Below are 62,237 nucleotides of genomic sequence, written 5' to 3' on the forward strand. Positions count from 1 at the left end.
TCGCTCTACACGAGACCCCTTCTGCAGCGTTATTTGGCCGCGGCGCACAACCAGAGACAGAAGCTCTCGCGTGCAGCTCGTTATGCACTTTACAGGGATGAGGAAAGTATTTTAAGAGCAAGAAATGATTTTCCTTTTCCCCCTCTCTCTCTCTTTTGGCTCAGGGAATAAATCATTTGCGCTTGGCCAATAATTATTTTGGGATTGTAAAATAGCAGCGCTGGGTTTTTCTTGCCTCTAACGGCCTCTTGTGTCCGCGGCTTCCTGCGGAGGAGCTTCCACTGATCTGCGTCCAGAGGAGCACATGGAGCCATGAAAAGCTTCTTTCCAGGACAGTCGACGCGTGACGGTGATGCACGAGGCGGCGAGAGGCCGGGGGTTTCCTCCAGAACCGCACCGGTCCAGCGAGGAATCGGCAAACAAACACCAATGCATCATGGGAGTCGCTTAACCTTTTGGAAACCGGGCGAAAATCCTCCTGCGTCCAGATTAAGTCCCAGCATGCCCCATTCAGACAATCTTTTGGCTTAAAATACATAATTCTTTTCTATTTTTGACACAGTTTCTTGACTGAAACTCCTTCCTAACAGGACAAGTCTTTGTTTTATTGTGATTTTTGTTACAGATTCTGATTCTTTAGGTGCTGATCTTTCCAAAAAGGTGTCTTATTGACGCTCCTGGACACAAGTACAATAAACACAAGTATTGGAATTAATTTGGGGTTCCTACGACGTCTCAAACAGGGAAAAACAAATCAAGTTTTCAAATCAAGGAGGTGCAAGAGAAGAGAGTTTAAAGACTAAAAACGTTCAGAAAACACACGGCGCTCTCGCTTCATTTTCATATAAATATTTATTGCAGAGGAGGTATCTTTTATGTACATGCTATCACAATATAACACAATATAAATCTACCAAATATTCCCATATATTGATGCTATAAGCTTGTCAGAGAGCAATAGTCATAACAAGCACATAATACAGTGGGTTAGGGACAGTATCACTCACTATACGACTCGTAACAGTCCATAAAAGATCCATTTTTTTTCTTTTTTGTTCTATCAAGGGCAGTGAAACATCGGTCCTATTAGTAGCTTTTTTTTTCTTGAATTCATGCAGAAGCCACAAGATTCACGACGTTACAGCGTTGAATAGTAGTAGCAATAGTAGTAGTTGTGTTTGCCGTCGGGCGAGGAGACGTCGAAGGAGACGGGACGGAGAGCCGCACGCCGCACGAGGACGACGGCCTTGTCCGAAGGTCAAAAAGGTCGCCGGTTCATCGACGGCGAAGGAGGAAACGAGACGCGTTCACGCTGCTTAGCGCACGGACGGCCGGCGCTCACAGAGCCGCTACCTGAAGGTGATGCAGAGTTACACAACGGAGGAGATTAAAGGTGTTCCAGCGCGGGATGCTGGGATATTGCATCGTTATTTACGGTATAAACGTGTTGCGTTTGCACTCCGGCTAACTGTAATTATAAATAAAATAAATAACATTTCAGTACCAGAAATAAATACCCATCTTTTAGCGCGTCTTGAATATATTGTTGTCGCTTTCTTTTTGTCGCACAAATGTGTTGAATTTCCACCAGAATCAGATCTGAGGTCGCATGTGGAGCTTAAAATGAGAAATAACCATCATGATATAAACGCAGCTCCTCGTTTAAAATAGCTTGCACACGAGGACACGGAGAATAAATAAAACAGCAGATTATTCATCATCCAGGGCGGTAAAAAAATAAATAAATCAATGCAGCAGTAATTATATAGACAAAGAGAAAAAGGGGCTTTTGAGATGCGCTTGTTGATGTCGTCGGCTCCCGCCGGTACGATCCCGTGTCCGCTGCACATGACGGATGACACGCCTAACATGTGCTTCATGAATATCACACAGATCCATCAAACCATTACAATCAATCCGCGCACATCCGCCCCCTGAAGGAGCTCGTGGAGCCGGCGACGAACGCAAACTCTCCTCGTTTGAGATCCCGACAGGTCGGCGGCGAAAGAGGGCAATTTAAAACGGGTTTATAGACACAAGATGACACACGTCTGTCACTGGGTTCAGTTTCACGCAACGCTGAGCTGCGTTTAAAGACGCCGCCACAAAATGAGCAGCGATTTAGTTAAATATGATTTGACCGCTGCTTGTGAAGACTCCGACAGATCTCTGACAGCAATTATAGGTAATTACAATCAGTGACAACGTTGTAATCCTCACAAGATTCAATGAAGTACCACATGCTAAATTGAGACATAGGTTTCCTCACGACAGCAGTGCATGATGGGATGTTTAGACATTTTGATACAAAACACTAAACAAAACAAAAAACCCCGTGAAAGTCGGGTTACAAACTGCTACTATCTTCGGTGGGTGTCCTCGCTGTAACAAGCTAGCGCTGCTGCTAGCTTCCTGTAGCTGCTAGTTCCCCATTGCTACTAGCTACCCGCTGCTGCTAGCTTCTCGGTGCTAGCTACCCATTGCTGCTAGCTCCCCTTTGCTGCTTTTGTTGGGGAACTAGCGGTAGCTAGCTAGTAGTTAGTGGAAACTAGCAGCAGCGCTAGCTGGCTACAGCGGGGAGCTAGCGGGGACACCCACAGAAGGTAGTAGCGGCTTATAACCCGATTTTTACAGTAGTTGGATTATTAATTGATAACCACATTGCTTAATTCTAAAACGATCGTCTTGAAGGATCAAATCGGGCTTCAGTGCATTAAACTGGGGTCAACATGCAGAACGCTACTTTGGGAACTTTCAATACAGAAACGCGAAGAAAAAACGGACGGCAGTGTAAATGCTAGTAGAAATATTGTTATTTTAAAATATGAAAGGGTAGTTCCTCGATATAAAAACGTGTTTTTTAGTCGTGTTTCTCACTGTCGTAATAACATTGCGCTCGCCGAGCGGGAAACGAGGCGACATCGCTGACAGAAAACATGCCGAGTCACATGATCACGCAGGCTGGAAACAAGCTGTTAGCCGAAGGAGCTAAACCACGATATTAAACATATCCTCACACAAGTGTTTGTCTAATACAACAAAAAGGTTATTTTGTTGACTTTCATGTTTTCCTGCATATTTCTTGCAAAAAAGATAGAGAAAAAAGGTCGGGCAATCATTTTTATTCTACTGTTTCGCCTATTCTTTTGGTCTGCATGCTCATTTGACTTCTCTGGTGAAGGTCCAGGTCTCAGCCGGTACAATGTTATCGTGCCTCACTGGAGTAACAGCCAAATAAAACACTGTTTTATTTGCTTCCATCAGCTGTTTCTTCTCCAATTGAAAGGTTAGTTTCGGGTGTTTGAGGCTTGAGCGATACTTTCTACAGTGCACATACGAGACATTCAACACACATTCATGTTAACGCTGCTCTCATATAATGTTCACCGCCCCTGAAAGAGCTTTTTGGAAACGTGAAAGGAGTGCCTCTGGTATTAAAACAAAACGATATATTTGTCAAGACATTAACTGCTTCGTTAGGGTCCAACTACTCTCGACACCTGGCTGTGCATGCTGTTTATATAGTTCACCGTCACAAAGGAGCCGAAGGAGAAGCCGCTTGCTTCCCTTCAGGCTGATACAAGACAATGCTAGTTAGTTAGGCACATACAGTACATCTCTGCAGACTTGGAAGCATTTTTAATCTGCCAAGAACTACAATTAAATAGATCTAAACAAACAAAACATGTCTGTGTTTGGTCACTGTGTGTGTGTGTGTGTGATGTCCTGTGTGGTATCATGCAATGAAATAGGAAATAAGAGGACAAAATGCTCAAGAAGAACAGAGTCTGTCTGCGGTTCTTAATTCATGGAGTTGGCTAAAGTGCTATAGACGGATTCCCTCACCGAGACACAAACTAATAAATGAACGTTCCTGTCGGTAAGATCAACATCTCTCTTCGCAGATGTTCTTTCATTCTTTGGCATTTCACTTTTGCTGTTTTTGTACATTAATTTCAAACTTCTATTTCCCCCTACGAACCCCAATCGTCACGTCGTATCTCAAGTCCGTTAAGTGATGGTGTCGATGCACAAAAAGAACCGCGTATGAACCGTCCACTGGATGCAGGACATGACAAATAAAGAGATTTCGACATCGCTCGTGAAGTGAAAAGGCTGAATCAAAAGTTGCATAATTAGTCTAAAGATTTATCCTCAGGATTCTCAGGATTAATAATCTGGAATGCTCGTCATGACTTTGTTTTGGGTTGTTGGTTGTTTTTTTTTTTGTACATTTTACTTATTTTCAAAATAGGTAAAACAGGAACAAAACCTCGGAAAGGAAGGCAACTTGTGGAACTTGATCAACTTTTTCTTCCAAGTCACCGCACTATTAGTAAAAGGTAAATATCTAACGATTTCAAAGTGAAAAAAAATACATCGATAACTATAATTTCAGTGGTCCATTAAGGTCGAGTGTCATGCCTTCTTGCTCGATGTGCTATCCTCAAAGTCCCAGGGACAAACATCGGCCTTCTGAGCAGCACTTGCAGCTCCGCCTTTAGGGTTTGGATTGCTTAGTTTCACTACGGCTCCACTTTTGTCTGTACCTTTTTTATCCAACGTATCCTCAAAATCCCACGGACACACGTCAGTCGGCTTTGCTTTGGCCGCTCCAACATTTGCGCTTTTCCTTTTTTCTACCACGGGCACTTCCAGGTGACTCTCGACATCCCACGGGCACACTTCCGCCTTCTTTTGTTGGCTCACCTGTTTCTCTGAAGGTTTGCTCTTGTCCTTCGCTTTTGTTCTACATTTCTCCTCCTCAGCGTCTTTTGATTTCTCTTTCTCAACTGTCCTCGGGGGAGGGGCGTCCTTCTTTTTCGACGGGGTTTCCTTGGGTTGGGACGCCCGAGAGGGGCCGGGCGTCCTCTCTGAACCCGGAGACACGGCGCCGCCGTCGTAGTCCCAGGGGCACACCTCGGCTTTTGCAGACGGCGGCTGCAGGGCGCCTCCGGTCTTGGATGGATCTGAAAGGACACTTGTGCCTTTCCCGTCCACGGGAGAGGGGCCTTTTCTCTGTGTTGTCACCTCTGGTGAAGGGGCCAACTCTGCCGTCTTTTGGGGCTCTTCAAAGTCCCACGGACAAACCTCGACTCGATGGGTTTTGGGGCTCTCTGTCGTAGAATGAGGTGGCTGGGTCTTAGCGGGTTTGCTAGCTTGACCGTATGTTTGTTGCTTTGAGCCTTCCACTTGGCCGCCTTGACTTTCACCTCCATCTTCCCACGGACATACCTCCGCCCGGACAGCGGTCGTCGTCGTCCTCTGACTTTCCTTCGACGGCTTGCCACTCGGCGGAGGTTGATCGGAAACTTTCTGCTTCTGAGATTTGCCTCCTTTGGTGCCGCTACCGCCGTGGACCGTCGTGGTTTCCTTTGGCGCGATGGACACGTGCTTTTGGACCTTGTTTTCGGACGGAGTCGGTAGATCCTCCACCTCCCAGGGACACACTTCGGAGAGATCGTAGAGGTCTTTCCCCTTGACGGGATCGGAGCAGATGGAAGGCTGGCTGCTGCTCACCGGCTGCTTCATGATCCTGCCCAGCGCCGGGGTCTGTTTGTATTCAGCCGACTGGCTGATGATCATCTTGGGTTGGCACTCGTTTTCCGGCTCCGTGTTGACCCTCAAGTCTTTGCTCTTTGGCTGACTCTTCTTATTGCTGTCCTCCGCGCTCTGGTTCTTGCCCGTCAAGCCCAAAGTCTTCTCCTTGGCACTGGCGATGACGCTGAGGGACTTCTGCAGCATGGAGGCTCGCGGGTGCATCGGTTTCTTGTCCGCGCTGAGGTTATGGGCGCTGGCGGACTTGCACACCAAAGGGACTGATTCCGTAGACTCGCTGGGTGCGCTCATATTCTCGCTGGACTGCTTCTTGACCAGCTTCTTGCCCATGAGCGCGTCCAGGAGGGAGCCCTCCGCCGGGGTCGCCTCCATCTTGTCCGTCGCCGAGCTGTTGGAGTCTTCGCTCTGGTCGCGGACGTGGTCGTAGCTGCTGTGGGACTTCTTGAGGGAGAAGACCTTGTTCTTGAGCGTCTCCTCCTTCGCCGGCTTCGACGGGTGAGTCGGGTCGAAGGGGTTCTTCTTCAACATGCAGATGCTGTTGCGGTTGCTCCCGTGTTCGCCGGCCTCCTTGTCTTCGCGGCTGCACTGCCGGTGCACCGACTCCGGGATCTCAGTTATGCGCCTCATCAGCGAGCGGCCAAGCCCTTTCTTGGAGCTGCGCTTCTTCTGGAGGTGAGGGTTGTTTGCCAGCATCTTCTTCCTCTTGTAAATCTCCAGCTGGGAGTAGAGTTTCTTCAGCTCCTCCTACGTATTCATGAGAGAATCAAGAGGGGGGCGACACAAGCGGAGTGATCAGTGGTCCAATTAGAACAAATAATTACATTCATACGGCTTGAAAAAAAAGGGATTTCTAATCAAAGCACAGAAAAAAGCAGACGTTCTACTGCACAGAGAACATGCAGTACAAATTCATGACACGACGGTTGTTAAATGAAGCACGACGGAATATCGCATGCGTGCTGGAAAATAAAAAGACGGGACAGTCTCGTACAGCATCAAATAAGGAAACGGAGTGCGTTTTAATGTTATGTCTGAAACAGCCTCGAAGCTCAGGTCTTTTAAAGTATCGCATTTCTGTCTCGATGCACAAGTTTTTTGGGTAGAGAGACTTCTTCGGCTCTGACAGACAAACGGAAATCTCTGCTCACGTTGGTACGTTTTTCCCAAAGACTGTCGCAAGACCTTACGCCACAGCCATTAATAGAACTGAGATGGCCCATTTCCTCTGGTGTCTGCAATACAAAACTGCCATGGCTCAGTATTCAAAGAGATGTCACCAGGTTATGCAATGGAGGGCGGAAGCTTGAAGGGAGAACGCCGCTCACCCGAATGTCCTCGGGGTCCAGACTGTGTTCGCTCCACGCCGACGTGATGCTGCTGTTGAGATACGACCCGGAGCGACCCATGTCCAGCTCGTCCTCGTAGGCCTCGGAGGCGATATCGTCTCTCATGTGGGTGCCGGCAGACATGAACTGGGGAAGAGGCATAAAATGGGTCGAGTTATTTCATAAAGCAGCTGTGCACTGGAGCTTTTAACCAACAGAGGACCAAATAGTGCATTTCGTGTAGCTGTACATATGTTTCTGGACAGCAATAGAGTTTTTTGGTGCAGATAAGTGACACATCGCTGGCTCCCGATATACAGACGTTACTTACTGGGACCCATTACTTGTGTGTTTTGGTCTTATTCTTGGGATTTGTGGACAATAAGCTAAATATATACTGTAAAAGTCGGGTTACAAGCCGCTACTACCGTCGGTGGTTGTCCCCGCTGTAGCAAGCTAGCGCTGCTGCTAGCTCCCCGTTGTAGCAAGCTAGCGCTGCTGCTAGCTCCCCGTTGTAGCAAGCTAGCGCTGCTGCTAGCTCCCCGCTGCTGCTGCTACTGCCCGAGTCGGGCGTCGATGTCGGGGCTGGTCCCGTATCCTTTGGTGGTTGTCCGGGAGCGAGTGAAGCGCAAGCAGCAGCGCTAGCTGGCTTCAGCGGGGAGCTAGCGGGGACACCTATCGGCTTATAACCCGACTTTTACGGGAATATTGACAGTTTTGTCATTGAAATAAATATAAAATCAAATTGTTACCGAATGGCATTTGTTAAATTGTAGGGTTTTGCACTTGTGCAGCTGTTTGCTGAGAATGTTTACCTTCGGGATGAGCAGCAGGCCCAGTGTTACGGTGACAGTCAGGTGTGTGTGGGTGAAGAACAGCAGCAGCATCCAGTCTGGATGGAGCTCCGGAGCGAGCGTGAACCTGTAAAGCAGGTAAAGAGGAACGATATCACAGGAAAGAGAGATGAAAACATTGTAGGAACACAAGAGCAGGAAAATCCAGATGTCAACCTCAGGTTGAAGTCATGAAAGCCAAGATTTTCATTTAAAAATGTCCCTTTCTATCATCCAAGGAGCTAACACAATGCAGATGGAGCCCACCGATAAAGGTTTTGTGATATTTATGTATTTTCAGTGATACAACTTGTGTGTCTGTGGTGACATTCCCAGACAGAAACAACAACTTGAAGCTCGTGCATCAACAGCTCGACTCCAGACTGTCAACCTCTGCAGGTTTTGAAGTTTGAACCTTGTTTGTTTGTAGAGAGCTAAAAGGAATACAAAGCTTAGGATTTGGATGAATAATACTAATAATAACACGGTTTTTAAAATGACAAACGCCGCCCTGCGTTGGGTCATTTCACGACTCGACGGGCTTCACTCAGCGAATGTTTTTCTGGTCCCAAGAACTCCAACAGAGTGATACATCTTCCATCTCGCGGATCGTTAAACTTCCATTGAAATCAATGATCTACAAATATTAAGGACTTTCTGTAATATAACAAAATGTTGCCTGAACAGCGGCGCCCCGCGAGCATCAATCGACAACTTTCAGTGCATTTGACACTTTAATAAAACATAATAAAACTAAAACTCAGATAGCTTTACTATTGGTCATACTACAGTTGGCATCATCATCATCATAATAATAATAATGTCATTTATCAAGCTGTTCAGTATCTGTGCTCACATCCTTCAGTTCAACAGTTTTGTTAATAAACACATCGTAAACATCTTTACGAGGGCAGATTGTCAAATTCCAAACGTATACGCGCAGAAAATGCAGTGAGGTATGACTAAATTATGCCGTGATATTCACAGACGTTTCGGTAAACCTCTGGGATACAGATGGAGCCGGGAGAGAGACGGAGACCTGCACACTTAATGGGTTTTCAGCCAAAGTAGATTTATACACTCGTCTGTCTCGGCGTCAATTCCAGCGCCTCGTATAATGTTCCACTCGGGCGATCCTTTCGCCGGCAAAGGACGCAATATCTTCCCTCATTCTTCCAATTGGATTCACAATAAAAAAAGAAAAAGAGAGTGACCTTGATCTGGTCTCAAGATTCGGCTTCTTTATCCATCATGCAGTGATACGCGGGGCGGTGCAAGCTGTTGGTGGAAAATGAGAGAAATGGTGGAAACAATAGCTGTGCTGCAGCTTTTTTTAAAATTTGAACTAACAGGCTTGCAGCACAGTGAGACCTCACATGCACTAAAGATGTGAAGGTCTGACCTGTCAAACTGCTAATTCAACCACCAGAGAGCCCCGACGGAAGCAAATGTCATCCAGCGGGCTCATTACGACGACGCTGAAGTTGGCAAATGGCTGATTAAGGAACAGTTACGCGGCAATCGCTTCGAGGTATGAACGAAGGCCGATCACGTGAAATGTCCCAAAGCTCAGAAGGCTTTCCTCGTTCCTGCTCGGCGAGGCGTTTCTGTGCAGATGAGGATAGAAAACCAACCTATTTTTAGGCCCTTTCCTCGAAAATGTCATCCCCAAACTGTAGTGTGTATCTCTGCAGCCACTCGGGCTGTTTTATAATGTTGGTGTTATAAAAAAAGGAACACATGTGAGATGTTGTTCAGATGTGTAAATATCAGTCTGTATGTTTCTGGTTAAGAGGAAATGAAGATGAAACAGAAAGAAATGAAAAGGTTTCAGGTCCAACTATAAAAAATGTCTTTCAGGATGATGATTAGTTTGAAATGATGCAGCTGTAAAGTCCAACGCCAACAAACCATAACACAACATGTGAACGTCCAACATGTGAACATTCAACATGTGAACGTCCAACATGTGAACATTCAACATGTGAACATTCTCTCTGCAAAGATTGACTTTGATAAAGTGAAGCAGAATAAACTTACAGAGGGTTTAGTACAGAGAACATTCAGGCGAGGACTCCAACATTTGCATTGAGGCACATTTGCTCACATCTTTGGATTGTTTTTTAAAAGGTTAATAATCTTGGCCCTCTGTCTCCTTCTCAGCGTCTCACTGAAACACTTCCCCCCTCCTCCCCCTCCGTCGCTCACGCCTCCACCTTCAGCTGCATCGCTCCCCTCACACCCGGACGAAAAAACACCCGGACGACGATCACGGGCCAACAGGGGAAGTTTAAACCGGACACTGTGGGATCAAAGCGCGGCACAAACGGACGTCGGACGCCTCTAACGACGGCCAGCAGACATAACCAGCCTCTCCGGGCAACTCTCCAGTTCATTAGAGGTCTCGTTTGGCCGTTTTCTGCAGAGAAAAGCCTCACAACAAGGCTGACGGGGAAGATTAAACGGGTTGGCGCGCTAATCACAACCAGCCAGATGTTCAAATACCATCAAAAATGTGAATAACTTCTCAGTTTGTATACGTCGATGAAAACTCTTTTTTTTTTTGGAGGAGGAAGAGGAGGAGATGTTAATTTATAACTGAAAATATGGCTGCCAATAATTCAAGCTATTTATGTCGTCGTGAAAACCCCCCCGACATAAATCATTCTGACACGGTTCATTAGTAAATGATGTGATGGAGCCGAGCTCTCAATTAGAGGGACTCCAGCTAGGGACGGCTGTGGCGGTGTCAGCTGAAACGCCTCGTTTATTGAGCGCACGCCGCCGCCGCTTGACGTGCAGGGAGAGGGACGAGTTCACGAGGAATAAAAAAAATAAATAGTAAAGCTCTCTCGGGTGAGCGGAGGGGTCAGAGACGCGTGATGGAAATGAGACGAGCTGCTGGACGCCAATCAGAGACCGTGAGATTAAATATGGAGTAAATATGCAACACGACTGTGACGCATCTGTATGATGAACAAGATGCTTCTGGTAGTAGGTATGTTTGTTTTATCTCCCTTGGAGCCCCAGGTGGGCGGGGCTTACTGCAGGACTGTTAAGATAGAGCCAGGAATTTACATTTATTACCTTTTCTTTTCAATTCACATAAATTACACATATTCATCAACCGGTAGTATCTGGTTACGCAGATAAGTTTGTTTTTTTGCAGAGGTTTTGACAAAGCTACGGAAGCCCTGAGAGGTCAGAAGTCTAATCTCTATTGTATTTCCTCCTTCTTTTATGTAACAGGGTTTAAGAACAATTTCTACAAGTTACTTATTTTTTATTTTACATATAGCTAATACAGGTGCAGTTTTAATTTACACTTACAGTTTAGCGAAAGGGTTAGCGCTGGACATCAGGATTAACCTGGACATTTTCTTATTTAAATCTGATGTTATAAACAGATAACTCTTCCCTACCTGTTGGGGTTTCTCCACCTCTGCTTTAAATGTTGTCGCCTTGATCCTCACCTGATGACGTAGAAGATGGCCGTCAGCACCAGCTCGTTGTGGACGGCGATGGCCATGTAGCGAGGCTCGTGGAACGCCGACGGCACCGTCCTCACGGCGTAGCACAGGTACACGGCCCACAGCAGGAACAGGAACTCGGCTGCGAAGGCCAGGAGGACAAAAAGAGGCGGTGAAGACATGTACACGCATGCAGCGGCCTTCAGGGGAAGAGAAGGCCCAGCAGCACAGGTATCAGGTGCGGTAACATCATATCAAGGCTTAAGTATCGCGATAACATCGCATGTGATAATATCGTATCGCGGCTTAAGTAGCATGATAGAGTTGTATCGGGATAATATCGCAGCGTGGCTGTAGTATCGTTACAACACCGTATCGTGGCTTAAGTATTGTGATAATAGTGTATTGTGGCCCAAGTATCGTGAAAATATGGTATTGTAGCCTAAGTATCGCGATAATATTGTACCATGGCTAAAGTATCGTGACAATACATGCAATGGCTTAAGTATCACAATAATATTGTATCATGTCAAAGTATCGTGATAATATCGTACAATGGTATATGTATCATGATAATATCGTACTGTGGTTTAAGTATCGTGATAATATTGTATTGCGTCTAAAGCATCGTGATATTCATATTGTGGTTTAAGTATCGTGATAATATCATACTGTGGTTTAAGTATTGTGATAATATTGTATTGCGTCTAAAGCATCGTGATAATATCATATTGTGGTCTAAGTATCGTGATAATATCATATTGTGGTCTAAGTATCGTGATAATATCATATTGTGGTTTAAATATCGTGATAATATCGTACAATAGTTGAAGTATCGTGATCATATCGTACCGCCAGCCTCGGGGAGCGGGGTGCAAACTGTTGTGCAACACAGGTATCAGGTGTTCCTCTGTTGTTTAACACGAGCGTCAAACCCACGTGGAACAGGTGTGGCTGTATTCTCTGAACAATAACTGAATCCCTGCGCACCTGCATGGAAACCCCATGTAACAACAAACACGCTGCTTCTTTCCCCCTCATCAAAACCTGCCGCCATTTAAATTATTTTATTATTTTCTATTTAGTGCGTCCTCTGCGTGAGTCACAACAGGAACAGCTGTGAGCATTGGCCGCTCATGGAAGAGGTATTTGTGAAGGTCGTGCGAGGCATGTGAAGGTCAAAACATCTGAAATGAATAAAAAACTAAAGGAAAATCACATCTCACCACATCTGGTTGTCTTTGAGCAGTAAATATATGTTTATATTATCTTTATAGCCTTCATAAACACTACACTACACTTACTTTGCATTTTCTCTATTGTTTTAAGTACATTTCCTAAATTAATACACTCTGCTGTTTTGTTGTACACATTGAGTTTTGCTGTATCTTTCATCCCTTATTTTTATTTTTGTGTCTCTAAGCTGCTACGACAAACACATTTCCTCTTGGGGATGAATAAAGTATCTTTCCATCCATCTATCTATCTATCGATCCATCCATCTCAACAGTTGTTATTTTTATTGGTTGAATGCTACTTTACAAAACTTTCCAGCATAATAACTATCAACAACTTTATAAACCCTTTTTAAAAAGGTGGAACAACCGACATAATGACTTCAAAAAGCTGTTTTTACAGCGAACACAACATAAGATTGCTGGAGGCGAGAACACCAGAGAAATGTAATTAAATGGAATATAATGTGTTAGATTAAATTACCGCATCATTGCAACGCTGAAGCTGCAGTTTTGTTGTGCATAGTTAATAATAAAGTGTGCAAAATATTGCATAATTTACTGGTTTGAAACAAGCTTTTTAATGTTATGTTGAGCAAATGCATTAAAACTCGCCCCCCGACTGTGTGTGCAGGTGCGTTTTGGCGTTTGTGTAATTTATGAGCTGTGTGTTGATAACGTCAGCGCTGACTTGCACTACCCAATTACCCACCTATTTTTACCTCCTAATAAACAGCGTGAAAATGTGCCTTCAGTGTACAGTATCACAGCGTGAAAGGCTCCGCCGGGGGTCCATCTGTTTCCCCAGAAGCACAAAAGGACCTCAGTTCCCTCCCCTGAGTCAGCAGACGTAACGCAGCATGCAGATTTCCTCGCTGCTTTTCCTCTGAGCATCTCTGGTTCCTCATGCTGCTGGGAGCCCGCAAATGTACACACAAAAAAAGTGTAGTGGGATTTAACGTCTACTACTAGTCGGTGGCGGTGGGGGGAAAAAAATCGATGCAGCATCGTATCGCGATGTTTTGGTGATATTCTGGCGCCAGTTAACATTGCCAAATAACATGGCCGCCTGTTAATCCGTAACACCGTCATCCCGACGCAGTTCCAGGAGAAGTCGGTGAAATCCACCGAGCTATGTGCGCTTTACGGGTAATATTATGAAGATGTTATGTTTTTGGGATTTCCACAACAAGTATGGAAAAAGGTAATAAATTGCAATGTATCGCAGTATCGTGATAATATTGTACAGTGACTTAAGAATCGTGATATTATCGTATCAGGATAATAGCACAATATTGTGATAATATCATATTGTGACATAAGAATCGTGATAACATCGTATTGTGATGATATTGTGATAATATTGTGTAGTATTAATATTGCAATAGTGTGAAAATATCGTATCGTGACAAGAACTGTGACAATATTGTATCGTGACTCAAGTATCGCGATAATATTGTATCGCGACTTAAGTATCTCAATAATATCATATAACTACTCAAGTATCGTGATAATATTGTATCGTTACTTAAGCACCGTGATAAAATTGTATTGTGGCTTAAGTATCGTGATAATATTGTATCGTGACTTAAGTATCTCAATAATATCATATAACTACTCAAGTATCGCGATAATATTGTATTGTGACTTAAGCACCGTGATAATATTGCATTGTGGCTTAAGTATCGCGATAATATTGTATCGTGGCTTAAGTATCGTGATAATATTGTATTGTGACTCAAGTATCGTGATAATATTGCATTGTGGCTTAAGTATCGTGATAATATTGCATTATGGCTTAAGTATCGTGATAATATTCTATAGTGGTTTAAGTATCGTGATAATATTGTATCGTGGTTTAAGTATCGTGATAATATTATATAGTGGCTTAAGTATCGTGATAATATTGTATCGTGGGACCTCTGGTGTTTCCACCTCTACTAGGAGGCAAACTGTTTTATTCGCCCAGCTTCGCCGCTCGCGCACACAGTTCAGTGTCTGCACGTCGAGGCTTACCGACAGCCATCATGTAGTCCCAGCGGTCCAGCAGGCACATGCCGAACTGCAGCCCGTCGGGCGTGTAGCCCACGTCGATCAGAGCCAACTTCCTGTCCGGGTTCTGACAGACGGCAGATGTCCACGCCACCAGGAACCAGCAGACGATCAGCAGGATGATGCCCAGCAGACGCAGCACTCGCCAGCTGGTCATGTAGGGGATCCTCTGGGCCGTACGGGACAGGAACACCTTCAGCACCCTGCAGGGCGGAGCGGGGGGACGTCACCAACGGCAGAACAAACCACACAAATAGGAGGAAACGTTCCACCTTTCTCCCCCTCAGCTGAACTTTCCTGAGGCCTGATTCTCTTCCTGAGTTCCAATAATCCCCTTCAGCAACTTATATATGTGTAGATATACGAGGTGATAGGAAAAAACAAGCACTATAGAGCTCACATGATTGATTTTATCAGACAAATTACCTCCACTGCTGTTGAGTTTGCAAGAAAATGTCATGCTTTAAAATGCATTTTTCTTGCGTATTTAAGAATGCATTCTCATCTCCTTCAGGTTTGATATAACGTAAAGAAGAAACGCGTCATCGTTCACCGCGGTTGCGTCTCTCCGCGGCCGCGTGTCGCTTTAAATCCACAGACCCACACAAAGGATGTGTAGCGGGAATTAAAACTGTGCTGGAACACATGACCCGCCGCCGCTATTCTTAGGCTGTGCCCTTCACGCACATTGATGAAGTGTCCGCCGCTAATGAGCCCCCCATCAAAAATTGATTTGTGCAATATGTTAGCGTGCACCTCTGAGGGTTTGCCCGACTCCCGCTCGCATTAGCCACGTCCTCTTCATCGGCGTCTTCATCGGGCCTTTTTGACAGGATCGCCCGACAAAAAGCCCCTCAGATGAACTATTTTAAGTGCATTACTTTAAACACAGCCGCTCCTCTCCCTCGCTGTATCCTCCAGCTGTCCTTTCGCTCCCTCTGATCTCACACATTCGTCTCTCAGTTTGTCTCTTGCCATCGACCATCATTCACGACTGCGTTATATACGGGGATCATTTGGGGCCAAAGCACCCCGTGTTTTCTTAATTACTTTCACTTGGCAGTTCCCTCTTCCGCCTAATGAGGCAGTGAATCTCCCCACTAAACATGTGCGGCGGTGATGAATTAGCGGAGGAACACGCCGCCCTGCACACTTCACAAGGCTCTTGCTTTTACAAGGAGCCGACGCGTAAGACAACGTGTAATTGCACTTAAAGAGGTCGATGTGAGCCCCATTTCCCGGGACGGATAATGACGTCGGACACAAACGGTGTTGTGATGTGTGTGTTACCTGTACAGCTTAAGAGTCAGGGTCCCGTAGACGGTCGCGAAACCCAGCAGGCGAACCCATCGCAGCAGGATGCAGCGGAAAACACTCGGCTGGAAGTAGAGGATCCCGACCTGCAAGAGGACGAAAGAAGCCGTTAAAAAAAACCCTATGTTTAGGCCTTTTCCTTGAAAATGTCACATACAAACTAAAAAGTGTGTATCTCTGCAGCCACTGGGGCTAATTGACTAGTGTTGGTGTTATAACAAAAGATACACGTGTAAGACGCCTGAAACACGCCTGAAACACGCCTGAAACACGTCTCAAACGAGCCTCAAACACGCCTCAAACGCGTCCTTTCAAGTCACACGAGAGGTAAACAAGTGCAGTCATTGCGTAATGCAGCAATTAAGAGATTTGCTGTTCTGTACACAGTGAGTCATCTCATATGTATGATTTAATGGATAAGAAATGAAAGCGCTTTCAACATTAGCATTAATTTTACTCAAGCTACTTCTGCATTTACAACATGTTCTGTAATCACTGCGGCTAACACTGCTAGCTATCTCGCTACAGTGCTGCAGGTATTGCTCCTCCTAATAGTGGTGAAACCCTCTTTTTTTTTAAGGAATTCGCAGTTGATGTATCGCAGAGAGAATTCCTGAACTGCTTGGGCCAAAGCAGAGAAAACAAAACCAGATCAGTGAAGCGCAGCGTCCGCAGCAATATTCAAAACAACAAATACATCTGAGCCCGCGAGCATCTCACGAAGCCAAAGCGTGCACTTGAGACGAGGAGGAGGGCATCCACCCCATGTGTGCAAAAGACCTGGAAACAACACACACACACACACACACCACAAACAACACACTGATGGTCTTCCAAAGACGTAAAATGCGTCAAAAGAAAAAGAAACAAACATCTGAGGCGACATAATTATCGGTTCGTTGCAGATGTGCCGCGATCTCCCCTGTGGGATTGTTAATGTTGATCGGATTAGTCGAGGCATTATTGCCCCCCCCCCCTCCTCTTCCCCCCGGGCCGCCGAGGCATGTGGATATTCTGCTCGCTGTGTTTCAGTCAGCGCAGGACGCCACGGGAGGAAAGGGTGGCCCACATCCTCATCTGCTGGCCGAGCGAACACGCGGACTTCTGAGGGGGAGCGATGACGAGGAGATGGAGAAGCTTCTGGAACGACATTCCTTACAGTTTGCACGGACAACACAACTCGCCAGACTTAAAGAAGAACATCTAAATGATGAGGCGGTGTTTGTTTATTTCATAACAGACTGAAGAGCAGCCGGTAAGCAGATAGCCGGCGCTGAGCAACTCGCTGACACAGGATTCTCAGCTCCGCGGGGAGGAAGAGGACACCGAGAAGATGAGTGGGAACGCCCCGGGGGAGAAAACACAGCTCAGGACTCCTTTGAGTGGTAAACTGGAACACAAACATCTGGATCTCCTTCACATGGCCGTTACCGGTTGAAGGCTGGGGCCGTTAGTGATGAGATGAGCGGGTCATCCGCTTCTTCCCGGCATAAAATGTGAGCACATTTAGCTTTTTTTCCGCACATGAAGACGTCCGGACTCGTCTTTGCTCGTCTCATGAAAAGCTTTGAGGTTTCCCAAAGTGAAGCGATCAGATGTCGACACCCGTCCCTTTAAATTAAAAGTTAGAAACACACTGATGTCGCGCTCAGGTTCACGTGACAGCTCAACAGTTTACACAGTACTTGTGTCGCGTGTGAACGCTGCTACACACACATGTAACACCGACACAGTGAGTCACTGGCGTGTCTGCCGTTCCGGACCGGTGACAAAAACGACAAACAGGTTTTGGTTTCCAGCTCAAACCGCCCGCCGATGCCTCCGATGAGCTTTCGTTTTCCTTTTAGTCCGTGAAGGTCACAAGGTCGCTGTGTTGTCATTTCATCGCACAACAGGAGTGCAGATTGTAATTTTACTACAAAACAAATGGGCGTCTGTTGAGATGGAGCAATAAAAAAAACACATCTTGGCCTCACAAGTCAATATCAGTATTTTATTTTCATGTTTATGACACTATACCATAATAAATATGAACATAAACCATAAGTATGACTAGAAGGGACTTGAGAGTGGCATGGGAGAGCACCCCAATTTTGGAAAATATGACTTTTCATATCGATAGCATGAAGCTACACAGGTTTTTCATTCAGTTTTTAAATCCTTAGAGTCTAATAAATCCACCAACAACGCCAAACCTGCTGGGAAACCAACGTTCACCAAGATACGCACAATACTGCATTTATATCCTGCAAAAAGAAATGAAAATTCACTTTACTGATATCATGGGGTATGAAATGGCCCAGGCCATAATAATCCCACGGTATAATCTATCCCTCGCCGTTTTAATCCCAGGTATAGTCCGGACTGCGGGTATAATACGGCCTGTCACACGTTGTCATTGTGACCCTTCAGGCCGAGCAGAAATGATTTTACACGAGCCGTGCACTTTCCATCCGCCGGGTTTGTTCCGGGAAGAGGTGTGCCGCGAACCCCTCGTTGGGTTTCTCTTAACGCCGGTGTGCATGAAGAGCCAGATCAGTTTCTGCCCCCCTTTTTCTTTTCAAACCTTTCATTAATAATCGATGCTGAGTGCTGGGAATCTTAGATTCAGCACGGTGGGAAAGGATCTGGTGTTGTGTGCACGTGGGAAGCGGGGCGCTCTCCACCTTTACATCTAATGGACGTCGATACCGAGGAGACGATCATCAAAACACTTACGAATCTTCTGCCGGCCGCGGCTCAGTTACAAGCTTCTGGAAATGCTGAGTGAGCGTTGCCAACATCTAGCAGCAGCAGTTACAAAGGGGTTTAAGTCAGAAATGAGTCTCCAAGAGTCCGGGAGTGCAGAATAAAAGTCTTTAAAACGTTTTTTAGCTAAGGTTTAGCTAAGGACTTGATAGGTTAAGAATAGTCCTGTGTCCTGTGACACTGAACGTCCAGTTGCTCCTCACGGCTGCACACTGCTCCTTAATCGCTAAGGACGGGCTAAAATGCGGAGAATAATTTTCCCAAGGGGATTAACAAAGCATCACTTCTTCTTTCTTACTTTGTCTTTAAAGGACAGACAGCGTGGAGCGACAAACACACAATCACCACAACAAACGCCGCCTCGTTCTCTTGTTCTTTTAGGAAACTTGAGTCGACTCTCTTGCGTTTCTTTCCTCTAATCGTTTGTCTTCTTTAAGTTTACTTGATGAAGGTTAAACTTCCGCCGGGCTGATAGCCATCAGAGGATCTCTACCATTGCACAACTTTTGTTCCTGGCAGTCAAGTGCCAAAACTCACTTGGCAGCGTGAGAGTGAAATATTTTAGATTTGACATCAGCTGGTTCTTCTTTTGCCAAAAGACTCTCCGCTCTCTGCTATCTGTCTCTTCTGGAAAAGTCACATTCCTCCACCGGCATTAGGGCGTGGGAGTTTACAATAAAGACAATTTTGCTCTCCAACTTCCTGGAGCACCAGGTTTTGATCCCCATCACCTGTTTATATAAAAAGGCGGGTTTGCAGGCCGGCAGCCAGAGCTTTCAGCTGTTCCTCAGAGGCGTTCGTCCCAGGTGAGAATAACCAGGTAGGTCCGAGGGGAGCGACTCTCCTGGATCGTTTGGAGCTAACTCGAGCGAAAAAATAATTGAAATACGATGAGCGATGTAACAGACTAATATTGATAACTTTCAGCATTGGTGCTGAATTTAACCCAGATTAACACTCATTGGTTACTACTTTGGTATTTTAAACTTTACCCTCCGTATTCCGTCTATATGCTCGCTTGTGGACACGTTTCACGTTGAAGTGACGGTGAGTGGTGCGTGTATCTGTACGTGATTTCAGATCCGTCAGATCCGTCCGTCTGAGCAGGTGGTCCACTGCAGATATGGAACAAATTGCGGGCGACTTGGCTGGAGCTGGAGTTTCGGCGGCAATGGAAGGACTGAAAGTCGGAATAAGCGCGGCACCGACAGAGCGGCAGTGTAGCATCATGCTCACCAACGACAGCTCCAGCTACAGCCTCTGCAACCCCAGGTAAGAGCAAGTATGCAAGTGTGCAAGTATGTTCTTTCTCATTTTGAATTTCGTTCTCACGTCTCTAATGCTAAGTTCACACCAAAATCTTGCTTTTTCGCAAAAATTTACTCGCTCGACTTGATGTGGTTCATTCGCGTCATTCCAGCGCTGCTTCTCAACGCTGATTGGCTTTCGCAACTCGGCGTCCTGCGATTTTTCCGCAAGAGTTGGAACATATCAGCACGGGCGAATGAGGCAATTTTTTGCGCAATGCGCTGTTAGCGTAATTCGCGCTGCATTATTGGGCGGTTTTCCAGCAATTTGTGCCATTTGCGTCAATCCCGCCATTAGCTCCATTCGGGCCGTGTTATTAGCGTCATTAGCATCATTCGTGTCATTAGCGCCATTTGCACTATTTGCACCATTCGCACCGCGTCATTAGCGCCCTTAGCGTCATTAGCGCCATCAGCGTCGAGGGTTATTCGCGTTATTCGCACCGTCCGGTAGAAATTAGCGGCGTTCGCGACCAATCGCTTCTGTGCATTGACTTTGCACGCAATCTACCCGCAGCGCTTTTAGTGTGAACGCAGCACAACACGTCTCTTCTGTTTTCCAGACTGTTCATCCACGTCGGACGCTGCGTGGATCCTCTGCCGCCTCGCATCCAGCCGGCCTCGTCCGGAGAGGCCTTGTTCAAAAAGACTTCGGGCAGAGCTCAAGGATCTTCCGGGGTCTTCACTTACGATCTCCTCAACGTTTCCACGAAGACGTCCGCTCAGAAAATAGCCGTGATGTTCCGGGTTCCCTTTGACCAGAAGGTGAAGTCGTGCAAGTACGCGGTGGGAGTCTTTGACATCGGCAAAGAGTGCAACCTCGATCTTTACAACACGATGATCAACAATACTGACAACACGCTGTTCGTCAGCGGCAAAGCGAAAGGCCCGAGTCTGTCCTACGAGAGTGAGACGGTCTCCATATCGGCCTCCATGCCCAACGGCTACAAGCCCATGATGAAGGTGAACGTGTGCGAATGATTCATTCATTCATTCAATATGATTTATCGTGATCAAATCAAACATCGAGATATCGCGATACACAATGTCGTCTATAGTGATAATAGCGAGTTATGCCAAAGTATGTTTAAAAAAAAATCGTGCATGTAAACAAAGTCAGGATATGACAGGAAAATATACATATTCACTTGAAACTCATGTTCATTTAGCACTTTTTATGAGAATACACTCATTATTTATAAATTTGCCAAGTATATAGCTCACACATAAGTTGCTCAAACTGGGCTTTACCATGAGGTCATCGCATGTAGACTATTCATTTATTGAACTACCAGAAAACACGCCACAAACACTCGTGACATTGATATTTCCGTCAATAACTCTGACTTCTTTTGGGAGATTTTAGGTTTGATGTTGTTTCATTAAATATGTCCCATCATACGCTGTGAAAAGACAGATTTTTTTGGTGATGTTTTCTAAATAAACCATCTTTGTCTCATGCATTATTTATTATTACTATTGATAGCTTATCTGGTTTCTTTTAACCGCACAATGCTTATTAATAAAGTCGACTCACCGACCTTTGGTAAACCAATTTCCAAACCGAGTACATTTATATTTTCACAAGAGAAATGAAGAATTTCAAAAATCAACTTTGAATTTTTCAGCTTTAAAGCCATATTATTAATTTACACTCGTGCATTAGGACAATGGTGCCGCCTGATACAGAGAGCTGAGATTATTCTGCAATTTGTGATGTAACACATGAGTATATATCTCATATGCAAGTGCCTTTAAAATGTGAATTTAAGAAAATATGTAAACTCGAGAAATGGGCCTAACTCGTGTTAACTGTCCTGGTTGTGCTGTTTCTCTTTCTCTTGTTGTACCATTTGTCTTGAAATATGAACAAAAAGGACAGTTTGTTTGTCTCAAGTTAACTTACTAGAAGGCTAAATAAACTTGCTGCAGCGTTCAGCTTTCTCCCACAGAGGATTTATTCCATCACACCAAGTTACACAACCTTTGTTCCTGCCAATCGAGTGGCATAACTCATAACTCATAACTCACTCTGCAACGTGCCAAAAAAACAACCTGAGCTGCTGCATTCTGCTCCATGCAAACAACACACGATGAAGTCTCATAAAATACACCTTTAGTCGAGCTAAAAGTAACGCTGAGGACCTTTACGGTTCCCAGACTACATGTACTTTAAAGACTTGCGATCATGAAGCGATGGCTGTTGATGGGAACGCCGGCCGCTGCTGGGGTTTTGACCCTGTGATGGTGTCGTGAGCCGTTCATAAGAAGTGGAGTCAAGTCCCCGTGACGTCACCCTGTTGGACTAGTTGAAGCCTCGAGTTCGGCGATTTGGCGGCGGCCATCTTGGATTACGGCTTGCTTTTCCACGTGGAGCTGCTCGCCCTGAAGCACCGCGTTATATTGTATTTGAATCTAAACCATCATTTACTAAATGAACATTTGCACTTTCACCATGTTTACTAAGGGAATAAGTCAAGAGAGAAGTAGAATCATGTTTTCATGGACTTCCATACGATCAGACTTCTTTTCGCAGTCAAATATTTAAGACAAATCCAGGCTGTGTGACTTAAACAGACACATATCAGCAGTGTACAGACATCCCAGCAGACGTGCCTGCAGGACACATTCATTCATTGTTCGATCCATCTATGAGGACACTTAACAATGCTCACGACTCTAAAAGAACAGACAAACACAACAAGAGCAGGATTCACACGCTCACCCACTTGCTCATTCAATCAACACTCAGTCACTTAATTTGCAGTTATATTTTCATTCCTAATCATCTCTCATTTCAGCACCCGCCAGCTGGCTCCACACACACACACACACACACACACACACGCACACACACAGAACCGGCAGGTCGGCTATACCCGCTAGAGAGCGTCCCTGTTGATCCGCCGGTGACGCAAGACGGCCAGCTGTGGTGCGAGCGGCGACTTTAGGGAGTTGTTGTGATGTCGCACAATTCACTGCGTCTCACCTCTCCTTATGGCCCGAAACATGTACGAGGTGTTGTAGTTTGTTTGAAGCGTGCGCGAGAGCTAAAATATGACCTCGACTGGGGTTTGGATAACAGAAAGAACAACTAGTGTCGACACTAAATGTCACGAAAACACAAAACTCTGGCCCTCTGCGGTCCTCAAGGACGTCCTGTGAGAACGGGAGCACACCCACAAGCAAAATATGACGCCCGGCTGGATGCACCGCAGAGCATACACAAATCATTTTGTGCTAGACCGCTTTAGATAATTAGCTCTCGCTCCGGGGCGAACAGGAGAGAATCAGCAAACAGCGCTTAAAAAAAAAAGTGGGTGGATTCTTGTTTTTAGATTAAAGCAGTTAGAAAAAAAAGAGCATCAAAAAGCAGCCGTTCGTAATTAACTTGTGACGTGTAGACAATAAACATGCAAATGTGTGTGTGTGTGCACGGGGGGGGCGATGCAAAGGGGGGATTGATCCCCTTCAGCGTGAAGGTCAGTGTCTCTCAGCGCATCGATCACATAGGATGTCAGACCTCTTCCTCAATGCCGTGAAATTAGTTTACCGCACTCAGTCGAGTAAAAATACCCGAGGTCTCTTTTCTCGTGTACACACACTCGTTCTCTTACTTCACAACTTCACTGTCGGCCCGCCGACGTTTTGTCCGTCGGTGTTCTGCAGGCTTTGACGATCTGCAGATGAAATCACTCCTTTTGGTGTTTTTGGCGAGAAACAAGAGGAAACTGTCCTCTCAGAAGTGTTTACCGCTGCTGCTGCTACAGCTAGCGTAGAGCTAGCAGCAGCGCTAGCTGGCTACAGCAGGTAGCTAGCTGGCGGGGACAACTACTGAAGGTCGTAGCGGCTTATAATCCGACTTTTACGGTATATTAATTTGTCAATAAATGTGGTTTAAATATAAAAGGATCAAGACGCTGACGGTGCATTTAATGCTTCTAAATTATACTTCTGTTCGACTGCAGACGTTTTAAATGATGGTTTGACTGCTGAATTATCATCATCATCATCATCATCATCATCGTTGGCAGCGGTACAACGGCTCCAAAGATCACGCTCGCACTAATGGAGCACTCACTAAAATGAAAAAAAAGCCCAAATAAAATATAATACATTAGTCATCTGTCGTGAATAAACATATCAATTTCTGGATTTCTAAAATGGCCGAAAACACAAAAGCTGTCAAAGGAACAGACGGCGCTAAGATTTAGCCTTTTTTTTTGTTGTTGTTTTCACGGCTTCCTCGTGAAGCCGCGACCAGCTGAAGGGGGAGAAGAACGACTTTGAGCCACTTAGCGCCGTGTGAGCCGAGGACGGGAAGCAGCCGCCTCGGGGATCATCCTGTCACAACAAAGCTCTCGTGCCGCTTCCCCCCCCGCCCGCTTTGACGTGAAATAAGGACCGACATCCGGTCCGCCCATGGCCCGCTTTTTCTGGTCATCACCCCCCCTCCCTGCTCGTTCCCTGTCTGTCCTTTTTCCTCTACAAAACACCTCCAACATGGCAGAGTGGGAGGAGAGGTGGGGCTTTGTAACGAGCGATGGATCCATTTTGATATGAAAGCCGACACCCGCTGCCACATGGGAAGGGCAGGTAATGCTCTCCTCCTTCTGCTCCCCGAGGTGGGCCGGGTGTAAATTACATCCAGCTCACACTCTGCTCGGTCGAGACCGGCGGGCCGGCCGGCGCTCGCCTCCCTCCCTCCTCCTCATCGCCAGTTAAGATGCGGAGAGATATTCCCGTCTTGCTTCAGCATCAGAGAAGGGAATAGCCCGCCTCCAATGTCGCGATGCTATCTTTTCTTCTCTTATAATCTCTCGTCCTCTCCGTCTGTCTGGAGATGGAAGGATGTATCCTGAACTTCAACTTTCTCAGCACTTTGCCGAGGAGGAGGAGGGGGAGGAAGAGGAGGGAGGGAGGGGGGAGGAAGAGGGAAACCGGGTATGGAAATGCAAACGGCAACCCTTCCAAATCCACTTAAGTCAGATTGAAAGTGTCAGAACAGCTTGGATGGGAAGGCAGAGCGGCGCTAACAGGAGAGAGAGAGAGAGAGAGAGAGAGAGAGAGAGAGAGAGAGAGAGAGAGAGAGCGAGCTGGCAGCCGGTGTTTCACGGCCTGTCAGGTCAGGATGCGTTATCCCCCTCGGCCGGACCGTTTCTCATTAGCCCCCCTGATGCCCGGCCGGCCGGAGTCAGGTGGAGGTGTGCGCCTCGTGCCCAGCTTGGCACCGAAGACAACGCTGAGATTGGACAGGTGGGAAGACGAGGGACGGGAGGCGGGAGGCGAGAGGCGAGAGGCGGGACTCAAAGGTCGCTGGTTTCAGGATTTATCGAGCAGGACATGAAGTCGTTACTCTGACCCGAGGATCGGTTAAACAGTGATGTCATCCTTCTCAGAGGATCATTTTGGGCCGATCTCAAGTGTCCAGGTTGAGATTATCACATAGATATTGTCCTCCTCGGAAACATTGTTGGTCAGCTGGTTGACACGAAGCCCATTAAACCCTAATCCCAGAGCTTTAGAGGGATTATATATTATTGTATCCCTGATTTTTATGTTTAATTTGATACTGAACATGTTTTTTTCTGATATAAAAGGGTTCCCAGCAGCCTCAAAGTGATGTCACTGGATCAGAAAATGCTCCTCTGGTTTCCAGAAAGACGCCAACGAACTATGTACATGTCGGTTGGCTCGTTGCCAAACACCTCGAGGTTCAAATAGTTTTGTGTCATTTAACAACCTCGAGATACACAACGATCGAGTCGAAGGTGAAACCCGACGAACGAGTCGTCTATGAATGGTAGGTTTGTGTCTGTTTTACCCGAGCAAATTTCTTGTCTGTAAGTAAATTATCTCTAAATCTTTGCTCTAAATTCAAAAAATTGCTCTCTGAAAGAAAAAAAAATCTCCAAAAAAAAAAAATTCTCTCGAAAAAGTCTTTTAAAAAAAAAGCTCGCAAAAAAATTCTCTCTCTCAAAAAAAATTCTCAAAAAAAAGTATCTGAAAAAAAAATTCTCAAAAAAAAAAAGTTTCTCAAAAAAAATCTCTGAAAAAAAAAATTGGCTCAAAAAAAAAAATCTCTACAAAAAAAATTTCGACAAAAAAAACCCAAAAACCTGCGGTCTCAAAAAAAAAATACTTTGCTCTCAATCCAAAAAGTTACAAGTTGAGTTAACCCTAACCCTATACTCAGGTAAAAAACACACAAATCTACCTTCAAAGTCGTCTCTCTGGGAACTAAACTGCTCACACACACACACACACACACACACACACACACACACACACACACCAGCATTCAAAGCCCAGCAGGAAAGGTGTCATCACAATGTAAAATAGAAACCCGCAGACTTCCACGAGGAGAGAACAGCGCTCTCTGGTGGCGGCCGACGCCGGCGCACATGCGCAGGAAGTAGCGAAGGGAAAATGAGCCTCAAAAAGGCAAAACATGTAAATGTCGTTGTTCTCATGGAGGTCAGACGGCGAGAGGCCACCGGGTTGCCGCGCCGAACAATCTGGGATTAAAAAAATAAATTTTAGTCCCTTTTGACGAGATATTGCGTGACACACGAGACGAGTACAATAATGCATTTATTGAGAAGCGCCGATCAATGCCTTCTGACGAGCTGAGGCCAGGATGCACCAGGATGCACCAGGATGCACCAGGATGCACCAGGAGATGGATGCAGTCTGGTTGATAAAAACAACAACAACAACAACAAACAAACCAAACTCTGTCACTTCGCTGCCGCCTAAGCTTCCCCCGGCTGCGCCAATAAGAAGCCGAAAAGAGACAAACGCAGGGGGCTGGCGAGCTAATCCAGGGATCACATTGTGAATCACAAACGCCACACAGCCAGACAGAAATAGCCGGCTTTGGCACCGCCATCGTTTTTGCCTCTCTCCTTCTGTACTCCCTGTTCCTCCCTTCTCATTTCAAAGCAGAGAGGGAGGAGGAAGGGGGGGTGAAGTTATTGCATGTGACACTCAGGAGAGAGAGAGAGAGAGAGAGAGAGAGAGAGAGAGAGAGAGAGAGAGAGAGGTTGCATTACTCCACAAAGCCGAATGCCACGGGAGCCACAGAGCTGCATCTCCCGCTGCTTAATAACAGTGGAATTATTTAAAATAGAAGCAGCGGCAGGAATATTTCTGGATCTATATTTAGATCGGGGAGCGATTGCGTCTCAGCCCTCGCAGCTCGCGGGGGGGGGGGGGGGGGGGCGACGTGGAGACGCATCCGGGTGAAGATCAATCTCTCACGCGCGATCGGGCCGAGATCTTTTATCAAGGAAACATCGGCCCGTTTGAGCGTGACAGAAATAATCTAATAGAATAATCTAATCTCTATAAACGAGGATGTATATCAGCGGAGTGAAGTTCCCTTTGTACTCCCTCTATTTGTTTTTTTTTAACGCGCAGTCTATTCTTAGCATCGCCACAGCAGCTGGATGCAGGATTATCATCCGTTCACTCACCGATAACCTGACTCCCAGTTTCGGTTTCAGTCTGCACATTTTCAAACATTATTACTTTGCAGGAAGCTCGTCCTCGTCGTCGCGGCGGCGGCAAATTGCATCGATTAGCCGGCTTTAAATCACGTCGGCGTTAATTACGTTCACCCCCGCGTCGCTTCGCTAAGCATGTAGCTGCACGCGATGGCAGCTAAATTGCAATTAGCCGAATGCCTCCGAGCACCCGAGAGGACGGCGGAGTGGTGGGTTTGTGTAAATCAACCGGCCCGTACGGGGTGCTGGTCATATATACATATATACATATGTGTATATATATCAGTGTCAGTGAAAGTGACAGCACTGTATAGTTCCGCTAACTTTAAGTAATTTTACATTCTTCCTTCTTGTTGAGTTTGTCCTCACGGTTGAATGCACTCATTGTAAGTCGCTTTGGACGAAAGCGTCAGCTAAATGTGAAGTAAAGCTCTCCTCCTGTAGCTGCACATCGCTCACATGTTCTGTTTCACGGTGAAAGAAAGTGTGTGAGCGTCTGTGTGTACCGTCGGCAGAGGGTCGGCGAACACGCCCCGGAGGATGTTTGCCTCCATCTCAGGCGCACACGGCCCGGCGAGCCAGAGCCTCGGTCGCGAGTGAAAGCTCGCCGGGGATGATTTATGGACCGAGGGGGGTTGAACTATCCGACGAGGCAAAGCGATCCGGCGCCGCGCCGCACCGCCGATGCAGATGTGAAGCTCCGGTACGTTTGATTTAGATGAACGAGTGACAAGCGCGACCTGAAGGTCAAGCTGAATGTCAACCTTCAGTGGAGGAGAATATTGTGTGTTTTCAGCTCAAAGGAGCTGCCGGCACGCGAGGATGATCTACAAACATGTCCAAGAGACGAACACATGAAAAGATACGGACACACACACACACACACACACACACACACACACACACACACACACACACACACACACACACACACTAGCGAGTGTCTCAGACTTACCGGAAAGTAGAGAAGCAGCGCTCCGCACAGGATGGCCTCCAGCAGGACTAAACCTGATGCTCGGATGCTCTGCAAGAGAAGAAAAGATATTAATAAGCTTGTTCTTTATGGATCAAATGCTTAAATCCACATTCACGGGTTTTTGGCCACAGAATCAGAGTCAGAACTGTTTATTTTTACACACACGAGGAACGAGACCGGCCTTAGGGGGGGCGGGAATGAAAGGGGACCCAACAACGCGCCCTGGGGTCTTACACCTCAAGACATAAAGGTTTTAACAACCCTGAGATATAGTTTTAGTGTTTGTTTAAGGACGCAGATTCAGAGGATTATTAAATGAATCAAAGAAAATAATCAAAAATGAAAATTGAAAAGCCCAAACATGCAAAAACAGAAGTAAAAGGAGGCAAAATTGGAACAGTTATGCGTAGTAATTGATTAAAAACAGTGATTACGGCAGCTTCAATTTGACATTTTTATGTCCAAAATCACCAAAATGATAATGTTGACAAGGATATTTTGTGTTTTTTTCTCCCACAAAATGAATGTAGGACAGTTTTGACCGTTACTCTTGTAAAATGCTCTCTCGCTGCAGCAGCTCTGAACACAATATCCCAGCAGAACGGAGCTCTCTTCTTCGTTGGTTGAAAGAGAACAAAGCTGCTGCCTGCAGGACATTTTATAGAAGGGTTCAAACCATCTCGGGCTCTTTCTGTGCTCCTGTTACGTAACGTATTTAACTAAAATATCGTCCTGAAGCCGAAGCGATGCCTCGAGGGCGCTTTCAAAGAGCAGAGGACGACCGAGCCTCGGCTTCCAGGACACACAACACACAACACAACGCAACACAACACAACGCAGAGGCCCGGCGATCCGGAGCAGGCGAGTGTTCGTGTTCGCATAAATTAAAATCTAAGAGCCAAATTAACTCATTTGTTTATACAAAAACTTTAATTTATCGCAAAGTCTGCGAGAAGCTTATGAACTGAGCCGGTAGACTTGGTTTGATGAGATGAGTGGGATTACACAAGTGGTGTTTAAACGACGACAAAAGCCCTGAAGGACCTCAACCTCCCGTCTGCATTATTAATAAGAACGATCCTTTGTTGAACCCGGCTGATGTGATGCAGCCGTCTTCAGGTGTGTGGAGATAATCTGCACTTATAATGCTCAAAACAAAGCTTTTAATAAGAGACTTCACTGAGGAACAACTGCAGGCTCACAGGTTTACTTTACTCATTTAAACTGAGCAGCATGACAACGATTCACGTGTCGACAGGTCAGTGTTTGCAAAATGGCACGAGGCAAGTTAAACCAACTGAAAGGCCAATAACTCATCTGTCAAATGTACTGACTTAATAACTAAATTAACTTTGATTGAAACACACTATTTTATATTTTCATAAAATGGCTTTATTAGTATTTAATGCTGTTTTTATGCACTCTGTCAACTTATTTGCATTGAAATTTAAAAAATATATTGTGAATCAGGTTACTTCATTGTGAATTAGTACATTTTTAAATTAGTAAATTGTTGAATTTGTAAATTTGTAAATTGTAAAATTTGTAAATTTGTAAATTGTAAAATTTGTAAATTGGTAAATTTGTAAATAGCACTCAGTCCTGGGACAGCGTTGGCCTTTCGCTCTGTTTCAATACTTTATGTTACGATTCTTGAAATGTATTTTTTTGCAGGGTGAAATCTTACATTTCCGGCAGAAACAGCAGCAATTTATAAAGAAATGAAATTAAACACCACGTCCATTTCCTCCGAGAGGATTAGAACGATGAGATATTCATCAACAGTTTTAGAAGCAAATGTTCTCTCACTGAGATTATTATTAAAACATGGACCCCTCTTGTGAGTCTGAATAAAGTAATAAGTAATCAGGCTACGGCCTGAAAATATAATCACTTTACATGATGTAATATTTTTCACTCCCCAGGTGAAATATTCGCTTTACGTCACTGAAACTACGAGTCGTGAACATTTCCTTCGATGAATATCTATGTGCAAAAAGCTAAATCTTCACTTTCCACATAAAAAGTTATGTGTTTGTGAAAAGTATAGTTGCAACAAACATGATGACGTACAGAATATGTTATTTACCCAACACATATTTCATCTTCGGAAGGTTATATCCCGACATTTTATCACTCAGAGTGAAAGTCGCGCTCTCATTTAGACGCAAGTGGCTGACGGCGAGTTGATCTGCGGCGGCTCGGCCGTTTGAAATGATTTCAAAGCTTTGTGGTGACCGCCCACAAACAGATTTATTTATTTATTGATCCGCAGGGCTTTGATGACGGCCCGGCCCAGAGCACATCAAACGCCTCTAACCGATGTGACGTTGTAATTGTGTCTCTGAAGCGCTGCCCGGTGTTCTTCAAACCAACACAACCAGATTCCCGAAAAAGCTGAAATCTTAAAGAAGGAGAACAGAGCTCTGAGCTCGTGTCCGCGTGAGCGTGCACACCTTGTTCCTGCGGAAGTGGTAGACGAGCACCATGCTGACGAAGACCGCGAGCATGCAGAGGCTCTGGACCGACACCACGGCGAGCCGCAGGGCGCCGTCCTCGGGCGCCACGCAGGGCGTCTCGTCCCGGCAGAAGCTGCAGCCCTGCTGGCACGGCAGGCAGTCGCTGGACGAGCCCTCGTCCGCGTTGGGGCCGCTGGCCGAGGCTTTGCCCTTCTTCCCCGTCCCTGTGGAGCACAAGATGGAGAACGAGAGGAAGGGTTTAAGAGTCTTAAAACAATGAATTAAAGCAGCTGCATTTTGATGAAATCATGATTTGATTCTACATGTGGATTCACCTATTGAGAGACGCGTGTTGCAACATGAAAGCTGTGTCAGAAAGAAGGATGATAAATAATAAATGAATAGTTTAATGCTTAAAGTTGAAACCGTGAACCAAAAAATGACTGGAGAAGCGATTTAAATGAGTGTTCATGGATAAAAACTGTTGAAATGTTATCTGAAAGTAGTTCAAAGGTTGACATTTGACTCTATTTATTTGATATGGACATCACAGAGGCATTAGACATTATAACACAAACAACAGGCACTGGGTTGTGCTTTTTGAGGGATTTTTTAAATTTTATATAATCGAATAAGATAAAATCAAATAATATAAGAGGATACATACACAAATGCATGCATATATGTACACAAACATAAAGTAAAAGTGTGTGCTACAGGTGTGTTAGGTGTGCATGTCGTGTGTCTAAAACATGGGAAAGTATCGTGACCGTCGACGATTCATATCGGCCGATACCATCGCTTTTGTTTTGTGTGTTTTGTCTCTATTTGTCTGAAAAATTATTGTAACTGTCCCAGAGTTAGTAAAGCATCACAAATGTTTTATTTACCTTGGTTTTTGTCATCTATAGTGGATACTTTTGCATAAGAACACACAACTAAAATGGATAATACAATGGATTATTTGTTTTTGTATTAAAATATTAATTAATTGGTTGATTAATATTACAATCAGAGGCAGATCAATCTGGGCACCTCCTAATTTAAACCGAATGACGATCACATTTAGCCATGCAGCTGTTATTCACACTACATTAATTCAGAATTAGTGCGTCATGCAGATTGTGAAGCAACAAGTCTCATCTTCCTAAGTCTCCTGGTTATTGGCTCTTCCTCCGGACTTGAGCGTTGGAAGATAAAGGAGATGAAGTGCTCCTCTGAGTAGATATTCCTATCCCTCGCTGACCTTACAGGGATCCATCGACATTGTGTCAACACGGGGGAGACGGATCTATATGTGTGAACATGAAAAGTCAACACTGCAGCAACTCGCTCAGTCACTGGCGGATCCTTCAAGGCCGATAAAGGCGGCTTCCTTCGGAAAAAAAAAAAAAGACACCAAGACCTCGTCATTTGTTTTATCCTGACAAGGACAGAGATGATTGGGTCTGAAGGCGGGACGGAACGGCTCAACACATTGAAAAAACATGTTTTCATAGGGGGGTGCAGACTGATTGTTATATAAAACTGTAAATCATAGGTTGTTTTATGATAAATAAAAAAATACCCAAACTGCTGTTTTTAGATGTATTGAATACCATAAGTAATATATGACTGAGTGAAATATATGGTTTGGTACATGACAAAATTAAAATAGCATTAAAATAGCCGCCATTGGGTCTAATGGGCCCATTGGGGTCGTTAAGGCTATTGGGCTCATAGGGCCCATTGGGGCTATTGGGCTCATTGGGGTCATTAAGGCTATCGGGCTCATTGGGGCCAATGGGGCTATTGGGCTCATTGAGGCTATTGGGCTCATTGGGCCCACTGGGGCAATTGGGCTCATTGGGGTCATTAAGGCTATTGGGCTCATTGGGGCCAATGGGGCTATTGGGCTCATTGGGCCCATTGGGGCTATTGGGGATATTGGGCTCATTGAGGCTATTGGGCTCATTGGGGCCAATGGGGCTATTGGGCTCATTGGGCTCATTGGGCCCATTGGGCCCATTGGGCTCATTGGGCCCATTGGGGCCATTGGGGCTATTGGACTCATTGGGGCCAATGGGTCAAATTTTACAGCTGCATCATTTCAAACAAATCATCATCCTGAAAGTAATTTGTTATAGGCGGACCTGAAAAAGCCTAAAAGTTGTTTTTTAGCTAGGAGCAAGATCTGGGTGGCGAAAGTACAAATATTCAAGAATCTCCACAGATTTGAAGGTATAAACCAACCGCTGAACCACTAGATGCTTAAAAAGAGCCGCTGTGTGGCTCTGCAGGGTAAACTAAGGTAAAAACCCAAACCGGGACAACCAGAAGCGAGTGGACTTGTTGTTGGTAAATCCCCTACCAGATGCCCATATGGTTGCATAGATAACGGATGGTGGACTTATATAGAGCTTTTATGGAGGCTTTATTGGAAAGAGCCATTGTCTCAGAGATTTGCAGGGGATTTCGCCTTTAAAAAAAGAAACTGGCCTATTTTCCAAAGCTATGACTCTGCACAGCATTGATCCCTTCAAAAAGGACTACTTATCTCCAGAAATGAGTCACATCCTTGGGCTCGTGCTCGTCAGTCTGTCGGTCAGAGGAAACTAAGTCTCTGCGCTTGTTTACATGCGGGATCCACAATGCACGGCGATCGCTGGGAGACAAAGGAAAGTGAGTTGCGCTGGTTTTCTCCGCAGAGGAGTGTCAAGGATGTCCCCTCGTGGATTAACCAGGCTTGTTATTGGCCCCATGGTGGGCCAGACTGCAGCACTACGCCTCGCTAACAGGCTCGCCTCTCCTCTCTATTATTGTGTTCTCACACACACTCACACACTCACACACACTCACAGCAAACAGGCAGAAGCAGACAGCACAGATATCTAGCTCTCCGAGAAAGACATTTTTTCGGAGGAGGGAGGTAAAACGGGTGAGAAAACGAGGTAGAAGAGACGACGATGTTTGCGTGGGATGAGACGGGAGGGAAAGTGGATGGAAATGAAAAAGTGCGAGAGCGATGGAGGGCAGGTGAGAACCACTGGGGTTCTGTGTCTGCAAAAGCTGTTTTTAATTAACTCTCAGCCGACAGAATGAACCGGGAGAAGTAACTACCATTAAAAAAAGAGAAGATATTTCCCATCTTGAACCTGATTAGCCTCCCCAGGTACCAAGGCTACACTTCCACTTCCAGACGGGGCAGCAGCACCTGCCTCTCATCACCGCGGTTATTAAATGAAGACGTTGCGTAACAGGAGCACAGGAAGGGGAACTCGTGGTTCTTTTTGATAACGGCCGGCTGCTCGGGCTCATCAGCAATGTCTCCGCTTTATGAGCAGAATCGGACGCTTACGAAATGAGCAGAAAAGTCGTTTTTTTTTTAACCTTTGCTGGCAAATTACTTAAAAGGAAATGTGATCTCATGAAATGTGACGAGCTCAACGTCTAAATGCATCTCAAGGTCGTGCTGGATGAAGGACACAGAACGTCCAACAGCTGATGATTAACGTCGTTGTTTTTTTTATTATTTTAACGCCATTAAAACCAGTTTTCCCTCCACGATTGATTCCAGTGGAACGCTTATAACGACGACAATTCTTCAATCGGAATACAATACAGTTTAAATAAAATGTATTTACATAAAAACAATGATTGGTCCATGCAAGGAGACTTAAGAGGTCATATATATATACACATATATTTAAGCAATAAGGTACGAGAGGCAGTGCGGTATCGTCAATAATGTACTGTTCAAGGGTTTGCCTAAGAACACCCTTGAACGGTACATTATTGACGATACAGCACTGTCTCTCGTACCTTATTGTACGATGTATGTATATATATACACACACACATATACATATATATATATTTAAGTAATAAGGTATGAGAGGCCCTACTGTATCGTCAATAATGTACCGTTCAAGACAAACCCTTGAACAGTACATTATTGACGATACTGTACTGCCTCTTGTACATTATTGTACGAGATATATATATATATATATATATATATATATATATATATATATATATATATATATATATATATACATACATATACAAATACATATATTGAAGTAATAAGGTACGAGTGGCAGTACTGTATCGTCAATAATGTACTGTTTAAGGCTATTCTTGAACAGTACATTATTGATGATACAGTACTGTCTCTCGTACCTTTTTGCTTAAATATACCCGACCAGGCGATGGACTTGTCGCTGACTTACTTGTGAAGCCGTTGACAGCCACTCTGTCCGGGTGGTAGAACCCCGTCCGGCAGCGGCAGGTGTACTTGTCCAAGACGAATCCGTGACCGTGCAGCGGCGAACACTGAAGAGACAACAACGCGTACGTCAGCCGTCAGACAGAGGAGACATGGGGATGCAGCTGGATTATGAATTCCCTCTAGTAATAAACGAGTCATATTCAGATTCATAAGACGTGTAATACAAAAGCAATTACAAAAACTCGATGCTAAAGCAAAAGTGAAGCTTGAGATCAGAGGAGAGAAAACGGGATCAGAGGGATGATCATTTAGGCCGTGAGATTCCTCTCTCGGTCCGACTTGTTAAATTAGTAAAGCCTCTTCCGTCTGAGAGGAAACAGACTGAGGGCTGCTGGGAAACACACCAGGGGTGTCAGGGGGCACCCTTGGCAGACTTTGCGTGCTGTTTGCCAAATTACAAGATATAATTAATATCTAAATTAAGAACAGACTTATTTGCATGATTAAGGGAGAACCATTCCCTCTACTTCTTGTTCCCTCCTCTCTTCTGTGTGCAACACATTTGGGTCATTGGCTCTCTCCCTAAAACTCTATAACATCTTATTTTCACATGTTTTTTATCCCCCCCATCACACATGATAATGACTTATGCGTCCTGGGATGCGCGACGAGGGGCCCAGAGTAGCGGCGGTGCTTCGGCGCGACACTCGTAAAGTGTTTTTGGCCCGACGGTAAGACCCGGCGGCCGCCAGCTGCCTACAATCAAGGATCCGTCACCGGACTGGACTCGACGCGGCTATTTCTGACCGGGTCTCCTGGCACCCCGGTGAGGTATGAATGCTGACAGCGGCCGGGGCTCAAGAGCACAAGGTAATTACCAGGTTACCACTCAGCTCCCTCGAGCAGACTCCACTGAAGAGACCAACGCATTTAACCAACAAAACACCAACCTAGTCTTAGACCCTTTCCCTCGAAAAATGTCACACCAAAACTAAAAAAGGGTGTATCTCTGCAACCACTAGGGCTATTTGAATAATGCTGGCGTCATAATAAAAGGTACATGTGAGATTGATTGTCTCTAAATGACGGCTGTAGGTGACGGCTCACAAATCGGACAGTTTGAGTCAATGCATACGGAGTCAAAAGGTACATTTGACACATCTCCAGGTGCCGTGGTCCTTTACATCGGTGCCTCTCTTGTATCCCTTCAGAACGCTCTTTAAAACGAGGTCTGTGCAGAGCGCCGCGATTTCCTCCCGGTGGAGCGAGCTGCCACCGTTAATCTGCCCACCTTGCAGAGCCACCGGATGAAACACCCGGAGACAGCTGTGTGTGTGCGCGTGCGTGAGTTTGCGTATTTGCGTGTGACAGGTGGAGCCGGGATTCGCCCTGACAGCGCGTCCCACTCCTGCCCCGCCGCGGGGATCGATGCGGGGGCTGGGACGCGGAGTGAGTGGATGGGAGGGGGGTGGAAAGCGGCCCAGACAGGCCGCCGCCCGCCCGCCCTCAGTCAGATGGGATCGTGGCGGTCCAGCCGGGAGCCAGACTCGTGTCCGGCGGACTTGAGCCAGAGCTTTGGAACCAGACGGCTGAAAGTCTGCACACAGCGAGCAGCTGAGGACACACCGGGGTGAATGTCCAGGTCAACTTGTACTAAGATGATTTTTAATTCACAAAAATATGGAGTCAAGAACTGGAAATCTTTGATAATAGTATATTTTGCCCCCACTAGTGGCGCTCCCTGTTTGGGTCTCACGGGCTGGTGACGCACTCCTGATGGCGTCACATTATTTTACTGTCTGGCAAGCAAAAGTCTGCAGGGAAGCTAACATGTAAACAAGGCACATTTCAGTGTTTATGTATTGGTTTATGAGCTTTAGAGAAATGTTTAATGAGGGGAATGTCCTCGAGGAAGTTAAATCAATTAAACTCAAGCTATTTCTACTTTTCTACTTTTCTCTGTCACTTGTCACAGTAAATTAAACATCTTTGGGTTTGTACAGTTGAAAACGTCTCGTATGGTTCTGTGAAAATTGGGATGGATGTTTCTCACAATCTAAAATAATCAGTAATTTAAGAAAATAATTGGCAGAAAACTGAGAAATTGCATTAAACATACGTATTATCTCTGCAAAACCTATTTTTTGAATCAACATATTAGTAAAATCTTTTATGATGACATTATTGTCAAATACAAAATTTATACAACTATTTGGGGCGAAACTCGTTTATGCAAATTCTTTGCATCATATTATTGTATTCAATTTAAGAAATCAAAATGTAGACTTTTTAATTTTTTTTAAAGAAACCAATGAGTTTTTCGGTCTTATTTTGTCTTCCATATATATTTACTATACTATCATATACTATACTATACAAAATTGTACGACTTGATAAATCGGTAGAATCCTGGATGACAACCAGCTGCCGCCCCGCAGCGATCAGACGGCAACGCGCTGTTCTAGCGTTTCAAACGCAGCACACATACAGTGACCTACTTCCATATGCACGACGTTCCCTATTAATTATGTTTGATGATGTTCTATTGAAAGCGAGCAAGGCGGGCAGCCATATTGTTCTCTCCGTACGGAGCTGAAGGCCTCGGCGATGCTTCCTGACAGCAGAAATCACATCAACTGATATTATTCTATGAAGTCTGTGCGATGGAGAATAACGTGTTTGACTGCACTGAACCTCCGACCGTCCATCTGTCGACATGAAGTTGAAATATTTGAAAGATGAATAAGTAAAATGTGGCGGTGGGTAAACATGACGTTCACCTTTCACTCAGAGCTGGTGTTGTGTGTCCGGGTTTCCCCCGCCGGCACCGCTCCTTGTTAACGCGCCAGCTGTGGCAGCTGTCAATCACACGCACTCTGACATACTAATTGCCATGGCGACATGTGTGTGACCGCGAGCGAGAGCTTTTTTTTTTACCGGAGTGCGTCACGCTGTCACGCCGCAGCGTGGTGCGGCCTGCGACGGAGTACTTAGAAAGAAAATGGCCGCGGGACTCAAAAAATAGACGCAACACATTTTATTTCTCCCTCTCTGGCATGTTTGTTTGTGTGTGTGTGTGTGTTTGTAATGAGGTTGTGATCAATTCATAATGCATCTAATATCGATTAAATTCATATGAAGCTTTAAACAGAAACCACGACTGCATTTGAGCACTCGAGGCTTGAATCCTCTGTGGCCAAAAGTATGTGGACAGCCCATCCCACAGTGCTGATGAGGGCTGGATATTAAAGAAAAATCATAAAATCATATTTTGGACACATATTAGGATCGCAGGATATTGGAAAAAAAAAATCTTTGAAGTATTTACCATAAAAGTCGGGTTACAAGCCGCTGCTACCTTCGGTGGGCCCCCGCTGTAGTAAGCTGCTAGCTCTCCGCTGCTGCTAGCTGTCTGCTGTAGCCAGCTAGCGCTGCTGCTAGCTCCCCGCTGCTGCTTCTGCTACTGCCTGCGTCCCCGCTGCCCAAGTCAGGCGACAAGCCGGGCCCGGTCCCGCTAGCTTCGGTGGTTGTCGGGGAGCTAGCGAGGAACTAGCAGCTGCGCTAGCTGGCTACAGCGGGAAGCTAGCGGAAACAACCACCAAAAGGTAGTAGCGGCTTATAACCCGACTTGTACAGTAATTTGTCTTCAATATATATTGCAAAAAAGGAAATACATACAGGAAATATTCACCCTACATTATTTAGGCAATATTTTAATGAATCATTCCAAATCAAGAGGCTACATTAACAATGTTGTCGTCCGGTAAAGATCGATGTCAAAACGATGGTTGTCCTTGGACATGAACTGGTTCTCAATGGACTTAACTGGTCTCTCCAGCCCGACCCCCTACAGCTGGTGGGCGCCATGGAGGAGTAATACATCAATAAATAAACAACGCTCTTTCCATCCTGTGGATCCCCTCATGACTCCTTAGATTTTTCTTGTGGGCTAAACACAAAATCCTGTTTCAACATGAACGTTCACAGCATCAGGTACACCGAGAAACGGCTAATGTGTTTGGATTTGTGCAAACGTTTTGTGTGTTTTATGCCTGTGTGGATATGTTTTAAATACGTGATCAATTTAAAAACACAGTATGTATATTATTTAAAGCATACTTCAGCTATAACAAATATAGTGATCACGAGACAGCGAAGACCTGAGTAACTTTCAAAATAAACTCACAATGATAAATTCACTATAACTGCATATCCTCTGTACATCATTGTCTTACACTCCCTGCATACAAATGTACACACACACGCACACATTACAGTCTTCCTCCTCACATCAAACGCAGCAGTTATCTTCCATCACCTTTCTGTAAGATGAAGCAGGGGAATAAAAACCAACTCTAAGAGCACAGCGCTAATTAACGCGGAGGCCAGTTGTCTTCCACCTGACCAGGAAACCAGGAACTAGCTCAATCCCGCCGGCTAATTAAGGCCTGCCTCAGGACTCTCCCTCTCTTTGAAACAAGCCCACGCTCTTCCGGTCCAGCACAGTGCCTCATCAGCCACTAATAGGCCTCTGTAGATATTTGTAATGATCCTACACAGGACAACGTAAACCCCGAGGACAGCTCCTCGTTCAGTAATTACAGACGGAACTATCAGATGCACAGAAAGGAGGCTGGAAGGAGAGCGCTCGGCCGGAGGGCAATTTACTCTGCTCATACATACAGTTGTCTCTGGGTTTGCATGCATGTGCAGTGTGCTGTAAACTGCCAGCTCTCAATGTGGATGAATGCTCTGGGGAAATTACACAGTGTTCGTTCTAATAGAAGGATAGAAGAAGAAAAAAAAGGTTTCACCTGCTCTCTTAAATAATGAAGTATGTCTTTTGTGGCCCTAGAGGAGCCTTGTCAAGTCTGAGAAAATACCCAACAGGGTTGTGGCCTCGGGCCTGGAGAGACGTTGATCCGGCACAGGAGGGTTTAACAAAGAGACACAATCAAGTTGCATCTTGGGATACGTAGGCTTTGCGAGTTAAGGGGACCCAATCTGAGGACTAGAAGTTGGGCTCTCTCTACCTGTTGGACTCTTTCTACCCGTTGGACTCTCTCTACCCATCAGACTCTACCCAATAGACTCTACCCATTGGACTCTACCCATTGGACTCTACCCATTGGACTCTACCCATTGGACTCTACCCATTGGACTCTACCCATTGGACTCTACCCATTGGACTATCTACCCATTGGACTCTCTACTCATTGGACTCTCTACCCATTGGACTTCCCAGCGGCGCGGCCTGCTACTCTGAGATGTTAACATGAAACACGATGGAGTCTGGAAGCTAATGAGCCAGTCACTAAATCATGAAAAAATGACTTAACTTAATTTCCAGCCCAGATCCTGGAATTCTAGTGCTATACGGTGGTGACGGAAAAAGTTAAAAGTGCACCAGATTCATGCATTTAACATTTAAATGTACAAAGCCCCCTCACCTCCTCGTTCAACCTCACAAAGTCCTGTAGAAAACACTGAATGTGATGTCACACTGCCTCACCCCAAACTCTAATTGGCTGTCACTGAGAGTATTAAGGAGTACAATATACATTTGGCTAAACAGTCACTTAATGCTCATGATGAATTGGTCCGTATTAGGTTGTGTCCATACAAGCGTCTTTGCAGCTCTGTATACGAGAGAGCAAAAGATACAGAAAGCAAAGAAGAATGAGTTTTGACGTCAGTATCTTTGCTTCTGGCCGGCATCATCCAGATGAAATGTTTAGCTGTCGGGAACGGACCGAGCTAAATAAATTGGTGCTGGCTCTGGTTCAGACTACAATTTCAAGCCTGTGCATTAGTCTAAGTCAGACACACAAAGAGACACTGCTGAGAGCTGGATGGCTGTGGCTCTGTGCTCAGGGGGCACAGCCAGCTAGCCAGCAGACAGCAGCCAGCCAGCCAGGCCTTAAACGAGGTCAACTAGCAGAAGTTAGCCGGGGCTGAGCTGCCCGGGCACCGAGGCCTCGTTTTGGGCGCAGTCCAAAAGACCAGAGCCTTTAACACCAGCGAGATAAACACTCTGGCCTAGAGGGGGCTTAGTGCTGCCATCAGACTGGGCCCAGTAAACACACGACAGACGCCGCTGGGATACCGCTGTCATAATCGCATCCATGGCTCACGTTAGTGTCAAAGTGACCCGGGCACATGTTTACTCCACGTTCCCGCGATGAGATGCATATTACAATAATGCCGACTCGTGCAAACACAGACGAGCACACGTGTGCACGCTCGAGTACACGAGGAGAAAACAAGACAACAGAACCAGGACAGTGAGGTCTGAGGGATCAGGCATGCACAAAGTTTCAGGACATCATCGAAAGCCGCCTCAGGGGACAACGGGCACAAAACGCTGTTGTCCACTCACCCGACATTTCCACTCTCCTCATACAGAAACCTCAACAGTTCCTTCTTACGCAAACTCCCTGTCAACCTAATTCGTAACTAGAAATGTGATTCAAGTAAGCCTCATTTTTCTGATTCAGAAATCACATCACACGAGAGAAAAGGTCATTCTGAGCTGCTCCGGGACATTCTTCGTTTATGCAAAACTATATAATGCGTATGTATTGATACGAATGGAACGATCCTGGGTAAAGCAGCTGTTTTCTAAACCTTTGTTAAATGCAGCTTTTTGTCCCATATATGATACTGAAGCAGGTTAGCACTGAGCCACTCAAGTGGGTCAACGAATAGCTTCAGCATCAGCGAGAAGTTTCGGACCAGCAGTCCGGATCTTTTTCACGTTGAAAGGATCCAAATGTCAAGAGCATCTGATCCTCCTTGATGCCATGGAGTTATTCCTCTGGGAGGAGACCTTGTGGTATTCCCAAAGCACACTGGGGACGGGGGGGTGGGGGTGGTAATCTATCCAAACTGGTATGGGAACGCCTCAGGGGGTGCACAGGCTGCCGCTGAGGAGAAGGACATCCTTGCATGGAATTACATCAGTGATGGAAGATGCATTGATGGTCCAAAATTCTATGAGGGGAGAATAAATGTGCTGGATTTTCCATCTGTGGATCCTCACCTTTGTTTGTGCAGAGCTGAGGTTATATAAACAGCTTAATCAGACCTGAACCGCAGTGAAGGCAAGCGCCAGGTCGCTTTAGCGTTTATAGAGTAAGACGCCGTCACTCAGTATGTTTTCGTCTGTATTCCCCACTCCCTCTCAGTCTATTTCCATCCTTTGTAAGCATACAGCTGTACTCGTTTCACATCCAATCTCATGGGTCCCTAGACAAACGTTACCTCTCCATTCCACTTCTTTCCCAATCCTCCCCGGACGGAGTGTTTGCTTTCTGTCTCGGTTTCTCTGCGGTGTGTGCTGGCTGCCGAGGCCGAGCACCGCCGATGTGAGACTGCGCCCGCAGGGGGGTGTACGAGCGTGCTCAAAGTCTTCAAAGTGTTTCCATGTAAATTCAAGAGTTCCAGTATTATCCACACAGCCAATTAGAGGGACAGTGGTAGAGGAAAAGGGCTTCGCGGCCAAGGGCCGGGGGCCAGAGTTGGAAACCTTGTGATCTCTCGTCTTGTTGCGTTACGGCCAACGGCCATCAACCTCGACGGTTTCATCCCCAAAACCCCGGAGGAGACAAAACCACAACACTCGGAGCGTCCCACTGCCGTCCAATGTGGGATTTTAATTTGGCACATCAGTGGTTCTTTACTGGGAACACAAAATAATGTCCTTGGATGATAAGACAGCGCATTTACAAATTGAATCTTCTAATTTTTTTTTCATGTAAAAGGATGAAATCTTGGCAATGATAAAGAAAATATCCAAAGTATACTCAAGTATTCTGAACCAGGCTGTGTTGGCAGGACACGCCATTGGATGTTTCCTTTCCGTGGCGCTATAAAAACATTTTTAAAAAAGGTTTGTTTTTCTTTCCTCAGCACGGAGAACTTCTGAAAAGTGTTTCCAAGATGTAGCGCTCCATCCATCTGCCAAGCTGCAGAGCTCTGCTCATCCTTAAACTCCTTAATCTCTCTTTCTACAGTGGAAGGAAACTCACATTTATTGCCTGTTTTTCTCACTAGAGTAGAACCTGATGTCCTGGTCGCTCTATGACGTTCTTTCATTAAATCACAGCTAAGCGTAAAGTCTGTCCTACATTCACCTGAGGAACGTTACATAAATACACCTACTGTTATCGTTCCAGCAGTTAGAAAGGGTTTTCCAGAGATTTCCTATCCCAGACTTATGTGTTTATCTCCGTTGAAGCCTCAGCTAAGAAGTTGTCACTCGGTTAAATAGATTCAGATACAGGAGAACGTTCCTGCCGCCGCTATAAGACTTCATAATAAGTCCCCACTGGCCAGATCCTCCGTCCATTGATTTACCATCAACAGCCCTAGTTTGCTAGTCGCTGTACATTCTTCTTTTTCACTGTATATACACTTCATATACACCGCATGCATTGTTGCACCTTCTTCATTGTTTAATTTTCTTAAATGTACTCTGCTCTGCTGATCTGATTTGTTGCATGCATCGAGTATTTTTCATACCTACTATTTTTGGGTCTTTTATGTAACTTTGCTTGCTGCTGTCACAAACAAATTTGCCCTTGGGGATGAATAAAGTATCCATCCATCCATGTGAAAACCGACCAAGAATCTAAAATAGTGACCTGATTGCTGGTGTGTTTGGTATTGCAGTATATGGAAAAAAAATAGTAAAAACAACAGCATTACTGGTTGAGATGTTAAACGCTTCAGAATAATGGCCAGCGCTGTTTATTGTCTGTTCATTGTGTGTGTGTGTGTGTGTACTTTGCGTCGCTGTCCGTGACCCTGACAAGGTGCGTATTGATGATCTGATACTGCTGCGTTCTTACGCGAGTGCCCTGATAAATAAATGAGGGCCCGTTCTTTGATTTTTGAAATAGCCATGTTGGTATTTATAAATGATGAACGGCCGCGTGTTTAATTACCACATGTACCCGTCACTTTGAGATCGGCAGTCAAATCAGTCGCCTTTAAAACGATCAAAACATCAAGTACTCAACTATTCTGGGTCACCTCTACTTTTAAGTGCGTTTGTGTCATGTTCCTTTTTTCGAGCGATTCATTTGTTATTATGCTATTTCTTCCTGTTAGTGTTAGTATTGTACGCGTAAAGTCCAGAACTACCTTTCATACCAGAACGTGGCCATGGATGATGATGATGATGATGAATGTTTCAATCAATTAGCTTATTGCTCAGAACAAGTGGTGGGCCCGCGGGCCGCGAGAGGCGGTGACACATCGCCTGAACGATTGCTTCAGCGTTGACGGCTGCTGAGTGAGGAGAGCGATGGCCGCCGCTTAGAATTGAACGTTTGTAAACGGAGAATGGATATTATTACAGAAAAGTATCGGGCACCTTTGATTTTAGATTATTCATGCAATGTTTTTTAGGTTTCCCCCACTCACTGTTCCTCTAGCGCCACCATGAGGTTGACGTTTGTGTTTTTTTTATTGACACTATTTGCCCACACGCATTCTTGTATGCTTCAATAAGGAGTTATAATAACTTTGCTGATAGCCTGACTTCTGTGTAGAGACATCGTGAGGTCAACTTTTCAGTTTGTGTAATGTTTTGGTGCTCAACCTCGTCTTGTCGGGTTAGCATTTAGCTCTGGGTTAGCATTTAGCCACAGAGAGCTTCTTTCTATCTGGAATCCAGTAACTTAACTGTCCTCTTCTTCATATGTTGTCTTTATTTTCTGCCTCTTCTGTTAGAACCCCCCCCAGTAAAGAGCTGAGGTGGATCTTCCAGCTCTGTCTGTTAGATCCCTGTTGCATCTTGACCTCGGCTCACAAGGTCGTCCGGCTATCATCTCAATCACACGCTGATTCCTCCGCTGGTTACCTCGAGCTATTAATAACACCTTCAGTGTTAACGCGACTGCTGCTACCCTCGCTCTGTCTCTCTCTTTTTCTCTCTCACCATCTGTCTGTCTCTCTCTCTCTTTTTCTCTCACCATCTGTCTGTCTGTCTCTCTCTCTTTCTGTCTGTCTCTCTCTTTTTTGGTCTCTTTGTCTGTCTCTCTTATTGTCTCTGTCTCTCTTTTTCTCTCTCACCATCTGTCTTTCTTTTTTTCTGTCTCTCCGTCCGTCTCTCTCTCACTTTCTGACTAACTGTCGCTCTCTCTCTTTTTCTGTCTCTCCGTCTGTCTCTCTCTCTCTCTTTTTCTGTCTCTTTATGTCTCTCTCTTTTTCTTTTTCTGTCTGTCTCTCTCTGTCGGTCTGTCTCTCTTTCTTTTTCTGTCTCCGTCGGTCTCTCTCTCTCTTTTTCTGTCTCTTTATGTCTCTCTCTTTTTCTTTTTCTGTCTGTCTCTCTCTGTCGGTCTGTCTCTCTTTCTTTTTCTGTCTCCGTCGGTCTCTCTCTCTCTTTTTCTGCCTCTCTTTGTCGGTCTGTCTCTCCTCTCTCTCTCTGAAGTTAAGTGCCTAAACCCAACCTTTCACGTCCTCTACCGGGTCTGAGATTTACATCTCTCTGTCTCGTGTCTCTTCTGTAATCTTCACTTCCAGCTGTCTCTAACTTACAAAGACTGGACAAAGACATTGTGCTGGCGGCCATTGTAACCAGTCCTTTATCTGCACTGGAACGGCAACAGAAGAAACGCTCATTCCCAGGATCACTGCACGGGAGTGAAACGCACACCTCTGACTCGCTCCAGTGCTCTGGAGCCACTGGGCTGCATGAGGGACACGAGGCAGCTCCCATTGATGAGATTCATTTAAAAATACGTTGAAAACTGATTGCCAATGAAATTCATCAATCAGTGAGTGTCAAAAAAAAGAGATTGATTTGCTCGTCAAAAATGTTGCTTCATTTGCATGCCAAAGGTTTTAGGCCACATAATGAGTCGTGTCTTGTGTCAGCCATCATTTTATAATGGAAATTCCAAAAGGCGAAATAATGTACTGTGAATTAAACGGCATACTTTTGTTAGCCAGTAGCTCATTAAGGAGCATAGTAATGTATCCCAGAATACAAGAATAAAATCAGTTTTGAAGGAGTTTCCTGCCACTTTCTGAGACACTGAGTAGCCCTTCAAGCCCTCATGCTAACCCCTAGTCCTATTTATTATTTGAGTTGTGTTTAGAGGTTGTACGTTATTATTAGAGGATTACATATTATTGTAGCCCTGATGTTTATGTTTAATTTAATACCTCACATGTTTTATTTTAGTTTTTGGTATTTATACCATGTATTTTTGTTGTTTTGTAAATTGTGACCTGATATAAAAGGGCTCAACAGGTTTGCATACAAAAAAGGGAAAACAACTTTATCAATAGTTTATGGGCTTGAAATGAAACTGCTTACTTAGCCACAATTTTTACACATAAGATAGCACATAGTGTGATATCACATCCAGATATGTCGCTCTCCACTGGCACGAGACTGCTTATTTGACTGGCTGTTCTGCGTTAGCTGTAGCTGTAGCTCCGTTAGCTGTAGCTCTGGTAGCTGTAGCTCCGTTAGCTGTAGCTCTGTTAGCTGTAACTACGTCAGGTGTAGCTGTAACTACATTAGCTGTACATCTGTTGGTTGAAATTGTAACTACGTTAGCTATACCTCTGTAACTTGTAGCTAGAGATCTAACTACGTTAGCTGTAGCTGTAGCTCTGTTAGCTGTAGTTGTATCTACGTTAGCTGTAGCTCCGTTAGCTGTAGTTGTATCTCCGTTAGCTGTAACTACGTTAGCTGTAACTACGTTAGCTGTAACTACGTTAGCTGTAGCTCCGTTAGCTGTAGGTTAGCTGTAGCTGTGTTAGCTCCCAGAATCCTTTCCAGAATGTGATGCGTGTCCGTTGAGTATAACGTTTACCTGCTGGTTTCTTCCCGGTCCAGAGTGTTCCCTCTGCACTCATTCAACACGCTCACCCCTTCATCTGCAGGCCCGATAACGTACCGGGAGATAAAAATAGACTTTTAGCATCTTGGGAATTCCCGGTCCTGTGGGAAACACGGCATCGTACTGGGACAGGGATTCCCCCACTGGGACCTTAAGCGGAGTTTCACACCAGGCCACAGCTCCACCTGCTGATCTCGTTTTCAGCAATTTGGGTGCAGGAAAAGGGCACGAAGCATCCTAATTACCTAACGTTACAGTACTTGCTAGGTTGCCTATTGTATGTTCAGCGGCCTGTAAATAGGGTAATTGCTAATTAGCTACCAGTGATCTCACCAAAAGCTGTGATTATGCTTCAGAGTTGATGAAGGGGCTTGATAGGAAGGAAATAGAATAATGCAGATGTCACCCTTCACACTTCATTTAAAGCAAATCCTGTTTTCACTGGATGAATTATGCAGCATTTTAGTAAGTATATAAAATGTTCTTTTCAAAGCAATTATTAAAACCCAGGTGACAAAGACCTTACAACAGGATCACCTCGTATACACCTTTATAGACCTCATATACACCTTTATACACCTCGTATACACCTTTATACACCTCATATCCACCTCCTATATACCTTTATACACTCATATACACCTTGTGTACACCTCGTATACACCTTTATACACCTCGTATACACCTTTATACACTTTTATACACCTCGTATACACCCTTATACACCTTTTCAACAGAAAACGAAGCCAAGATTGACGCTAAAGGTATTTTTTGGCTCCGTGCTCGGATATGTCATGATTCATCCGACACACCTCAGAGAACTGTGCGTCAACCGGCTCGGCCGACAGCAGCTCGAGAGGCGAGGACGTGGCGGGAAGCCGGCTGGAACCGCTGCATTTTGTCAAATTCAATTGCCGGAATGGTGGCACTTAAAAAAAAAAAAGAAAAAACGCTGCTAAGAAGCAGAAGAACACCGGCTTGACGTGTGAGGAGTTGGTGGACGTCGAGGACAAAATCCTGCCCGAGTTGTGCAGTCTGCTGCGAACATCGTTTATAAATGTGACGACGTCGATGAAACACTTAAAGTAAATAAACTGCTCCAACAGCAACTACACCGACTGCTTTGTTTCCAATAAAACAAAGGAAATGGATCTATAGCGGCCAGAGGCGATTGTCTTTTTTTATTTTTATTTAAACGGCCCCAAAGAAACCCCATTTAAATAACAAATTGCTGCACATGCAGAGGGGAATACCTGCAAGAAGAACACCAGCAATAACACCAAATGAATATTGCAAATACAGGTTCATCCCTCACAACGCACACACACACACACGCGCGGCCCTATAAGACTTGATTACACTGCAGCCGGCTTTCTATTCATAGCCTTTCCCGTCACCTCTGATTTCCCCGGTGGTGCACTTTAGGACCGCGAAGATAGGTATTCAGCTTTAACAGACATTTGGCACGAGACTATTATTACCATCACGCAAAACGAGTGGCGCGATAACCACGGCGGTTAAACCCGCCGCTGCACACCTCTCTGTGTCGTATATATGACGGTGATGAGTGCTCCTCCGTGACGGAGCTCTCGCGCAACACGAGTCGCATCCTCAAACGACAAGCAACGACCACAACAGCTTTCATTATTCAGTCGTATGCGAGCGCACTTCTGCACTGTAAGCACGCAGAGATCTTTATTTTTGCAAACCCAGCTAAAATCTATACCAGTAACACAACGTATTTCTCTCCAAGCAGCCACACACACACACACACACACACACACAAACTATGTCAAACGTCTCTGGCATTGACTGTCGACGGAAAAGGTGGAAGTACTCAGACAAAGAGAGTGATTAATTATTCAAAGAGGCTCACTGCCATCCATTACATCACATGCATTATGAAGGAGTCTGATCTGCAGCAGCTCGTCCAGATCTATGGCTCCTAATGAGGAGACCGGGCCGGCAGGTAAGAGGCATCCACCACCAGGACATGAGGAGACCGAGCCGGCAGGTGAGAGGCATCCACCGGGAGGCCGGCCTCAACCTGGACGGCGGCTCTTGGCTATCAAAAGGTTTCTATGAATGAACTTTGATTAAAACATAAAGTTTTAGACGCGCGTGCTGTCAATTAGAACATAATAAGAACATGTTGGTTGTTCGGCTAGCAGCTAGCTACCTGCTACCTGCTAGCGTACAGCTTGGGTTCTCTCTGCTGTTTACGATTATTTAAACAAGTATATTTTCTAGAAATACACATGTGTGCAATCAGCTGTAATTCCTACTTCTATATAACAATGAAAACACTTGTAAAGAGGTCAAAGATTGTTTTGTTTGTTGTGTTTGTCATGTTTGTTTTGTCTTGTTAGTTTTATTTGTATTTGTGTTGTCATGTTTTGTTTGTATTGTTTGTTTTGTTGACCAACGCATTCTTTTTACTGTAATCATAAAAGCGTGACGGATGCATTCATCAGGATGAATATCAACAGTTTTAACTCTTGTAGTGAGTAACTGCAGAGCGTGAAGTCCAACACACGCACACACACACACACACACACACACACACACACACACACACACACACACACACACACACACATTCCTTATTCAAAAGGAGACGTGTAAAACATTAGAACCAGCCTGTAGAGCTTAGTTAAGAGTGGTAACTTTAGCATTAAAGAGGGATTAGATCACTATCCATCAGGTGGCGTACAGCGCGGCTCCGCTTCGTGCCTCTCTGAGCCGGACTGAAGCGTCTACGTTACGGTTCAGTCTTCCAGAGCGGATCAATCTCCGGTCTAATCCGACTCACTCACCTCCATCGTGGTCAGGTTGCATCGATGGGTTCCAGCAAACCAGCCGTCGGTGGAGCACTGGTCGATATCCACATCCTGCAGATTAATGTCCACTCGCACCACGCCCCTGCAAGACAGGAGGACACCATTAACCCGGCTGTTGAAGGATTAGCAGTGTCAGGGCAACGTGAGGAACACTGCAACATTATTACAGGTTGTATCCACTGAGAGTTTGGGAGAGTTTGGAGAAATTGTCAGCCTCAAAGGAGCAAAAAGCCCTTAACTTTAGTACACACATGTCCAGTTAATTATGAGTTACATCCTTTAAACAAAGAACACAGACGACTGGTTGACTGTAGAAACTGTAAAGCGGAGGTATGAGCATCCAGCTCGTCCTGTGAGGCTGAAACACACATCGGCAGCGAGACGACAAACTGTCAATAGATCCCTTAACACAACAAAACACTCGGCGGCGGGTTGCTCGAAGAGGCTCGAGTCTGGTCGAGTTTGGGCCAGTTGAGCTGAGGCGGCAACTTCTGATTTACACTTTTAGTTGGAGACCGTGCGCGAAAACCTTCCTGCGCCGTTTGAAAGTCCCAGCATGCCCCATTCACACAATCTTTTGGCATAAAATACGTAATATTTTTCCATTTTTGAACCGAACAACACAGTTTTTTGACTGAAACTCCTTCCTAACAGGACAAGACGTTGTTTAATTGTGATTTTTGTTGCAGATTCTGATTCTTTAGGTCCTAATCTTTCCAAAAAGACGGGACAGACCAATGGCTGAATGCGGTACATAAGAAAAAACAAGCAGTTATGAACTGGATCTCTATTTTATTCTACATATAAACTTTTCATTCCAGACGTACAGTTCAGCTCTTCGTTGTCTCTGGGTGACCTCGGCCTACGAGCAGCCGGAGGCAAGGTGTTGTTAAAAAAATCTATACTGACTTTAAACTTTGTGGAGGACAAGCTCGAGCGTGACAGCTCTTGCAGGATGAGTGTCATGACACCCAGATGATGTGCACTCGGACTATCTGCATGGAGAACAACCGGCACAAAAAAGAGAAAAAACAAGGCGTCCTCATGTAGTCTTCAACAGAGGCCTCCTGAAAACAAGCAAAATTCAATGCTGTGGATAACAGATGTTAACCAATATAAATACGTTCCTCTATTGTAAGTTATTAAACTAACAGCTGATTTATGGCGTACAGCAAAACGCCCCCGTGCTCCAACACCGACGTCCCACAATATGAATATCTTCAATCCTTTTAAAATATTGACAACACTAATAAAAACAAGTCTGTCCATTTAGCTGTGTCACACACACACACACACACACACACACACACACACAAACACACACACACACACGCGGCTGGTGTGGCCTGCTCTCCAGGTGTAGGAGCCAGTTCCCCACAACCGGCTCCCAGTGGACGCCGGGCGAGTGCAACGCTCTCACCGCCTGTACTTCTGTTATTAATAACTGCTGCTCCGGTCCTGCCTTGGAGGTGTGTGTGTGTGTGTGTGTGTGTGTGTGTGGAGGGGGGGGGGGGTAAACTGACCTCGCTTTTCTCCCCCGCTGTGCTGCTACTTGTTTTTCTGAGAAATTACCTCCGTTTCGATCCTCCCTGTACGTAATACGGGTCTGAACGAGCGCATTAAATCACAGGATGATCCATGAAAATGGATGTTTCACTAGCAGCTTAGCATTAGCATCTACTTGGGATTTGCTTGTCAAAATGAGAGTCTCATGAAAAGAATAGAATGGCTTGTTTTTTTCACCCCACCATTCACAATCTTCTGCAGCCAAAGTGGACGTATGCAGCGTGTAGCATGTGGGGCTGGGTCAGAAAACACAAAGACGGGTCGTCATTATGGAGTGGCTGCTAAGAAAGTGAAGCAGAGGCATCACGGCGGCCATCGGGGCCCTCGGGCATGGAGAGGTTCATCACAGAGAGCAGGAAATGGTGGCAGAGTGCTCTCTCCTTTCATCCCCCTTTCTTTGTGGGTCTAAAGGCCGGGACAGGAGGGAGAGGAGCGTCCCACCAGCAGGGTCTCTCTGACACACCAGGAGGCCGTGCTAATGCTAGCCCCCAGTCAAACTGTGCTAATGCTAGCCCCTAGTCAAACTGTGCTAATGCTAGCCCCTAGTCAGACCGTGCTAATGCTAGCCCCTAGTCAAACTGTGCTAATGCTAGCCCCCAGTCAGATTGTGCTAATGCTAGCCGCCAGTCAAACTGTGCTAATGCTAGCCCCTAGTCAGACTGTACTAATGCTAGCCCCTAGTCAGACCGTGCTAATGCTAGCCCCCAGTCAGATTGTGCTAATGCTAGCCCCCAATCAGACCATGCTAGCCTACAGTCAGACTGTGCTAGTGCTAGCCCTGGCACCATGAAGTTGACTATGCGATTACCGGGGATTATACACAAGAAAAAAAACTACTTCATATTATATTCCTTTTTTTTTTTTTACCAATATGCTACACAACGTTCCTTTCAGGATGTGCTATAACTTCTTGATGAACACACTGCATATTAAAATCCTGCTCATTGTATGCTCATTTTTTGAAACATGTACTTGTGTGGGTGTTCACTAATTGACCATAACTGCAGCAGCATATGAATTTATGATATAAATTAATTACTCTGTAAATGAAAGGACATAAATACTAATATAGAATCGTCTGGAAAAGCTATTTTAAGAAGTTGTGTGACAAATTCTAATCTGTATAATTGTGGAACACGGATATATATTTATATATATATATATATATATATATATATATATATATATATATATATATATATATATATATATATATATATAATATTGTGTATATTTGCACAGGACTGAAGAGCATCTGCATGTTTCCTCAGAAGAGGGAGAATTAAGCTGTGATGTCTCCAGCTGACGGCGTGCAGATAAATCCAGAACAACATGAAGGAGGACGTGTAAGATGGCTCCAGCTTAGACGTTATCCCTTCAGCTCATCCTCGTAGCCAGAAGACCTGCACGCCCAGATGAACCTGCACGAGAACAACACCGCTGTCCTCTCAGAAGGGCATTATGTCATGGACCAATCACCCCCCCCCCCTCCCACCCCCACCCCCAAGGAAAGAAATGCCTCTTATGTGATGGAAATGCATTAAGCTGACAGGACGAGCAGAAGCTAATGTGAGTGTAGCCGCCGGGCAGGATGCTTGCTTGTCTGTACCGGCGTCTCAATGCGACCCGGGTCATTTTTATTGAGTTCTGTCGCGGGTAATCAGAAAGAGACGCGGCGCCGGAGGGCCGAGCGGCCGTCACACAACGGGAAACGCGTCAGGGATTTTATTCTGAGAGCCGGCACTGAACTGACCTCTTGACACTCTCTTGTCATGAGAAGCACTCGAAAGAAAACATGGCCGCCTGACTGGAGTTGGTGAAAAGAAATTTTGGCTTCAATGAAACTTCACTTTATCCTGTTGTGACTTCATCTCACTGGCAATGTTCAGCGAACTGAAGCTAATCTGAAACAGGGTTCATTTTTTATTTTTTTATTGTATTTGTTTCATTTTTTTAATCTTTTAGTATATTTGAGTCCAAATGAATTCCAATACTTGTGTTTTTTGTATGTATTTGTTCAGCAAAGTCTTGGGAAAAAAATGTACATCTGTACAAAAAAATCACTTTTAAAAGATATTTTGATGGTAACTATGAACATCCAGCATGATATGAGCCAGATTCACCAAAAAAGCCTCCTGGAGCGTCAATAAGACACCTTTTTGGAAAGATTAGGACCTAAAGAATCAGAATCTGCAACTAAAATCACAATAAAACAAAGTCTTGTCCTGTTAGGAAGGAGTTTCAGTCAAAAAACTGTGTCGTTCGGTTCAAAAATGGAAAAATTACGTATTTCATGTCAAAAGATTCTCTGAATGGGGCATGCTGGGTATTAAAATGGTCGCGGGAGGATTTTCGCACACATTTTCCAAAAAGTTAATCTCGTCAATCATTGTGTTGCGCTCCTTTTTTTTACCCATCCTACTCATGATCTTTGACCCTCCTGCTGCAGGTTTCATCGCTGTGCATCTGCTCTAAAACACTGAGCTCGTTCTCTCCTCTCTCTCTCTCTCTCTCTCTCTCTCTCTCTCTCTCTCTCTCTCTCTCTCTCTTCTCCCTCTTTCATCCCAGCTTGCCGTCATATATTTCGGTGTCTGTAGCCGCGGGTTCAGTGTGGACGTTTCCTTCCTGTTTGTTTCTGGACGGCGTCCGTTGAAGCGGACGCTGCCGGCTCCTCCTGGCGCTCCGGGCCTCTCTCTCTCTGGTCGGGGCGTCCCGCAGCAGAGCTGCTTGTGCAGCAAAACGTAGAGGAAGACGATCCGGCTAATTAATTACAACCTATTGGGCCTTTGTCGTCACAGCGCTTTCTTTTCATACTTTTGTTAGAAGGTTTCAGCGACTTGGGGATCAGAGCTGCTGCTGCTGCTCGGCCTTCAGCCTCAAAGCAATTAAGCTCTGTGTTGTGAAAGGTGAGTTAGAAGTACAGTGTGTTCCCCCATACGCACACACACACACACACACACACACACACACACACACACACATCTTCCTCTTCTGTGTGTTCCCAGGTTGTGTGTTTGTTCACGCCGCACTTCTTTTTTTTTGCATTTGTGTGTCAGAGTGATCTGCCAATTAGGACTGTTCGTAGCATCTGGAGGAATGTTACACCCTCCAACAATGAAACAGACTCACACTCTCACACTCTCTCACACACACACACGCACACACACACACGCACGCACACACAGAGTCCGTGCGGTCTGAGCTGCCTCCCCTGTGCCTCGAGTGAAGCTGAAGAGGCAGACGGGAAGAAGAGAGGAGTGTGAGAGGTGCGACTTCTTACACCTTCACGGAAACAAACCGAAACAAACCGGCCGCTGCGTCGCCAACACGTCCACACACAACCTCACACTGCCGCGCTGACAAACAGGTGCACGAGTTGTTTAGCACCTGCGCGTTCAACAAACAAAACGGGATACAAAACAACAACAAAAAAACAGGCCTCACTTTTATTTTTCTCTCCAAACAGGAAGTGAGCGCAGCATTAAAGGACCGGACCCACGCAGAGTTGTTGTTCTACATCTTTCATTATTAATTCATCGTCACATTGATTGTGTATTTATCTGTAGGGAAAGAGCTGAAGTCTGAGGCGCTATATTATTATTATTATTATTATTATTATTATTATTATTATTATTATTATTATTATCATCATCCCGTCCTCTCTGGTTTCTTATCAGGAGGACGAGCCGCCCGCTGTCCTCTGATACGAGCGCCTGAAAGACGTCGAGAGACAAACCCAGCGAGGGAGGAAGAACACGAGACGGGGCAGCTAGTTATAAATAGCTTTTTTAGACAATCATATGAGGAAAGCCACGAATAAAAGATTAGCATTGAGGTTGTGCAGATGTGGCAACACGACTACATGACAATCGACTCCAAGCAGCCGGCGGTTTGTTGTCGACTTCAGTCAAAAAGAATCTGAAGTGAGGATGAGTTGGCCTCTGCACCTCTTGTTCCAGTAGTCCTGTGAACCTCAAATGAGTTCTTAAACTTGTGTTATTTTATAGGATTTTTTCCACAGTTTTCTTGGGAATAAAATGTATAAATAAAAAAACAACACTTTTATACCATATTGTAATCATAACTATGAACATCCAGCATGATATGAGCAAGATTCCCTCAGAAAATGCCTCCTGGAGCGGTTTTTCAAACTGTGAGGTTGCGCTTCCGGTCGTTATGCTAAGCTAACCGGCTGAGCATTAGCTTCATAGCTAACTTGCAAACATGAGAGTGAAAACGCTGAGTCGTTTGACATTTTGAGAATTTGATTCGTTAGCTAAAAAACTGAACACCGCTCTGACGTTCACAGTGAGCACAAAGACACACACAGTTTAGAAATGACAAATTGCGTTTTTTAAGCTAACCAGCTCAACATTAGCTTGTAGCTAACATGCAAACATGAGAGTGTTGTAAGTAACGTCTGTTTGTTTTTTATATGAGTTTGTGGAGTTTGCTGCTGTGTTTGATGATTCTGGGTATGGCACTCGCAGCCATGTTAGCGTAGCTTAGCATGAAGCCATGTTGACTGTATCCAGTTAAACAATTGATTTGTTCTAATTTGTTAGCGATCCACGACACAGATGAGAATCCCCCGCTGCCTTAGCGAGCCGTGATAACGTGATGAAGTCCTCGTTCTGGTCGCCGCTGCGTTTCCTGCGTGTAGAGGAAACATATTCATGGGTGGATGTTGCTCTCGGGCTCCTTGAAGCGCAGCGGGATATTTCCTGGACTTGACCGCCCCCCCGGGGACATTAAACAACACCAAACAGCCTTTTATACGGCTTCTTTGACCACCTGAATAAGCGGCTCTGAGCGGTGCAGCGTCCTGCAATCACTGCAGGTTCTGCCATCCGATGCCGGCGCTGCCAGCGACTCCAGCGCGTCAATTAAAGATTCAACGACGGTCGTGCACACACACGACGAGCGATCCGGATTAAATATTCATCGGGGGAAGATGTCGGATCACGTATAGAAGGAGCCGGAGCACTTTGGCCGCCCGCGTCAGAGCTGGAGGTGGCTTCAGGACAGGCTTCATGAGGAGGGGGAACACCACGACGTCAGGGACGCTCCATCACGTCTTCCCTCTGTGCCAGCATGAGCTCAATGTGTCGCTCGTCTCATGATGAGATGTCACAGCCCACACACGGAAAAAGAAAAGGGCACGCAACATTTCAGCGAGTAGTAAAGCACGCAGCCGAGAGAGTTTTTGATAAATTAATTACGGGGCCTGTAGCCAGAGGTTTCCTCCGCTGCCACATCCAGTGACATCCAGGTTATTTTTAGCAGCTCGCTGAGAGAAGAGAAGAAACCCCCCCTTCGCTCTGACAGGGGGGGAGGAAAGGGAGGAACGAGAGGCAGGGGAGGAAGATGGAGAGGTGGTTGAACCCACCTGAACTCACCTTTACGCTGACATCACTCTCCAGCACACGCAACTCACAATGCACACAAGGAAATGAGCACTTTTCCATAAGAAAATACAACTTTTAATACATATTTTCTTTCCTTTTCTGTGTACTTTCATAAACCAATATGCCAGTAACACATATATGAACTTATTACCCATGTTCCCAAGGGGTTTCTGTATATTATACCTTTTAAAATGATTCAAATAGGCCTTGTTGAGGAAGATAATCGGGTATATTAACTTTAGCAGCGTGAGCGTCGGTCACATTTCCCTCTCCGAACTCACCTTTACGCTGACATCATTCTCCCTCACAGCTCTCAACACACACAAGGAAATGAACCCTTTTGGTGACCAGAAGGTTGTTTAGCAGCTTCTTTACGTACACTGTGTGTGTGTCTGTGTGTGTTCCTACCTGAACTCAGGAGCCAGGTTGGGCTTCAGGCCGTAGAAGGCCGCCGATAAGGTCAGAAGCCAACGGGGGACAAAACTCCCATCCTCGCACTCCAGGTAGGGCGCGGACCACTTGACGTGCTCCCTGTCCGGGACGAAACCCTCCCCTGCTTTGAAGGAAGTGTCCAGCGATGCCAAATCTTGGCTCGGCACCCTCTTGCGGAAGCCGGGCTTCTTCTTCCGCTCCCTGACGCCGTGGTACCACTCCGTGTCCGCCGTGCGGTTGTGCAGATGGCGGCGGGCCGCGCCGCCGGAGACGTCCCGGAGGACAATCTCCCCTCCGGCCCTGGTGGCCTGCAGGAGCACCGGGGCCCCTGGGGGGGCCGCCGAGGGGTCGGCGCCGAAGGCGACCACGGCCCGGTGGATCTTGGCGTCGCCCTCCAGGACGCTCCGGACCAGAGCGTGGTACCACTCGATGTCCCGCCGGAGGCTCTGCTCCCGGGACCTGTTGGCCTGCAGGATCATGTTGAGGAAGTTGGCTGCGTGCAGCACCGTGTCCAGCGCGCCGCCCATGGAGGGGTGCGGGCTGCTGGCCCCCCGCTGGGGGGACGTGGCCAGCTCGTACCTGCGCGAGCAGTTGGCGTGCTTCAGGGTGGTCGAGTCCCCCGTGTGCAGGAAAGCCGTGACCACGCGCGGGAGGAGATGCTCCTCGATCTTCTGCCGCCGCGCGAGAGCGAGAGGACGCGGCAGAGGCGCGCGGACATGCGCCAGATGCCGACGCTGCTGATGCTGCTGCTGCTGCTGCTGCTGCTGCTGCGCCGCCGAAGCGCCGCCGTGGATCGCATCCCGCGCGCCGGCGTCCTCCTCTTGCGACCCGATCACAAAGCCCACCTGCAGCAGCAGCAGCAGCGACAGCCGGAAAGCAGCCATCTCCCTCCAGATGAAGCGCGTCCGCAGATGTTCAGGGTGGTGGTGTGTGTGCGTGTGTGTGTGTGTGTGTGTGTGTGTGTGAGTGTGTGAGTGTGTGTGTGTCTATGTGTGTGCTGCTCGGAATTACGGTGTCGTTGGGCGGGCGTGCTCTGAGAAGAAGAAGAGGAGGAAGAAGAAGATGATGGAGAAAAAAAACTAGCAAATTGCTCCGCTAAAGCATCGCCTCGCCACTTGTAGTGTTCAGAGCTCCACGCCTCCGATCTTAAAACCAGTCAAAGCAGACGAGGAGGAAGAGGAAGAGGAGGAAGAGCAGGAGGAGGAAGAGGAGGCGGAGACGCGAGGAACCCCGTCGCTGTCCTCGCTGAATCCCGTCTCCTTCTTTACAGACGCCTCATACAGCTTGTTGATGCTGAGGACCCTCTCTCTCTCTCTCTCTCTCTCTCTCTCTCTCTCTCTCTCTCTCTCTCTCTCTCTCTCTAGACGGTCTTGGCTTTGCTGCGTGGTGGACGTCCTCCCTCCGCGTGAAGCTTCACAGACTGACTCAAAACGACGAGAGAGGGAGGAAGGGAGGGGTAGAGTGGGCAGGTTTTTATTACATATATATATATATATATATATATATATATATATATATATATATATATATATATATATATATATATTATATATATATATATTCATATATTATATATATATAATATATGAATATATATATATATATTTATAATATATATATATATATATAATATATATATATATATATTCATATATATTTACATTTATATATATAGGGGCTCTTCTTCCTCATCCTCTCATCCGGCTCCAGGAGCGCGTGCCCGCTGTCTGCTGTGCGCGTGATATTTGAATCAAAGAGATTTATTCTCTCTGTCATCAGGAGCCTTTTGTTTACTGACCAGTGTGGAAAAATATTAATAAAGATATTAATTACATCACTGTTATACTCTCTCTCTCTCTCTCTCTCTCTCTCTCTCTCTCTCTCTCTCTCTCTCTCTCTCTCTCTCTCTCTCTCTCTCTCTCTCTCTCTCTCTCTCTCTCTCTCTCTCTCTATCCAAACCTAAAAGCATTATTTTTTGATTTCTTTATTTTTGATGTCATATGAACAACATTAAAGATTACACCAGAAGTACTAAGTGAACTGTGTGGTACACTGTAAAAAATACACCGTTAACGAAGGGTTAAAGTGTTTTCACTGATTTATTCTGTGTGAATTCAGTGATTCACTTCAACATGTTTCTGATCAATAAACGATCAATAAACTCATCTAGGTGAAGCTTCACCTGTTCACCAGAGCTTCTGTTCACATCTGCTCCACTCCTCCATCCTTCACCCTCCATCCTTCATCCTTCATCCTCCATCCTCCATCCTTCATCCTTCATCCTCCATCCTCCATCCTTCATCCTCCATCCTCCATCCTTCATCCTCCATCCTTCATCCTTCATCCTCCATCCTTCATCCTTCATCCTCCATCCTTCATCCTTCATCCTCCATCCTCCATCCTTCATCCTCCATCCTCCATCCTTCATCCTCCATCCTCCATCCTTCATCCTCCATCCTTCATCCTTCATCCTCCATCCTCCATCCTTCATCCTCCATCCTTCATCCTTCATCCTCCATCCTTCATCCTCCATCCTTCATCCTCCATCCTCCATCCTTCATCCTCCATCCTTCATCCTCCATCCTTCATCCTCCTTCCTTCATCCTCCATCCTCCATCCTCCAATCTCCATCCTTCATCCTCCACCCTCAATATATTAGTTCAACTGATGCTCTCTCTCCCTCCATCTCTCTCATGTGTTTCCTCTCTCTATCCCTCTCTTTCTCCCCTTCCATCTCTCTCCCCCCCCCCCCTCCCCCTCCCTCCTGGGTGTGTATGGGGCATGTCCCGTCACGCTGTGCGGCCGAGAGACATCTCTTCCTGGAAGAGTGGGGATGAGGGGGGTGAGGGGTGAGGCAGACAGGCGTGACGGAGGGTGACAGAGCTGAGCGTGGACCTGTGGGCCACCGGAGGGAGGAGGGGGGGGGGGGGGGGGGGGGCTGCTGGGGGCTTGAACCCGCGACGTCCTGGACTTCATGACCCAGCAGCGCGTCGCTCGCCTCTCATCCTGATGTCTGCAAAACAAACGACCCGGAAACCAGCAGCTGCCTTCATCACACCACCGTACAGGAAATAATTGGAAAAGCTTGATCCTGCACAGCTGCATATATATATATATATATATATATATATATATATATATATATATATATATATATATATATATATATATATATATATACACTCACTGTGGAACATTGTTCTTTTCAAGTCCTTGCATTAGTAGAGCTGTGCATGCAAGAAGCTCACATATCTGTTGTATTGAGGTCTTTCAGCAGCGACTCCACAGTTAAAGGGCCAGTACGTGCTATTACTCTTTTATCTCTTTTATTCAAAGGTTTTCTAAACACTGCAGACGCAGCAACGGGGAGCAATTCGGGGTTAAGTTGCTAAAGGGGACACAAAGTGGATCAAACCTCTGATTGACACACAAGCTAACGGGTATGCTAACGGTTATGCTAATGGCCATGCTAGCCACTGAGCCACAATCCTCCTTACAATTCTCTTATATTCTCCTTTAAGCATTGCTGCGTTTTGGTATTTCCTTTAACTGTCAGAGCGTAAACTGAAGCTTTAATGGGTGAACATTTGCAATGCAGGTGAATTATTAACATCACTAATATTATAGTCAATTTCTACTATAAATAAAGATCCCCTAAATGCTACACTGGACCTTTACATCAGCGACACTTCTTGCTTTTCTCGCTCCGTTTTGATGTCAGAAAAGAAGGAAAATTAAAGAAATATACTAAACATCCGTCCCGGTGATGATGATGACGAAGGTGGACATGACACTTCCTCTTGGAGGTGTGAGCCATCTGCAGGAGCTGTGGGCTCTTCATGTTAATGTGCTGCCAGTTGGAGACGTACGAGATGTCGTCAACACCAATTCTTGGGATTGAGAACCGGAGGTTCGGTTTGATTACGAGCATTTTGAATAATGTGACATTTAAAAAGTATGAATGCCGAATTATATATATATATATATATATATATATATATATATATATATATATATATATATATATATATATATATATATATATATATATATATTCTATATTACACCAGACATGGATGTTACAGCACAGGAGGAACATCACTGGTGATAGAAACACTGCTCTCGTCTACATTCAAAATATAAGAAGTGGTTAACATACTGCTTAATTAAATGCTCCACAAAGCACCTTAGTGATATATTTTTCATTGTCACTTTCATGTAAATGCAGAACATTTCTTGATGGATGTTGCGTTCCCATCTACACCCTGAACCTACATTCCGGAAAACAAACAACAACAACAACAACAAAGGACAAGACTTTTTCTCAGCGAGTATGAGGAAAGGAGAGTTTCCAGGCACCTCGTTCCTCTCATTGTAATCTCTTTCAACACCCTGACCTGAGCAGCCGCTCAATAATCCTGCTGACTCTTCACTAAAATGTGCATGTTTAGTGGAAAGAGGAAATAAAGGCTTTGATTTATGACTTACTTATGTTACACTGAAATCTGACCACACTCAACAGTGATGTCACTGTGTCCTGCCACGCCCTGGAGTACACTTAACCGTGTACTTCCACACCCTGGAGTACACTTAACCGTGTACTTCCACACCCTGGAGTACACTTAACTGTGTACTACTTGTACTTATCTGCTGCAAGATTAGCAGTGAAAGGTCAGCAAACAGAAGACTTTCAGCGGCTGCTAACGAGACCCTGTGGAGTTTCTGACCGGTAAGCGGTGCAACGTTTACGAGTGGGCCCTGGTTTTGTTTGTCCTCGTGCACGCTCTCACGTGCACATGACACACACGGTCCTGTCGCTGGCTTTCGCGCTATTCCGCTCACAGCGACGCAGCAAAGTGGAGGGAAGAAGAACGCTACTGCTAGCTAGCAAGCAAACATGGACGTCAACGATGCAGTTTTCAAACCTTTAAGAAAAAGCTGCTGTTCAAAAATGTTTATTAGACCTCAAGGACACACACATTCAGGCCATTAGCATGGACTGTAGCAGAAACTCCCCCGGCACCTTTAAGTTGCTCTTTAAAGCCAGACGGTGCAGCTAAGTAGCTCGCTAAGTAGCTCGCTAAGTAGCTCGCTAAGTAGCTCGCTAAGTAGCTAGCTAAGTAGCGACTGA

At 45.5% G+C, this 62,237-nt stretch overlaps 1 protein-coding gene across 1 annotated transcript; it reads right to left on the reverse strand.

Annotated features, from left to right (window-relative positions):
- Positions 1-845: 845 nt before the first annotated feature.
- On the reverse strand, positions 846-58,492 carry gpr158a (G protein-coupled receptor 158a). The gene is made up of 12 exons (XM_068581708.1): positions 57,083-58,492; positions 49,677-49,782; positions 35,001-35,103; positions 30,784-31,010; positions 28,307-28,375; positions 15,765-15,874; positions 14,439-14,677; positions 11,191-11,329; positions 7,700-7,805; positions 6,885-7,031; positions 6,708-6,791; positions 846-6,303 (listed from the first exon to the last, which is right to left on the reverse strand). The coding sequence occupies exons 1-12, from the start codon at positions 57,988-57,990 to the stop codon at positions 4,420-4,422; spliced, it is 4,122 nt and encodes a 1,373-aa protein (XP_068437809.1). The 5' UTR covers positions 57,991-58,492; the 3' UTR covers positions 846-4,419.
- Positions 58,493-62,237: the final 3,745 nt, after the last annotated feature.

The sequence above is a fragment of the Clinocottus analis genome, unplaced genomic scaffold (genome assembly GCF_023055335.1).
Source record: "Clinocottus analis isolate CAN_PGR_092001 unplaced genomic scaffold, fCliAna1.0.p SCAF_18, whole genome shotgun sequence".
In the NCBI taxonomy this organism is placed as follows: domain Eukaryota; kingdom Metazoa; phylum Chordata; class Actinopteri; order Perciformes; family Cottidae; genus Clinocottus; species Clinocottus analis.

Bases quoted from the DNA above. Each gene is read 5' to 3' on its own strand.
- gpr158a (XM_068581708.1), bottom strand. From the start codon at position 57,990: ATGGCTGCTTTCCGGCTGTCGCTGCTGCTGCTGCTGCAGGTGGGCTTT. The intron at 28,376-30,783 runs GTGTGCACGCTC...CTTCTCTTGCAG, and splicing joins ACCACTTCCGCAGGAACAAG to AGCATCCGAGCATCAGGTTT. The intron at 7,806-11,190 runs GTGAGGATCAAG...CCTGCTTTACAG, and splicing joins GCCATCTTCTACGTCATCAG to GTTCACGCTCGCTCCGGAGC.